Source organism: Pyxicephalus adspersus, chromosome 8 (assembly GCF_032062135.1).
Source record: "Pyxicephalus adspersus chromosome 8, UCB_Pads_2.0, whole genome shotgun sequence".
NCBI classification, from domain to species: Eukaryota; Metazoa; Chordata; class Amphibia; order Anura; family Pyxicephalidae; genus Pyxicephalus; species Pyxicephalus adspersus.
The window spans coordinates 69,690,294-69,762,382 of record NC_092865.1 but is presented as its reverse complement, the minus strand read 5'-3'; the positions used below and the strand labels follow the sequence as shown (position 1 = coordinate 69,762,382).

Genomic DNA, 72,089 nt, shown 5'->3' with positions numbered 1-72,089 from the left:
CTAATGATGGAGAAAAGATGTTTGGTTGATAATTATAAAGGGAAAAGTCGGTTACCTATGGAAAACAAGCGTGGCTTTAGCTATCTTGTTCCTGACAGATCTAAATATTAGAGTGATGTACCACACATGTCTTCTGAATCCTGAAGCCAAGCTTAGAAACACTGCCACAAAATATTACAATTGTGTTAGAAGTAACATTTAAGCCCCATCAATGGTTTCTGTCATTGCCAATGGACGACTGAACAGACTGAAATCCACCCAAAACTTCTATATTAAAGTTTTATAGTCTTCCAGGTAATAAACAGCAATAGTAATTTAAATTGTATGCCAGATTTACCATTTGTAGACTTGATAATGAAACCAGCGAGGAAATGTCTGAGAGGTACATTCTTAATAATGATGATGTGCATGCATTTTACAGTTGTGAATATGGAAGAAAATTATGGAGGTTGCTAAGGAGAATGATTCAAGGTTTCACCGAGTACAATTGCTAACATTTCAAATTATGTTATATGATCTGTGTGGGATTGACAGAAGAGATCAGAATTTTGTGTCAGACTGTAAATCATGAAAGAAACCTTGCATCATTTGAGGACTGTAACGATGCTTAGAAAGAAAAGAACAAAGAGCTAGTAGCTTGAATGAGACGTTCTTCTATGTGGGCATGTGTTCTTTCCTGGCAGGTTTTGTCTTTGTTTTGAGCGTGTTTACATACGTGGGCATGTCCTATATATTTGCTAGCGGACATGTGATGGAGAAACGTGATGTTACACTAAGACATTTTGGGGATAATATACCCTTTCAGTTCAGTGGGGAAGATGACCGCAGAGCAGTTGGTCAAAAAATGGTCGTTCAGTCTATCCCTTGACCTAGTGCTTTTAATAATTACTTTTCTTTTCTCTAAATATTCCTAATATCTATAGAAGAAATTAGGGAATGTATTGTACTGATGGGCACTGAAACATAGCTAGTATGCTTTAAAGACTGATCCCATCATTAACTAAGTAAAGATTTATACTTTTCCAGAAACCTGCCCATCGTCTATCAATATACACAGATCAGCTGAAACATTAAAACCACATATGTAATACTGCGTGGACCCCATTGTGCCACCAAAACTGCCATTGCATTGACTCCACAAGACCACTAAAGGTACCCTGTGGCATCTGGCAGCAGGGCATTGTGTTAGCAATTGATTCTTAAGGAACACTATCTCCCCCAACTTGCCCAGGTAAATGACTTACCAAACAATCCGTACTATCTAAAAAAAACTCATGATTTAATAGACCAAGCCAACTTCTTCTATAACCCTATGGTCACATTCCGACACTCAAATGCCACTATTGGCAGTGGGCAAGGGTGTGCCCTTGGTCTGCAGCTATGTAACCCTATACACAGCAAGCTGCAATGGATTGTGTCTTTTGACAAAATTCACACTACAGTAGTTCTTCTCTGGGATGGGATCAGGTCCAATCCAGCGAGATATATACCAAACAAGAAGATGTGTAAATATGTTCATTTACACAGCAAGTACAAGGGTTTTTTAAAAGTACAATTGAAAAATGTCAGTATAACTGTTTTATTCTATCATACATAAGCTAATGAACAACTGGTACAACAAAATGCTTTGTGTACAAAGGTTTTAAAGATTCCAAACAAAAATACATAGAAATTAGTTTGTAATAGTGTTTACTGGTACAATGATTAAAATTGCATCCTAGAGTTCCCGACCCATTTCGCAATATTTGCTTCCTCAGGGGACATAGGAGGATCATGTATCCAAGAACTTAATACTTAAACTAAAGGAAAAGACAAAAAATGGGGGGGGGAGAACAGAAGCAACCTTGCTATATTTACATTTACCCTTTTACTTTGAAGAAGCTATTGTGGGGGTACTGGATCCAAGCCATGCAGGGTATTTAAATTGTTTTGATTGTAAGAGAGGACAAAGTCACTAATTGCTGATGGAAATCAGTAAGATAGCTCCAGTCCTTGTTTCTGACTAGTGTCAGAGGCTGGTGAATGAAGAAAGCAGCTTGTGGCAATAGACTTCCACCAGCTACTGTGTCAGGTCCAAGTCTACAATGGCCCTCGTTACTTTCTGTGTGAATAAACATATTTACATATCTTCTTGTTTGTTTCTTAACATTTATCATAGTAACTCAGGCCTGTAGTCTGAGATGTAGCTCTTGGGCTCTTTGCAATTGGTGTTAGCATTGCATTGTCTGACGGGTGAATATGCTAGGATGTTCACTCCCAGGAACATTGGCAAATGTCTTGAATGTTTTACACTACCTTTGTTCTTTTTTATACGCAGTCTTGATGCTAGGAGTTCTGAAGCCTTCTTCGAGTCCCAAATCACGTGCCAAATCAATCAACTCATGCTGATCAAATCCCTTACGAACAGAGTCCTCTTCAATTTCAAACTCTTCATCATTGTTGTCACCTAGTTCATCACCATATTCATGTTCTTCAAGAGAGGGTAGTGTAATGAAAACCGGCACTGGGATTTCATCTGAATGAGCCACTGGGCGTTTAACCAATCGTAGACTAGGATTCTCTATGGTCGATTTATTTTTCTTGTTATATCCTGAAGTTTTCACCAAATGGCATCTTATCACGTGTTCCCTTTGTCCACATCCGTAAACCCAGGACTTATCTTGATCACCAAGTTTAACTTTGAAATATGCCAAACAGGCTTGCTCTACAAATGTGCTGATGTTTGCCCTTTGACTGGGAATGGTGAAACTTCCACAGATATAACAAAATGAATCAGGGTTGTTTAGGTATTTACAACGAGAAACAGCAGAGCCAGACATGATCTGAAAGAAAGGAAATACGTGTGTAAGTAGAAGATTACATTTTGCTTATTCACTACGTAGAGCAGCGCACAAATTGTGACCACACTGTCTTGCCTGTAAATGAATAGCCGATACAAATCCACGCTACAGTAATCACATTAATATAAGTAGTAGAGAAAAAAACTGACGTGATAGAAGAAAACTAACTGCACTTTCAGAATCAGCATACCTATTTTAGCGTCAACAAAAAATTTGTTCAAAATTGTTACCCAGTGTTATTATATTGCTTTAGTCGCTGTTAAATTGAGAACTTAGTGGTTCTTTTTTTCAGGTTTTTTTCTGTTTATATGAGATGCTTGCTTGATGGAGAAAGTAGAGACTTGCAGTTGTATCTTAACCACCATATGCATTTACTTAAATTTCAAAGGTATGTGTTCACAATTTTCCTACATAAAAGTAATGGAGCATCTTCTCCTCTCTCTCCTCTGATCTTTGTTTACTGGAGTTTTACTTTACTTTTATTTAATGTATCTATTTTACTTTGAGTTACTGGACAGGATATCCATCTGCAAGAATCAATTTTCCTAATTATGTAAGGAATGGATCACAAATGAAGGTTAGGTTTCAAAAAGGCTTGGTAAGGATGTATAGAATGGAGACAGAGTCTTGTCAGGGTGCAGGCTGTAAAAATTCTTAGGGAATCTAACAATGACAAAGGAACTGATTGACTGGTCCCCAATGTTTCCCAGACCTGGATCCAACAGAAAACCTCTGGGACATTGGTCCTGATTTATTAAACTTCTCCAGGTCTGGAGAAGATATGCTTTCATTAGTGAACCTGGGTGATCCGGCAAACATAGAATGAATCTGTTCCAGGATTAGAAACATTTGTTAACATATATTACTTTCAAGAAAACCATTCTGGGTTTGCTGTATCACTCAGGTTCACTGATGAAAGTACGGTATATCTTCTCAAGTCATGGGGAGCTTTAGTAAATCAGGCCAATTGTATCAGTGCTTTGACTTTGCCAAATAGTGCCACAGACTGACTAAGAGCTTATGAATACCCTGATACAGTTATGGATAAATATTTTCGACATTGTGATCTGATATGTGATTTTGGTATTCCCTTAAATTTTTTGAGCACTGCATAAAACATTTCTAAAACATTTAGGCTCTTTACAATATATGTAATTTTACATGTGTATACAAATTCTAGGAGGATTTCTAACCTGCTTTTCCAAGCCATAAGTGCTTAGATACCACTGTAATGTACAGACATTTGTTTGGTCAGAACTTTTTACAAACTGTAGATGTAGATATAACTCTCTGTTTTCTCTTATGACTGTTACCATGTACTGTTACTGTTATATTGTACTATATTGTAACTTCAGAGGATTTCCAGTACTTTACCTACCAGTACCCTTGAGGAAGACCATAGTAGGCGAAACGCGTCATGTAAACCTGCTACACGTATGTGAATTACGTTGTACAACTAGGATCTTATTGGGCTGTATGAGCATCTAATAGGCCCTAAGAACTACAACTAGTAAATAGGGTAATGCAAAAGGGTAATGCAGCTCCCACACACATGTACTGCAGAACACCACAACTCCACAGTGTGCTGTATTGGAAAAGTGGTGCATGTCTTCTTTTTTTAAGGTCCCCGTGCAGTTACAGCTTCTTTAAAATGAAGGTCTGCTTTACCACAACAAGCTTTTAGTGTTACAAATACTGATGTGCCCACTGGAAGAATTATCTTCACCGCCTGTTCTTCGGACTACTCCAAAATGTAAGATTTTCCTTCTTATGTTGTGACAATGATATTCAGGACAGATAGATAGGGTGAGTCTACCGAGCCAGGTTAAAAACAGCAATAAAAAATGTCAGGGGTTCTAACCTTTCTTTAGATAAAGCTCATTGGATTGTTTTTTCCCCTGAAGATTTGCTCAACTTGGTTGTTTAGGTTAGTACACATTTACTTCAATTATTTCATAGTCTTCCTGATTTTCAGTTCAACAAAGAGCCTGTCATAAAACAAAAATGAAATGTACAATCTAAAGAAATGGTGCAAAAACTATAAAAGAGCATCCAGTGGACATCTTTGGTTCAATTAGCAAAAGAGGAAGCTGTATCAAACCACACAACTGTTCCCTAGGAGGGCCAACTCTTAAAACGTAGTCTCCTACCTAAACATAGATCACATTCAGAGAAATACATTCAGCTCAGTTCCAGAGTTCTTCAGTATTTGGATCTGCTCGGTGCTGCACAACTGCAAATGGTCATCCTTTGGCTGGCTTGGACATACCAAATGTACAGAGCAGCCATAGCAATTATTAGGGTGATCAGCCCAATCCCCTGGCTTACTTTCCCCATTTTGTAGTTTGAGTTTTTATTGGGGTTATCCAGGGATTGTGAACCTAGTGAATGTGTCATAAGAAAGAGAGCAATACAGAGCTTACAAAAACATTTGTACTGTTGGACAGAATTGTAAGAGTAATGGCATAGTAATTTAAAATAAAATCCTGACAGTTGAAAATAATTGTATTACAGGTAAGATATTGCATTGTATTACTAGAGCCAACCATGGTGTCTTCAGCATTTGACACTACTTGCAGTTTCAGATGCTCGTGTCTTCTTCGTTATGCTGTGGTCCCCTTCTCCTAACTTCTATTGCTAAGTTTTAATTGGGTGTCAGAAGGAACCGATAAGCAGAGTGAAAGTCAAACCAACACCTTTCTAAACAAAAGGGATTATTTATATGCAAGGCGACATTCTTCAGATGTTAATAAAATCCTTAAAGCGTACTTAAACTCTGGAATTTCACTTTACATAAAAGGGTAGATAACCTTTTTATAAAAGTTAAAAATTGTTGTTTTTCTTCTTTTAAGGTGCAACACCCTTTTTTTTTTAAAAAAAGGGTGCAGCACTGCCTCCTAATTCTCGAATGACTAGGCGGTCAAGAATGAATGGGAGCGCAAAGCCTCCTGGAATACCTATGCCAGGCATCCCGGGAGGCTTTCGGACGCTCCTTCTGCGCATGCCTGAGCATCTTGGGCATGCGCAGAGGGAGCCTTCTAATGCAAATAGAAAAATTGGCTGATCTCGCATGCGCAGTGAGATCCGCCATTTTTCATCCTTTATCACCCGATCTCGTGCCTGGGTCGGGTGACGTAGGATGAAGAACCTGGAAGAAGAGGAGAAAATGGCGATGCCTGGAGTGCCGACTCCGGGACTACGCAGGACCAGATGCAAGACACCCGTTGTTGGATCAGACTGCCCCGCAGGATTGAAGGTAAGTGTATTTTTGTTTTTTGTCTGTTTTGAGTTTAGTTTCTCTTTAGGTAATCATTTTATCTACAACAAAATTTTTCAAACCATGTTGCTTAGTTATACATCGCCTACATTGTTTGGAAAAATCCCAGAACCTCAGGTAAGGTGGAGTATAACCCACACTAATGGCCATTTCTACACCAGGAAGGACCAGGTGCAGCTTCCAGAACATAGGGTCAGCTTAGTGAGCAGGTTAGTAGGAACTATCCTAACGTGCCATATAAGACCAATACACAGGAGGAAATGGGTGTAAAAAAGAGAAAAAAAAACACCACATTACAGATACGGTTCTTATGTTAGCTAAAAGATGGCCTTTAATGTGTGTTCGCCTTTGTTTTCTTTGCCATCCATTTAAAGATTTTCAATCAGGGTTTGGACTCGTAGGCAGCATTTCCTGTAAGTGGACCAGACACTTGCACCAGCTCTATGTGCAGCATGGTGACCTGACCTAATGCCCCCGTGTACTTCTCTCCTTCCAGAATCCAGATAATAATCTAGACACTTCCGATGTCACAGACAAATTATATGATTTTTACTAACTACGGTTTGGAAATAATAATTAAAAATGGGGGAGGGGGCAAAATTAGGCCAGATGCCTGGATTTCGGGGATGAGCTTTAAATTGCTGGTGCAGCGTGGTCATCAGATCATGTCAAAACTTACTTTATAAAATTTAAACACTTCCTCGTTCTATTACCTAGTACAGTGTAACTATCTTTTTTAATACTGTTAAGCCAAATAAGCATATTAGCATTCAAAAGTTAAGTAAAAATGCACAGAGATTACTTAAGTAAAATAAGACATAAATAACTTAAAACATAAACATTTAAAACGTATGTTGTAGATATGAGTATGCCTGTTTGATATCTTCTTGTTCATTTTTTTTCATCCCCTCCCCCAGAAGACCCTCACTCCCCACTTGCTAGGATGAATGGGCCTTGTCAGGAAACAATTCCGGGAGGTTCTGGCTGAGGAAGCTGCAGCCTAATAACACAAGCCCGGCATGTATCCTAATTAACGTATGTCACACTCGCTGTGTCAGGGTAAGAGCACAATGCTCTGAAGATGGGGCAGAGTTTGTAGAACGCTGAAGTTGTAGGCTAAGCTAATGAGAGCAATGTGCCAACCACTTGCACTGTATTAGCGACACGATCACATAAAATATGTATTGTGTAGTGAGGTCAGAGCTTCGAGCTGTGGGCGATTAATACCACACTTATACAAATTATGATTGTTACCTTCCAATGGCATTGCCTATATTCAGAGTAAACAGAACTCAAATCTCCAAAATATAATTTAAAAATGGAATGTAATGATATTGTTGCTTAGTATCTACTAATCATATAACAAGCAGGTACTGGGGAGTTGGACTTATTACCAAAAAGCGCTTCCAAACTAAACAAAGATTGTTGACTATCTTCATTGCAGTGTATGGAAACTATGGCTTCTATAGATTAGGGTTTAAGGACAAACTAGTCACGGCATAAAGTATAGTTGGACCCTAGGGACTAAAGACAAAAAGTTCTGCATTTCCTTATTCTCTGCACGGACTATCCTAAAATGAGGAATACATCCCTTTGCATGACGTCATAGCATTAAAGGTTTCTCCTGCTCAGTATAACTTCTAACTAAACAGTTCTGTTGTCACCCCTGTACGAAATAACAATTAGAATGTACGGATGTCATTCCACAGTTACATAGTTAGGTTGAAAAAAGACATAAATCCATTAAGTACAACCACTAGGGAAATAAACATTTTCCAGATATAAAACCCTATAAGACATAGTTGATCTAGAGGAAGGCAAAAAAAAACCCCTGGTACAATTTGCTTCAACAGGGAAAAAAAATTCCTTGCTGGTTCCATGAGCAATTGGATGTTCCCTGGATCAACAGTCTCGGTTATCTTTATTTTAAAGCCCTAATACCCAGTTAAATTCTGTGCTTCTAGAAAAGCATCTAGCTTTGAAGTGCTTCTAGAGCTGAATCTAAAAAATGACATCTATTATTTCTCATCACATAAGGTTTGTGCACAAATCACCATATTCAACTTGGCTGTTTGTTATCATTCTCCGTTGGTCCATACTGCACTGAGAGTATTAAAACTTTTTGAACCAAAAGTACTGAATATTTTTCTTTGTCAACCAGCAAGAGTTCTAGAGAGCAATAAATAAGACAAAGGATGTATAAATAATGTTAAGACAAGGGAACAAAAGCTAAATTGTTGTGCTCTCGAGGCTACTCGAGGCCGTCACACCTCACCTGACAATTTATGAAGTCGTTCATGGATCCGTCCTAGGGGATCCATGAACGATAAATGCCTGCAATACAAGTGAAGGGGAGAGAGCACAGTGGGGTGCCACTTACTCGTTCAACCCCCTCCCCATGGAACAGAACAGGGCTGTATCTACAGTGCTCATTCATGCATCTTTCAGTCTGTGTCGTTGGAAAGGTTTGTGAAAGATCCTTTCCAACTTCAAAAGTCTTACGTGTGTACGCAGCCTAAGGCAATTGGCATTACAAACTGGAAGTAAAAATGTTGTAAGGCACATCTCATAGACCCAAAGAAAGTATTTCTGTCTTCACTGTACAGCAAGCTTGATATCTTGAAGCAGTATGTGAAGGCTCTATCAAAAAAGTTGAGTATTTTAAATATCTGGGAAACAAATTCTCAGCATTGTCAAGTTGAAAAAAGAAAATTTGTCAGTCCTTACATCTGCAAACTTTTTAAAAAAACTACAGCTTGAGACAAAAATGGACAGAAAGAAAAAAGCAGCTTGGGTTTCATTTAAAGCAGACATAAACTCAACATTTTTACTTTACATAGACGGGTGGACAGCCCTTCTAAAAAAGGAAAAATGTTGTTTGATTGCCCCGGAATGCATGTCGGGTGGCTCTGGCTGCGTATGCCTTGATCTTGATCTCTCACGCACGTGCAGTTCAGCGGCTACGTCACTCAATCTCACACCTGCGCAGTGCGAGATCGGGTGACAAAGCAAGAAGGCTGGAAGAGAAGGTCAAAGATGGAGGCGCCTGGCACTTGCTCTGCTCCTGGACAAAGAGAGACCAGATCGCAAGAAGGACCAGTGCCAATGAGGGATCTACGAGAATAAAGTTAACTCTTAATTTTTTTGTTTTTAGTTCTGCTTTAAGGAAGTGGTATCCAAATTACTTGTAACCTTAGATCCCCTTTGTAGAAAAGCATCAATAAAGGTATCCTATAATACCTTGGGGCTAATAATAATATTAATCCCTATTTAATAGGATGAGTCCCAATGATATGGGTGGTGCATTGCTATTAGGAGCCCAAGCATAGACAGTTGGTCACATAAGAACACATGTAAACCAAAACTAAAGGAGCAAATATTTTTAAAATGCATTTAATAATAATATGTTTTGATAGACAAAGTAATAACAATGTTACATCTGTAAAGAAGGGCATTTATTTAAAAAAAAAAAAAAGTTTAAAACACCTGCATGGTTTGCTTCAAAGTTCAATTCCACCTTATTAAAAAAAAAAAATAATTATATACACACACACACACACACACACATTGCCTACTACAATACCTACCACTTATCTAGACAGACTTACCGTTTACCGAGTCCATCGCTGGTCCACTTCCTTAACCTATCGGGCCCGATTGAGTAAGCTCTCCGAGACTGGAAAGCTAGACTTTCATGGGAGAACCTGGGTGATCCTGCAAACCTGTAATCGATTTCATAAACATAATATGCATATTTGCTATTGACAAATGTCAAGTTTGCTGGATCGACCAGGATCTCCCATGATAGTCTATCTTCTCCAGTCTTGGGAGCACAACAATAAATCAGGCCCATAATGACATATAGGGGTCGGGAGAAGTTGCAACGGTGGATGAATATATCTCCAGCATCTACTAAAAACTAAAATATCAGCGAGTCATTACTCTTACAAGTCACACTTTGGTTTTAAAAGTTTTTTAATGAATAATATGGAACATTTAAGGGAAAATATGGTGGATACCAACATTTAATTACTTGCAAAAAGTATGCAGCACATCGCTGAACTATTAACGTCTAATGTCCTCACAAGTGAGGATTCAAGTTCATATTTGAGGTTTAGTGTTCTCGATGTTTGAATACAATTTGTAGTATAAGACATCCTGCTACGATCTTATAATTTTGTGAAGATCAATACCATTATTTTTGTATAATAACGTTACATGAAGCCTATTAGAATGAAATATGACCTTGTAAATATTTCTAACCCGACAGCATAACTCCATTTGTTAAATTGATATAATGTATAATAATTGTCATGCAAGACAATTTAGAATTAAATTGCAATTTGTAATTTAATGTTATAAAAATCTGCTTCTCTTTCAATATAAAGATTTCTTTGATTTTCTGTAACTCACAAACCAAAAATTTCCCTTATTGTTTATTGCTTGCTGACAACATTCTACAGGCTTCTGAGTTATGTAATCAGGATTTTGCAGAATGTTCATCCTCTTGCTGAGCACAACACTGAGTATGGAGTCCTAAGGTGGACATATAAAAAGCGAATGGGGGGCACTTCATGTGAAAAATAAGGGCACTTGATAAATCAGAATTACCAAATTGAATATCTTCAAGTTAAAAACAAAAATACAATTGTTGCCATGGATAAATCTGCTGCTCGAAGCTTATGCAATTTATAGCCTGCAAACATGTCAGAATTGTCTGCAAACGCATACCAAATTTTTTTTCCTAAACTCCATTTCATTATACACTGCAGCCATACTATAGTGCATTGGATCTCATTCAAAATAACAATGCAATATAATGCATGCATGGTACTTCATCAAGCGCTGCAGTTACTGCAACTCAAAGGGTTAGAGCTGACCAAACACATTTTGATATTTACTAATTTGTGCAATCCATTTCCTATATGGATCTTCACTTAGTAATTTTAGTTACCAATTAGAAATCACCATAAGAAATGCACGCAATTCAAAATAAATAATATTCAAATCTAGACTTTTTGTTTCAAATTCTACAAGTGTTCCTATTTAGATGCTCAAATACACATAATTTATGGGCATATTTGTTTTGATTTCTTTGTTTGTGTGAATTGCTTGGGTTGTTACCAACATCTGATGTTAATTTCATGTCAATTAGAAATATATTTACTGAGAAAGACATTGACGAGTTCAATATTTATTTGCACCACTCTATCTAAGGAAATGTCAAGCCAGTTAAGCAATTACATGGTTAGTTTGAAAACAGACACAAGTCCATCAAGTTCAACCACTATGCAAATAAACATATTGGAAACTTGTATATTCCAGATACCCATATATACATAAATAGTTACTTCAAAGAAAAAAAAATCTTTATAAACCTCTGGTTCAATTTACTCCAACAGGGAAAAATTCCTCCCTGATTCCATGAGGCAATCGGATGTTCCCTGGATCAGCAGTCTCTGTTATCTTTACTATAAATCCTTAATCCCCAGTTATATTCTGTGCTTCTAGAAACCATCCAGCTTTTTCTTAAAGCAATCTATATTAGTTGCTGAAACTACTTCCTGAGGGAGCCGATTCCACATTTTCACAAACCTTACAGTGAAGAATCCCTTCCTTATCTGGAGATTAAACTTCTTTTCCTTCAGACACAAAGACTCCCCTCTTGTTCTTTGTAATGATCTTAAAGTGATCATTTTGGGCATTTGCCTTATTTTCTTTTCAATGTGTCTTTTGTTTTGAATTTGTGCACATTTGATTTCACTTTTACATTCTTTATAATTTTCAAATGATGTTGATCTTTCATTTTTTTCTTATTCTTTATGGCTTTTTTCCCCACTTACAGTAAAAACTGAACCTTCAGCTAGGTCCTAAAGCTGCGTACACACTGCCAATTTTTGTCGTTGGAAAGGATCTTTCACGATCCTTTCCAACGACAAGGGAGTGCACGATGCATGAACGGTGCTGTACATACAGCACCGTTCATGCTCTATGGAGAGGGGAGGGGGAGAGCGACGGAGCGGCACCCTGCTGCGCGCTCTCCCCTTCACTTTCATTACGATCGGCTGTCGTCCATCGTCCGTGGATCCGGCAGGTCGGTCGTCCGGACGATGGCAGATTTTCGCCCGATAATTGGCCGATGCCGATTATCGGGCGATAAAAATCTGACGTGTGTACGTAGCTTAACACTGTCAAGATTTTAACTGACTGGGGCCACATATTTATATTCTATTTGCTAATTCTGGAAAGAGTTGTCTGCATACTGAGCAGAGACACCCTGTTACAACAAAAGGGTGCAGCTGGGGTGGGCGATTCTCCTGCCTCTGCGCTGCCATTGCTTTCAAACTAAAATCGCCTTTCCTTGTGTAACCTGCGGCACTTTATTCCACTGTCAGGGTGACAGCCACCTACTCTGTAAACAGAGCTCTGATAAATACAGAGGGACAGCTACATAGTAACGGTTAGGGTTGAAGTCGTTTTGTAATTTGCAGGACTGAGCTATCAATGCATGTTCTTCTCAGGAGAGACTATATCTGACTAGCTGCAGCTTCTAATGCATACCGTGAGACATAGACTGTGTGCAGTGAAATAAGATGTAATAATTACAGTACAGGAAAGAACTTGTACATCTTTGCAAGACTGGAGTTCAGCTCCAAGCCTTAGTAAAAAAAAAAATTAGTTATAATCAACCTTTGATCTCTTTCGTTATATTTATAGGCACCTAATTTTTCATGGATTTCGTTTGCAGTGTCAAATTTAGACTACTTTGTTCAAGAAACAGGATTTTAAAAAGTGACAAACTGCACAATCAACTTTTTAGAAATTCGAATTTTGTAATAAACCCTCGATTTATTTATAAATAAAGGGGGGAAATGCACATTGGCTTGGCTTTTGGCTTGGGTGCCAGGGGATCTTATCCAGCAAAAAACAAAAACCCCTGTGCACAAAATCTCGCGCTGGCAATACCTTCGCAAAAGAATCAAAGAGGAAAGCAATCCACAATTGTTTTAAAAAATCCTTTCAATATACTGCATATATTTGATCAGGGTGGGGGTATGCAGAGACATTACTGACATTTGATATTAAAATACATTAAAAATATGAGTCCTAGGGTTCTATTTATAAAACAGGGAATCAGACATTCCCTCAAACATTCCCTGTTGATCCCCTAATGTAAAAGAAATGGCAACAGCACCGTATAAAATATAAAAATAGAATTTTTACTATAATTTTAACAAGTAATTTTTTGATACACAACCATAGTCCAATACAACTCAAACATTAATAAAGGTTGTATGACTGACAATGCATAAAGTCCCTCGATCTTCCAGCCTGAAGGATCTTGGCTCTATGGGAGATTTCTGAACCCTTCCACTCTCTCTTGGTACAAGCGATGAAATGCTTTTGCCAGCGATCGAAATGGCTGATCATAGTTTTCCAGCTCCTTCTGCAATGACAGCACACAACTTAAGTATTCAGGACAACTTCAATTAGAAAGTTAAACAGACATTTATTTTCATTTATCTATTTATTAGCCAATAAAAGAGAAGAACCCCTCTTTAACCATCATAGTCATTGGGAAAAGAACCCCTACAGACATCACTGGGCCTGATTTTATTAAGACTGGAGAGGATACACTTTCATCAGTGAACCTGTGTGATCCAGGATTCAATCTGGTCCAGAATTCAGAACATTTACTGGCAAACAGCAATTGACTTTGAAGAAATCCATTCCAGGTTTCTTGGATCACCCAGCTTCACTGATAAAAGTGTATCCTCTCCAGCTTTGGAGAGCTTTAATAAATCAGGCCCACTGTGTCAGCTGTTATTGAAAGATGAGAAAAGAAGCTGTACCATTGTTATGCCGACTCTGCAGAGTTGAGACACGGATGTAAGGACTGCAAGGTGGAAAAATATTCTACCACTACTCATTGCTCAAGAAACCCTTAGTAATCTTAGGAATCCACTAAAACCCGGATTAAAAAATATAACACCATTAAGTTCCTTGGATCACCTGTTATACTTGGTATTCTTATTGTTAGCAATGCCATGCAATTTATGTATGAGAAGAAGTGCAACACAGTGAGCCTGATTTAATAAAGCTCTCCAGGACTGGAGAAGATAGATTATCATGGGAAAACCTGGGTGATCCAGCAAACCTGGAATAGATTTTTTAAAATCATTTGCTATTAGTTGGTAAATGTTTTCAATTCTCGACCAGATCTATCCCAGGTTTGCTGAATCATCCAGGTTCTCCCATGACAGTTTATGTTTTCCAGTCTTGGAGAGATAAATGAGACACACTGTGTCCTTGGAACCCCAACAAAATCTAAGGCTAGGTACACATGTGCAATGGTTCTCGTCCGATAATTGGCTCAGGGCTGATATTGGACGAGAATCTTACGTGTGTACATCGCTCGTCATCCATTGTCCGAACGGCCGTCTTGGCGGATCCACGGACGATGAACGATTATAATGCTAGTGAAGAAGACAGAGCCACACAGAGTGCTGCTCCCTCTTCCCCCCCCTCCCCTCCCCATGGAGCGGAAGGGTTCTGTGTGTACAACACTTGTTCATGCATCGTGCAGTCGTTAGTCATTGGAAAGGATCGTGAAAGTTTATTTCCAACGACAATTATTGCACGTGTGTACGTAGCCTAAGGGACATTGGAACATACACTTTGTTCATTTGTTTTAGCCCAAAAAAGGCCCTTCTGTATGCATCTGCTCTACTTTATCACCTCCTCTCATCAGTGAAGGATGGGGGTTAGAAAGGCCTAATGATTTTCAGCCTCTTTCAAGAGTGTGGAAAATCTCATAGAATTGGTACATTAGGAGGAGAATGGAAGATTAGCAGGTTGAAATCATCTATTTTTTATCATACCTAACATCCTCCATAAACAAATTGATTAAAACACAAAATAATAGATTTTCATGTGGTAAAATGTGGTCTGTGATCAGCATATCTCTATGTAAAGACCTAGTTTAGAAAAAAAAAGTAGGTTTTATTCTAAACAGCGATAGCACAATTAGCTACTGAAACTCGATGCTGCCAACACCAGATTAACTGACAGAAAAAGGGGTAGATTAACAAAACTCTCTTATGTAGAGAAGCAAAAAGGTAGAAGAATAGTTCTTGAGATCGACAGCTGTTTGGTATTGCATGCAGCCAAGAATAGTTTGTCTCGCTTAGCTGCTTTATACACAAGATGTAATTACCGCGGATGTCTCAAAATACTCCAATCCGTGGCTGACTGCCCACTCTTCAGCTTGAATCTTCTCCACAACTCTGCGGCCAGTTAGGTCTGTTTTGTTGGCCACCAGAACTCCTAATGAGAAAGAAGAACAGATAAAAGATCTGGACCAATAATATGGGGACAGAAGGCAAAAAAATGAATGGGAAATCGGAATAAAAAAAAAAAAAAGAAAAAGAAAAAAGAAGCAAATTTAGTAAGCATCTTGCGAAACATACAACACATTCATATCTCCCTTATTATTGTGATCGCTATGAGCGACAAAATGTGGGACAGCACTCTGGCCTCTGCAGTGCTGGGTACCGGGTTTGAATCTGAGCCAAAACACCATCTGCATGGAGTTCGCAGGTTTTCTCTGTGTTATTACTATTTATAATAAACAGAATTTTTATAGCGCCAACATATTAAGTAGCGCTGTACATTAAATAGGGGATGCAAATGACAGACGAATACAGACAGTGACACGGGAGGAGAGGACCCTGCCCCAAAGAGCTTACAATCTTGAGGTGGGGGAAATATCACACAATAGGAAGGGGATATGTAGTGCTGGGAAGTAGTGATGGTTTTAAAAGACAGAAAAAGATCGGTAGGCAAGTTTGAAAAAAATGGGTTTTGACGGCACTTTTAAATGATCAGAAAGTAAGAGCAAGCCGAATAGGAGGAGGAGGACCATTCCAGAGAGATGGGGCAGCTCTAGAGAAGTCTTGGAGCCGTACGTGTGATGAGGTTATGAGTGAGGAAGTCATTAGTAGGTCATCGGAGGAGCGAGGAGAGCGGCTAGGGGAGTATTCTTCTATCAGGTCAGAAAGGTAAGTGGGACAATCACTGTGTAGGGATTTGAAGGCAAAGCACAGGAGCTTGAATTTGATTCTCAGGAGAAATGGAAGCCAATGAAGAGAACTACAAAGAGATGCAGCGGAAGAGGAGCGGAGGGAAGGATGGATGAGTCTGGCTGCAGCATTCATAATAGATTGTAGAGGAGAGAGTCGGGTTAGTGGAATACCAGAGAGGAGGAGGTTACAGTAGTCCAGATGAGAGATGATAGGAGCATGTACAAGGAGTTTGGTGGTCTCAGGGGACAGGTAGGGGCGGATTTTGGAGATGTTGCGTAGGTGAAAGTGACCGGACCTGGAAATGTTCTGAATATGGGGGATAAATGAGAGGGCCGAGTCAAAGGTGACACCAAGACAATGTGCCTGAGGGGAGGGCCGAATAACAGTGTTATAACAGTTAGATATATGTCAGGGGGAGATTTAGAATTTGAGGGGGGGATGATGAGGAGTTCTGTTTTATCCAGGTTGAGTTTCAGGAATCGGTCAGACATCCATGATGAGATGGCTGACAGGCAGCATGAGACCTTATCCAGGACTGAGGGAGACAGGTCAGGGGTGGACAGAAAGATTTGTGTGTCATCAGCATACAGATGGTACTGTAAGCCAAAGGAGGATATGAGTTTGTGTGGGTTTCCTCGGGGTACTCCCGTTTCCTCCCACATTCCAAAAACATGCAGTTAGGTTAATTGACTTCCCCCCAAAACTGACTTTAGACATTAGATTGTGAGCTCCTTTGAGGGACAGCTAGTAACATGACTATGGACTTTGTACAGCACTATATAAATACTCTGTAATAATAATATTAGCGGATAACATTCTGAAGTGGGGTAGCTGTGTTCAGAAGTGCTTACAGTTGTTTGCAACAGCTATCCAGTAACCCTCAATTATGTCCTTGCTTTCTAGTACCTAACCTTCAGTGTCTTCTACTTTCCAGTGCCCTGCATGTTTTCCCAAGTAGTTTGAATATGCAAAACATATCTTTTTAGACATGTGGTATGAAAAATATTTTTTCCGAAAAAGAGGTTATGAGGGTTAAGAAAGTCATATGCCATCATGTATTCATATAGCTCTGGCATATTTCACATTGATTATAGGGACCACAGTCCATTCTCACATTCATATACCCCATCCCTTGGAATGTTTTGCATCAATAAAATATAATGCTGGTGTATAACACACTTCTAAACTACTATGTGCACCACACTGATGTAAAACTTTGCCTTTGTGCATCCAAGTTGAAATGGAGATTAAGAAAAAGAAAAGGAAAATGTGGAGACATTCTTCATAATGAAAGCCTTACATTAAACAAGCAAAAGACAGCATGAAATAATAATCAATACTGAGGAACTCAGTAAAGCTACAATCTGAGGAAAGCACATAACTGTATATAGAAACATTTACTTTTGTAAAAATTGTCCTAAAAAAAGTCCTAAAGGCAGCAGTGTGGTATGCAAAGAAAAAAAAATCAGTAAAAAAAACCCACCTAAAGGAAACTTTACATATAAGTTTTAAAAGTAAAAGTGAGAGAGAGAGATAACAGAAAAAAAACCTTTATGACCTAGGTATGCAAAATTAAGTTGGTGGTTGTCACTAACCTGGCAAGTGAGGGCTCATGGTCTTGGATTTCACTCGTTGTAGCCACCTTGAACAGTTATCAAAAGACGCCTCATTGGTTACATCAAACACCAAGCATAAAGCACCAGGCTGGTCCCACTGACAAGATAAAAGCATAGAAGATCATATCTATATCATAATGTAGCATTCCTGTGGGCATCTTGTCATGTACACTAATTTATTGTCCCAGACAGGTGCCATTAAATTAAGATAGTGCTTTATAATGGCCAGCAAAACCTAGAGACTAAAGTACAAGAAATTGACACAAAAGGGCCTGTAGTGCCATTTCTATGGACTTCTATCTTGCTTGCATGTGCTACCCACGGTAACATTAAACACTAATGTATTGTCTGACAGTGTTATTCACCTTCCCAAAACATAAAATGTCAAAATATACAGTACGTGACCCTAGTCTTCTTTTCATCCGAGGGGTAACTTTAAACAGATTACCAAAATCTCTGATGTTGTAAAGATCTTTGATTTAATGCTGCACATGTTTGAATATACTGAAGAGAACTAAATGTGGTTTTCAAATACATATGAGCACACAAAGTAATTGATGTATATAATTAATGTTTAATGATTACTTTGGTCTAGGTTGATAGTAGTAAGTCTGAAACTTCAACTGGCACAAACACAATGAAAATGAATCTTTGTAATGCAATATCACAGTTCCCACATTCTTTCAGTGTCTCTGCAGGAAAGGAGTTTTTCCCTGTGCACTAATATAGGAAAAAGCTACAGATCAGTCATAATAAGCTGATAAACCTCACCCATATTCCATCGTTTTGTTCTGTTAGCCGCTAAGGATATGGCAACCTATTTTCATGGGATTTCTGGGTTCCAAACAACTAACCAGAAAATGTGTGGCATTAGTCTGTCTGGTCTGTTGTATTTTTTAAGATTCCCAATGGGATGATCAATACATGAATAAAATGTGTCATATTGACCACTCAATTCTTTACTTATGCAACAATGTATTTATTTTTAAAATGTCATAGAAGCAGAACAGAAAATACACTTCCAAGGAATAATAAAATAAACTATGTACATGACATACTGGTGGGCTCACACACTTTACAATGATCCAATAAACATACTGGTTTGTATAGGAAAATATATTTAAGCATATTGAGTATACTTTCATTTCCAAAAAATCAGGAAAATCTATAGGTACTGAATGCACAAAAATGGCTCTATTTAAGAAACAGGGAATCTGGCATTCCCTCAAAAATTCACTGGTGGAGAATCAATTACTGCCATTGAATACATGGAAGAATCCCATGAGGGGATGTATGAGGGATAGTCATTAGACATTTTCTAAGTCACTTTCTCAATGTTTAAATTTCCCCAACTATTAAAGTGGTTGCATCAAACTTCCTATAGTTAAAGTAACAAGCTAGCGACAAGTGGAAAAACCAAAGGCAAGAGAGGGAAAGTAAAGAACTGTAAGAAAGCACACACAGTTAGGCTGGGGCATCAAGCAATCATTTCTACAAAACCTTTATTAGGGGTTGTGGGGGTGCCCGAGATTTGGAGATAATGCACATGTGTTTGATTTACTGCATAGTAGGGTAATAGTAAAAGAAGTAACAAGGCAAAGTGAAGGCGATATATAAAAAGGAATCAAGGGACAGATGACCAATTACTTTAGCTTCAGAAGTTCACTTTCATGTTTTCTTTTTCACACCTAAAACACTTAAAAAAAAAAAAAAAAAAGGACTCACCAATACTTCTGTCATCTCATAAAACATTGGCTTCCCAGGAGAGTCACAGAGAAAGAGCTCCTAGAAATAAGATAAAAATTAAGTATATCAACTTGAAATCTTTAGAAAGTATTTTGTAAATTCAAATCAATAATTGGAGATGTGGCTCAGTGGTTAGCAGTTTGGAACCTGGGACCCAGCGCTGCAAAGACCAATCTCAGCCTGGACACTATCTGCATGGAGTTTGTAGCCCCCCCGTGTTTGTGTGGGTTTCCTCTCACATTCCAAATACATGCAGTTAGGTTAATTGGCTTCCCCTTAGACTGTAAAAAAAAGACGTATGACTATGGTAGGGATTGTGAGCCCTTTTGAGGGACAGCTAGTGACAAGACTATGGACTTTGTACAGCGCTGTGTATTATGATGGCGCTGTATAAATACAATTTGAGAACAGCATCAAAACTGGCTTAATTTATCAAAGCTTTCCAAGACTGGAGAAGATATACTATCATGGGTGAACCTGGCCAATCCAGCAAACTTGGATTTCCTATAATTTTGGTTTGCTGGATCAGCCAAGTTCCCCCATGAAACAATGAGCTTTGATAAATCAGGTCCAGTATTTGGATCACATAGTACAAATGGTCAAGCAAAATAATACTGAATGCCTTAAAGAGCAATAATTTGGCTTTAGAACTTGTGCAGCGGAGCTATTGTTTATTATGACACTATGTTTAAAAACAGTCAGAAAATGTCAATCAACCCAAAAATTATATTTTAAACTAGCAGTCACCACCTATGTCACCCCATAGCCTTTATATACATATTGAATACACAAACAGTAAGTACCATGCCATAAGTCCTGACTGCCCTGGACTTTTAGGCGTTTCCTTTAGGTTTAGGTGAACCCCTATGATATGATATTGACAGATTACAAGACCAGAAACTCAAACAAAAAAAAGATCTAACCAATTCATTTTATAATATAAATGAATATCTGCTGTGTTAAGTTTCTAGTATCTGCCAAAAAATAAAGTTTTGAGTGGCCCTGACCCTTTAACAATTGGCAACAGGTTTAATTAGGTTAAAGAAATCTTTGGACTTTTTCTTTATTGGCTACCATAGGAAGGTACATATCATAAAATGTATTTTCATTACTTGAGGGTTCGTGTTGTTTGCTCCCTGTGATTCTGTGTCATTTATGTGTCATTCTTGGATACAAGGGAATAGCAGCTCCATCATGAATCCCATCTTTGGAAAGTTTTACAAATGTTCTGCAGAAAATTAATCACACAGGTGCCACTTTCATTCCGAAAATTGTTAGCTGTCTATCGATCATTGTCTGGCCTGTCTTTCTTTTTGCCCATGTAGTTTGTTAATATTGGCATACACAGTGTTTAGGAAAATGTGAAATTTTACGGGTTACCCTTTACACACTAAATTCTTTTTGCATATTTGTTAACAAAAATTTTTGATTGTATAAACAGATAAGCAGCTGTAAACAAATGCCTTTTTAAGGTAATAGGACTATTTACAAATGTGTTGTATTCATTTATTGGATGTTTTTAGTATTTTCAGAAAAGAAATATGCTTTATGGGGATACAAATGGACGTACTTCAGAAATCTCTGTTGTTTATCATTTTGGTGACATATTGTCAGAGAAATTGTCTGGCTATTTTCTAGTCTTGGTTAGGGCCTTTTTGGGCAGTTGGGAAAGTGGTGGCCAAGTAAAAGTCTGATGGCTCAGAATTCAAAATATGTTGGTGGCTACAAATGAAACAGAGAACATTAAATCCCGTCCCATAAAAGCGCTTGGACAAGAGGATCCTTGTTTTTGTGAAGTCACTGGCCTTAAAGGATTTACCAAGTTGAGAGTTAAGGGAGGTTTTAGATTGAATTATTATGGAAAGAATCCTATTTAAAGTTCAGGGATCTGGCTGGACTCCCCTTCCATGGCAGCCACTATGTAAGGATCTCTCTTTAGATGAGCATGTTTGTCTCAGAATAGAATGTACTGGGCCAGTAGACACCATGTACCACTTTCCTCTCCAGTGTTTACCTTACGGTCTATATGGGGTCAGTCCTGGGTATCCTTTACTTTTACCACATTAGTTAAGCAGAATGGGTATACAGGGCTTCCATGACTTATTTGGACTAGACATTCTTGCTCAGCATAGTAATCTTGTACTTTTTTTTTAGAATGCACGTATCTGATCTCCATATGGTGGAAAGTCCTCCTTATTAAGATGGTGGTGAGGGACACTCTAAATGAGGTAGGGAAAGTTTTGGGGACATGAGAGAGGCAGAATGTCCAAGGGTGTCTGGATGAGTGTGTGGAGAAATATCCGGTCTTTCTATGGTAGGCTGTTAGTCTTTGGGGGACTATTTTTTTATTTTTTTTTTTTATGTCGCCCTTGTCAGTCAGGAGCTGATCAGCCTCTAAAATCCCATTCAGATGTGCGCAGCCCAGCAATGGATGCTGGGGGTGCCAAAAATACATCAGGTTGTACAACTAAAGGGAAGCAGGGGCTGCTGCTATCTTAGTTCTCTTGGCTGCTGTAAAAGACAGAGTTGGCGGACAGATGAGCATTTCCTAACAGTTGTGTTGTAAAATAGATTGTGTGGATTTGTGTTTTGTTATCATGCATTTTTAATTTTTGTGACATTAAGCCTTACTTAGGTCAGGTATGTTATGGTAATAATGAGTAAATATTTTCATAAATGAAAATTAGATGTCTGTATATATTCATATTTTATTTGTGAACTTTTTTATTATGTGTATCTGATGCTATGGAAAAAGCTTCTATATGGTTTATAAAATGTAAAATAAACAAAATATCAACATTTATACGTGTTCTGTATCTTTCCAACAGGGTAGATAAAAGGTGCAGTTTCCCCTTTTGCCCTTCAAAAGCCCTTTAGTCAGTCAAAGTTGTCCTTACAAAAGTCCCTGATGGTCTTTTTTTTTTTTTTGCACAAGCAGCTAAAACAACCATCCGTGCTTTTCTTGACCTCGAGTCCTGCAATCACAGATTTTCCCTCTCTCAATTTACATAATGCTAATTGGCAATCAAGTTTTGCAGCTGTATTTGAAATTGAGATTTATCCATTTCAAGGTTAAACTCCTATTTCATGTACTGATTTTGTTTTTTTTATCCCCCACTATAATATTTAAATTAATTGTGGTTTGATAGAGGTATTCTTATGCTTTAAGTATACACACCTATATTTTACCCTACTCTTTAGAATCCTTGGATTTCTGATATATGCTAATGACCTAATTTCAGTCTGACTCATGTTATTAGTCATTCATTTGTCCTTAAATCTTTTACACAATTAGAAATAAGCAGAACAATATTCTGTAGCATCTTGGCAGAGATTTTTTAGGGTGGTGGGTTTTTCATGTAAGAGGCACCTGTCATTTGCAAGGAAATATGATGAAAATGTTTGTACATTACTTTTCATTGGTAGACGTTTGAAGTACGGGCCTTTTGACAGTAAAAACAAATAAAAATAGATTGCATCTCCGTAACATTAAACAAATATGTTTTACTTTCCCAATCATCACTATTCATATTTAACCTCAGCCTAGAACTTACCTTTAAATCCTAACTCGAGAGATGAACCCAACATCCCGTATCCATGACATTTCATTGGGACAAAAAGATAATCCAAAATTAATGGTTGTCAACAAAACGGGGGGTAAATGTTACACTAGGGAAACCTGTTCAAGGGGAAGCGTGCAAAGACTGGATATTTTCTTTCATTTCCTGTAGCCTAACTGAAAAAGAAAAAAGAAATCTCTCACATGGAGATTGCCCACCAGAGATCAAGGAACAGAGGTTTTATTCCTTTTTGTTGGGTTTAATCTATTACTAAATAATCCCTTTTCATACCTAATGCAATTCTAACTTTACATTAAAGTGTACCTGCCACAAAAACATTTTTTCTTTTTTTAGCTTTGGTTAAAACTGCCACGTTATTTCTGATGTCTGTGTACTTTATAGGAAGTTCCCTTTTCTTTTTGGTTTCTTAGACACAAAAGATAGTTTGTTTACATCTTCCAAAGTAAGCAAAATTAGATAGAGGGACCCCCACAAGTGTCATGGTTTTAATATTTACTGAGGTCCATCCTTTGTGTCTCTTGCAGGCACTGCTTCTGGGAGTCACGATGGGGCATCCAATACTACCATAAACCAGTCACGTGACTGCTTTGTCAGTTGAAGTTTTACATTACTTTAACCTTCCCAGTACCCAAACAAAGTGACTCCTCAAGGGTGTGAAAATCAGTTTCCTAGGAAAAGGGAGTGCGGAAAATGAGTCAATTTGGGAGAACTCCGATAATCCAGAGAGAAGGGGTTACAGAAAAAGAGCAATCTCAGTGTAGGAAATGTTGGGCATTATATATTGTCGGGAAGATTAGCTAGGTAAAACCTGTGTATTCCAGGAGGAAAAGATGGATTGGCTCCAATAAAAATTTTATTAAAAAATAAATACATTGACACAGATTTGCCAAGTGAGTCCTATTGTAAGATGCAATTTCAGGTGAGATATGGCCTTTCAGACAAACCCACATATAAAGAAGGGTCTCACTAAACAAATGCTCAACCCTCACCCACTCTTTATGGTTACACCACAATATGACTTTGATCAATGGAGCAGACATTTAGTAAATATATCAGGAACTTGCAGAGAGCCTGTGGATTTAGAACAAAACAGTTGTCTCTGTTTTTTTGCACCATATGAAAAGAAAATATAAGCAATGCTCTCCCCGACCCTTTTTAGCCAGATGCACCACCCGGCACTTTTCAGTAACCATCTGGCTGTTTTTAGGTGGTTGCTGAAGAGTTGGGTCACAATACAGTGTCCTCCCCCCACCTAAAATTTCTTCCCACCCAGCTTAAAAAAAAAAATCTGGGTTAAACACTGATAGAAGTGGAAAGTTTTAAAAACTAAGTGACAAACTTGTACTAGGAAAGTCTAAAGTTTGACTTTATCAGAAACAGGAGAGATTTCATTTGGAACGCCTGGGGCAATTAGATCCTACAGCACTAAGGTATTTAAGTTTTTTTTTTTTTTAACTCCCCTTGCCTATTTGCCCAAACTGCTCCTATAGGGACTGCTTCATACTTGAGTAATTAGGCAAAGGGGTAATGGGATTTTAAACGTTCATCTAAATATGCTGTAACTTTCTGGGGGACCCCTCCAATCCCCTTCCGTAATATCTGAATTTGCTCATTTAGAGAACAGCAGGAGCTTCTGAGTTAGCATGAAAATGATAGGGGGTGACAAACCATACCCCTTGCAAGTTCCAATGGAAATAATCCATCAGCAAGCCATTCCTCCTGACTGAGATAGTCTGACTGTTTAATGGGAAATTGACCTGAAAGTTGCACGCAGTGATGGTTCCTTTTTAGTAAGCGCTGTAATATGGCCTCCAAGTGAATCTTCAGGAAACTGACCTCCACATATTAGGGAGTTGGAAGCTGACAAAAAACACAGAGACAGGTATCCAAGATTTTGTAATAGTGCAATTAGGGATTGCTTTGACGCAGTGGGCCTTGCCAGAGTGGTTTTTATGGTGATGTTTTTTACGAGGGCTAACTTTTTTGAAGGTTTATGTTTTGATGGGTTATTGATCCTTCACTACCTGTTTTGTCACTGACCTAGAACAAGCATGTGCTTTCCCATCCCTCACAGGTTCCTTTTTAAAACAATTCCCAAATGTTTTGTTGCTTATAAAGTGTCCCCTTGTTTATTTACTTGAAAACATAATTTAGTTGAGTTTGCCTGGATCCACTGATCACAAGCATCTGTTCCAAATCTGCTGATGAACAGAACTTGTCCAGAATCTGCTGATTAATTGACCTGCTTCCTGAGTGTTAAGGATTAGCTGTCCTGTACAAGAACTGAGCACTCACCACATTTAGGAATGATTTATTTTATACTCCTGTTAGAAAGCTAGCATTACATATATCTGTGAATTAACATTGAGGTTACGGAGTGTAAACAGTTTAACACTTTTTCAACTCATTAGTTTTTATTAACTGTATATACAATTGTGTATACATAATATTTAGATTTTCATTTTGATTTAGTGTTGTGTCTCTATATTAGGTACACAGGAACTTCCTTTTTTCTAAGTCAACCTAAAGGTATAGAATAATCAATAATAAAAAGTGAGATATCTGCAAAATTTTACTTATTAAGTATGTTTAAGGAAGATTAGGTACAAAGTCTTTGACTAACTATGCAATCTGTATGCCTGGACAAATACCACATGAATCAGTACAGTACATTTCTGCAATACATGTAATGCATGTACCTGTGCTGCCCAACACTACAGAATTATTTCACCTCTCATAGCAAAAGATGGATGAGTTCTGTAGTTCAGGAGAGGAGAACCCTAAACTGACAAAACTGGGATATCAGTATTGCAGAAACCGCTATGAGAGCCAACAACAGAAAGTTAGGTGCTTACTGGATTTCGGGCAAATCAACAGGTATGTTCTGTACTTGCAACAATGGAACATTTAATAGTACATGTGTTTGGGCATTTTTTCTGATCGGGGGCATACAACAAAGGTGCATTTTTATACAGACCCTTGAAATACCTTTCAAGTCTTCAGGGAACTCCTTTTATAATTACATTATATCACAGTGGTCAATGAGAAGAATGTATCATATTGCTGGCCAATTGGAAGAATGCCACCCTTACAGATAGTCAAAAAGATCACTGGTGTGGTAACCTAGAATGGATCTAATCCAAATAATGGCAAATGACTTAAAGAAATCTATACTGGATTTGCTGTATCACCCAGGTTCACCCATGATATTCTATCTTCTCCAGCCTTAGAGCTTTGTTAAATCAGGCGCCTGTTGTGTCTGGGATCTACTTGTTACCCAAAAAAAAGCAGCTGGTCTCTTTCCTCCTACATCTCCTAGATACATGATTCAAAGAATGACAAGAAAACCTATTATAAAAAAGAAAAAGAAAACGTTTTTAGGGATGATAGCATTTCAACCAGGTATGAGGAACAGCACATATACTGCAAATGTCCCTTTATTTTCTTCAAGAGAAATCCATTGATATTGCAAACTGTCATATGTTTTCCATGTTCAGTCGAATGTCATGTAGCCCACTCCCAAATTGCCATACATTTGTGAAGCATCATTTTATATTATAAGGCAAAGTAGTAGTAGTTTTTCTAGGAATGATGGCAAATGAAGTGATTTAACATCAACTTTAAAAAACACAAGTGTACCTATGCTTTAATATAATTTCTGGAGTGTTTCTGACCTACCAATTAGATCTGCAGTTGCCAACTAGTGGTCCACGATCCTGGCGGGTGCACCACTGAGTGGGGTCGGGAGAAGGACCCTGCTGGGAGGGCGCACCAGCCAGAGCCACGGATCATGTGCCCCATACGGATCACAGGCTCCAGGAAGTGGGTGGGTTCTGGCATCATGACGTCACTATGGGGGAAGTTTCTTCCCCTTTGAGTGACACCCGGCTCCCCGCACATGTGCGGTTCAGAGCTGGTAGATGTAGTGGTCTGTGGGTCCGAAAAGGTTGGTGACCACTGAATTGGATCACAAGCTATGGATTTCCTAATGTAAAACTCCTATCTTACATACCATGAGCATTACAAGCAGGTTTCGAAAAAGCTCTTACCCAACGTTTACCTATCAATTTATCAATCTCAGTCACACATGCACAAATTTAGGTACAGCAACACACGCTTACAAACAAATAGGAACAAAGGAAATGTACATAGTGAAGCACCTTATGATTCACCTGTGAATGTTCTTACTTCACAAAACCCAAATCTGTTTTCTGTAGGTTACTGCACATATACTGCACAGAATATTACTGATAATATTATTATTACCACACAGTATCTATATGGCGCCGACATATTATGCAGCGCTGTACAAAGTCCATAGTCATGCCACTCGCCACTAGCTGTCCCTCAAGGAAGCTCACAATCTAATGTCCCTACCATAGTCATATGTCATTATTACAGTTTGGGGAAAGCCAATTAACCTAACTGCATGCTTTTTGGGATGTGGGAAGAAACTGGAGTACCTGGATGAAACCCTGCAAACACAGAACCTGGCTGAGATTCAAACCTGGGACCTAGCGCTGCAAAGGCCAGAATGCTAACCACTGAGCCACCGTGCTGCACTATCACATAAGTCAATCATTCAAATGCAATCTTCTACAATAAATTTTTACATACCACACTATCACCAGTTTCTGGAATTGGTATGGTTTTCATAATTACGTCCATGGTAGTTGTCTGAAAGAAAGATAAATAAAAAAGTTAAGTTAAAATAACACATTTAGTTCTTTACATGTATGATGGCGCCAGTAAGGTCAATTTTAAAAGAGTGATGTGACCTTAATGAAGCAGCAGTTCAGCTTAAAAAAAAAAAAAGAAAAAGGATTTAACATGGAATGCACGGTTTTGAAGTACGTCACTATGTAAGGGCTACTTGAAGTCAATGAATTAAAAGGAAAAATGGAAGAGTTTGAGATACCTATTACATGACTTGTCAAAATAAAGTGTATGGCTGCCTCTAATCATGAAAATGTGTAATAAACACTGCAGACTCATACTGATATTCCCCACTTTGCTATAATGAATAGCACCCTGTGACTTCAATAAAACATGTACTGATATTTTAAAAAATAATAACATACTGAGTTCTGTATTAATATGACTATTGCTTCAACTAAATATGTATCAATTACGTTTTTCAGCTTGACTTTAATCAGGTCAAATCACTGTTCAGCCATGACCAGTAATGGGGTCCTGTGCAATTGCCTTGTCTATTTCAGGCATTAGTTATATCACTTATCAGTCTGGGTTAAGTAAGAATAATGAGAATTATGGGGTAGACCACATACACAAACACTATAAAAGTATAAATCAGCACAATTTTAGTTTTAACCATAAAACAAGGCCAATTTGTGCTTTTAGAACAGTTTTAAAACAAGAATGAATATCCTTCATATTCCTAATTCCAAATAATCCTCTACTTAACATTCAATGACGACTGTCAAGTACTTACATACAGTATTTACTAACTCCTTATGACTACACACGAAAGTTAGTGACACACATGAAAGAGATGGCAAGAGCAGAGTTGCTGGATTCATGAAACCACCGAGGCCAACATTGGCCATTACATGACCAACCTGTTTGTGGCTGTAAGAGGTATTAATGAGTTCCTTGGGGCTGGTGTTTGGTATTGAACTTGGTGCATGACCCTTTTTGAACTGCAATAGATTTACTAAAGGAAAAGAACATTCTGTGTGGAATGTCTTTGCTTTCTTCCAGTGCCAACAATAGAAATAAACATGACAATACCAAAGCATTTGTAATTGCAGCAATTGTCTGGGAGAAGTGGTGTATTTTCTGACATAAATGGGTGTCAATATTTTTGGCCATGACTGTATAAGACATTTTCGCTTTGCTCTCCTCTTTTAGTTAATCAACCCCTGTGTTTTTTATCTGGAAAAGGAGCCAACAACTGTTCTTAGATTTTATTATTCTGTTTGCTATCCACCTGAATGTAAGATTTGCTTTTTGTGTGAGACATGGATTCCTAGTCAGCTGCAAATTATAAACAAAGCTATTTAGGAATACCTCATTTAAGTTCCAGTTTGTTGCACCCCATTTTTGACACCCTGTCACCTTTTTTTTAACATACCATTCTTTCCTTTATTCTGTCTTCTGTGAAAAGATTTGGAAGTACATTGCAACATATAGGGTATTGCAGCTCCAGCTGCTTTTCTATGTTATCAAGGGCTGGGTAATTCAGTTTTTTTGTAAAGCAGAAGTTGGGCTTTAGGACAAAAATAAGCAAAAAACTAATTAGGAATAATAATTTTGCCCATTGTGTACCAACTTATAAAAACTGCTGTACAAGTACAAAATAGGGTTACCAAATATTTACTCAGAAATACAATATAATGAAATAGAAAAGAATTGCATAAAACAAGCTTTGGCTTAGCCCAAACTGGATGCAGTTATTAAAGTGGGCATGGCTTCACAGAAAATAAATGTAGCTTGTAGCATCATATCTTTCCTTCTTTGTGTTGCAAGAAACTGTGAAAGAGGTGTCAGCATTAGTATCAGTGTTCTCCCAGTCCCTTTTAGCCGGACCCACCACCTGGCACATTTCAGTAACTACCCAGCTGTTTTTGGGTGGTTACTGAACAGTGGGGTCACAATACAGCCACCCACCTAAAATTTCTCCCCACACAGCTTAAAAAAAATTCTAGGATGAGCACTGAGTAATATGAAATAATATCCACTTTTTTTGGTGTCAGTGGAGCCATATTACCTGGAAATTATAAGGCTGACTCACTTGCAAGGGAAGCCGATGGAATAGGAACATGGTTGTGCTGTATGTTCTTATATCTGTTTGAGGACTGAAGGACATGAAACTTAGGATCATTGTGACTTATATTGAAAATTGAATTGAAAGAGATTACTCACTAATTAGCTAAATGGGATTTGAATATACCATTGCCGTCATGACCACCTCCTTCCTTGCAACAATTTTAAATAAGAGGGCTGCTCCTCTCCTTCCTCCTGAATTTTTTCCGCGAAATGCGTCGAGAAAAAAAATCAGAATTTAAACTCTTCGGGGTGTTCTGTAAGGAGAGGTCATTATATACACCCACAATTTATTGTGTTTTATGTATTTGAAATGTTTGTTTTTAATGTTTATTAATAATAAAATGTTATTTTTGTAATATACTGATGGTACTGGCTTTAAAAGTCCTGCTTAACATTGATGTCTTTCATCGCATATCTTTTCTTATGAAACTTATTGGTGTCTGTAAAAAATTTAGTTAGTCAAAAAATGTTGGGGGTCAATAGAAGAATAGAAAAGAAAAATAACAGTGTTTGGTGATTACTTACCTGAACACACATTACCATGCTGCTACGCTGTTAGGACTATACTGTGACTGGTTGAATCACTTTGCTGTCATTCTACAAAATTCCAGGTATCCAGGATCCTTCAGGACTGTCAACTAAGCGCAGCTCACTTTTTTTAGGCATGAGAACACAATGATCCCCAAACTGGGACTTAAGGTACTTAAGTATTCACTTAATAATAATACAATTTATAAAATCATTACTCATCCAAATAGTATTTATATAACATTTGATACTGACCCAAGTGATTATTCAAATACCTAAAAAGTCCCAGCTTTACAAATTTTCGGGTTCTTTTTACATAAAATTGTGGGGAGTGGTAATTAAGATTTAATTGGGTTTTGGCAATTCTAGTATTAGGCATGAAAACATTAATGCATTGGAGAAGGAGACCAGATCAGACACCATAAGTGGGTCCTGATCTGCATATTTTTTCCTGGGTCTATTAAAGCCACTGGACCAGCTTAAAAGCCATGCAACTAGCATCATTAGAAGAAGAGTTCCGTAAAGGCAGTCCCCATACAAAACATTTCCTATAAAAATAATATGTAGACAATAATTCAGAAGCACAGCAATCCTTTTCTAAACATACTTTCTTAAGTGCTACTAAAATTTGCTACTTTCAGTTTTTAACACCACTTACCATTGATTTAGTAAAATGACTTTCATAGATACTGACTGTAAAGTGAGTTTCATGAACCCCAATTCAAACATGTACACACAGGCAATAATGCAAAAATGCATTCACATATGACAACGCTGACGTTGGTTTCTGTAGCTACGCTTTATCAAGTGGAAGCAACACAAATCACAGGCTGCAGGGTTTCTGCAGCTACCAATCCCATTTTAGGTGACATTAAAAAGAGAAAAGTTATTAACAAGCACAAAGCATTAGACTTAATTTTCATATCAGGTATGAGGAACACACACTGACCACACTTTATAGCCTTACCATAGTGTAATTCTTCTGGAAGTGGCTTCCATCACTCCGGAACAGCTGGATCAATGAGCTTTTCCCAACTGTTGAATCCCCTGTTTAGAAAATAAAAAGGTAAAGAAAAAATTGTCAACTTCAAATTGTACCCCACATAGTGTAGCTGCTAAGCTCTCTTTAAGCTGTTATTCTATGTAATAGTTCCTTAGCTTGCATATGGTCTCTGCCCCACCATTAGGCAGTGTAATATATGCTCCAGTTTTCCCAGCATCTTTACCACAAGCCATGTCAAAATTCATACGCACTTCTCTAAATTCTTGTTTGCATGATCATGGACAATTTAATTAGGGCAGAAAAGTGCCTATAATTTAGCAATAAAGACGGTCTCTTGTCTGAAAACTTTTTTTTTTTACTCTTTGCAAACTACACCTTACTAAATGTACCGCTGTCAGAGAAAAACTTAAAGCAGAACTATTACATTAAAAAAAAAAACAACTTACCTTTACAGGTGATCCTAGTCAAGTTGGTCCCACGCCATCCTGGCTTTATTGTTTGTCCCGGTGTGGACTGGACATAGGGTGCCTCCATCTTCTTCTCGAACATTAGGTAAAATTATATAAAATAAAATATCCGGTGCTAAAACTCCACTATAAATGTGTTTTTCCTGGCTCTCAGAGATTCCAGTTAGACAGTCCTGTATGAGTGTAAATCTCTATTTGGGATACTGACAGCAATATAAAGCTAATTAAAGCATACCTAAACTCACACATTTTCACTTTACATAAAAGGGTAGATCACCCTTACATATAAAGTTAAAAAGTTATTCATTTTTTATTTTTTTTTAATGCAGCACCTCTTTTTTAGCAAAAAAGGGTGCAGCACTTCCCCTTTCATTTTTGATTGCATCGGTGATCAAGACGGATTGGGAGCACAGAGCCTCCCGGTAAACCTAAGTCATGCCCGAGATCTCAGACATGCATAGAAGGGGCATTTTTTCTATTAGGGGAAAGCGCAGTGATATCTGCTCCCTTTTTTTCCCCCCTTTACAGTGGCTACGTCACCCGATCTCTCACTTACGTAGTGCCAGATCTGGTGACATGCCAAGAAGACTGAAGAGAGGAATTAAAGATGGCGGTGCCCAGCGCTTCCGCAGCACTGGGATGAAGAAGAATCCCAGGACGACGCAGGACCAGATGCTATCAGTGCTATCGAGGACCAGAGCTATCTGTGGGCTTAAAGGTAAGTGTAATTTTTTGGTTTCAGGTTAGTTCTGCTTTTAGTTTTAGGAATATCCTTACTTTACTGGTTTTTATTATTGTTATATTTTTGTTAAAGAGACTTCCCCTCACCTAATAACTGCAGGGTAGCAAACCATTGGTACGTTTCAAAATTATTGACTATGCCCTACAAGCTAATAGGAATAAGGTTCAAGTTCACGGATAACATGAGTCTGAATTATTAAAGCTCTCCCAGACTGGAGAAGATACTTTTTCATCAATGAACCTGGGTGATCCAGCAAATCTGGAATGGATCTGGTCCACGATTGAAAACATTTGCTAACAAAATAGCAAATGACTTTAAAGAAATCCATTCCAGGTTTGCTGATCACTCAGCTTCACTGATGAAAAAATATCTTCTCCAGCTTCTGAGAGCTTTAATAAATCAGGCCTAATTATTCTGAGGTGAACCCCGCATGGTAAAGATTTGTGGTCTTGGTATTTTCTATGTACAATGCCTGCAGACATTGTATGCTGTATACAACATGTAAGCCTATGCTCCTTTAAACCAAGCCCAATATTTATTGCAAGTTAGCCTCACTAACTTTTAAATGATGTTCACAAAGTGTGCAACTTGCCCTATCCATCCCAAGCCGTTCGTCTTGCACCAGGGTCATATTTGAGCCTTATGGTAGATACAATAACCACGTGTGTATGGTCACACAGTAATGTGTGGGGATTATAATCACAAATTGGGGTAAAAAAAAGTTTGGAAACCCATGTGAGACAGTTAATATATAAAATGAATTCTGAGCAATTTTCAGTGGTGTAGGTGCAGAAACAGTCAGTGAGAGACGTGTGTGTGGGAGTCCGCTTCGTAAGCTTGTCATTTCTGGTAATTGTGCATATTTTGCAACCCCCGTTTCACAAGTATTTTCTTCTAAAATTCTCAGCCTTGTTGAAGTGGGCTATTTTTTAAAGGGACACACCACTTCCATGTGACTTTTGAATTTTCAAAACCTAAGTGTCAAATTTCTCAAAGGGTACCCAAATATCAATTGATTTCCATTTATATTGCAAAACCATTACAATTATGTAAGTGCAATTAGTTTTCTTGAGTGTATCTGGACATCACCTTCCTTTATTCTCTTGTCCAACCGCATTCTGGGATACACAGGATGAGTACTAGAAGCCCATGTGCTAAAAGCAAATATGGTGACAAGCAGGAAAAAACAAAGTAAGCAAAACCCATCCCATCATTGTAATCAAGTGTCTGTGAACCCAACGTGGGTTTATAGCATAGAATATACAAAGCAGAATTGACAGGTACACTGCGGTTAAATACTCAAGGAACCAGAGACTATTCACTTAGCAAGTACAATTGAATAAATATGTAAAACCCAGATTTAAATAGATGCGAAGATAAGGTCTAAGTTTCCATAACTCCTTTTTTCCCTACTCCCCTTTCTAGGCATGTTTAATAAAGTACTTTACAGTATTTACCATTGTAAAAACAAAGATTTTTTTTAACCTGAAAATGCTCAGTTTATACTCATGTCACACCACTAGATGGTGCTGTGTCATTGTGTAAAATGTATAACAAACTTACCTCTGATACATTGGGCCTAGTGTAATTTTGATTTATTTATTCACCTTGATTTTTTTGGAAAATCTATTGATTTCTTTTTTAAATGCTAGCAGTGATGGTCACATTTTGTGCCTTTTACCAGGGTGAATGTTTTCTTGTTTTTTTCATGTGAAAGTAGGAACCTTGGTTGACAAACCATTAGGACTTTTTCAGCTGCATGCATGGTGAATAGATTCTTTGATCTACGAGACTGAATTAAAGTCAGGTTTAAGATTGAATTGGCAGTGTTAGAATGTGTTGTTCATGTTTACTTGTATTCTTGGGCTCTCTCACAAAAATGGTCTGGAAATGTAGGGTTTTGCATATTCTAAACCTGGCTACCATAGAAGTCAATGGGGAAAGGTTTGGTGGTTTGCTCTGGTCTCAACAAGAAACTTTCCTACTGAGCAGAGGCCCTCTGAATATTTTGGTTGAATATGTTCCCTGTGTGAGCTGTCTTCATCCTGAAACTAACCCCATTCGACCCAATAGTATTTATTATTTATTACCTGCACATTAGGTGTAGTAAAGTAGTGCTATCAGTACCTTTTCATTTCACTTTCCCTAGTGAAGAGGTCATAGTTGCTTCTTGTTTCAAACATGGAGTGAAAAGGGATAAAGTAGGCAGCGGTACTCAACCCAGAAATTATTTTAAGCTGGGTAGGAAGAAATTGTAGGAGGGTGGCAGCCCCTGTATTGTGACCCAACTCTGCAGTAACCTCCCAAAAATAGCCGGGTGGTTGCTGAAAAGTGCCAGATGGTGCTGCCAACTAAAAGCGTCTGGGGAGAATACTGGGCCGTATCAATAGTGCAGTGTAAGCAGCGATTAGGGCTTTTATTAGTACTAAAAAACAGAAGTCGTCAGGGAAACTCACATAATACACAGAGAAGAATATTAAACTTATCTACAGGATAATTATTCTAATGTTTACTGAAATATTCTACAATATTAGTTTCCAAAAAACATGCAGTTAGGTTAATTGGCTCCCCCCTTAAAAATTGATCTTAGACTGTATTAAAGACATATGACTATGGTAGGGACATTAGATTGTGAGCTCCTTTGAGGGACAGCTCGTCAGCTCGTCATAGTCAGTGACATGACTATGGACTTTGTACAGAGCTGTGTAATATGTCAACCCTATATAAATACTGTATTATAATAATAAATAGATATTGAGGATGCCATATTTCATAAACAAGTTGCATGAATACTTCTGGAATTGTGAAAATTCACTTATTAGGATAGTTATTGGATGTATGCTTTTGGATTTACTGAATATGGTAGTCTGGTATGGTACTAGATAAAAAGTATCAGAATTACAACACCTAACTCCTGCCAGCCTCTCCAATGGCGACACTTGTATCATTAACTAACCAAGGACTTAATCCTCCCAAATGTCGGCTAGAGTTGGGGATTCACACATTCTTAAATAATTTTTGTTTATTAATGTATTAGCTTATGTTGTGTCATACTTTAGCAATGCCAGCACAAGATGGGCAAATGAATGTGAAACTGGGACTTGTCTAGTCTACAAAAGAAGAGGCCTCTGGTTGTAAGGTACATCTTGAATTCCTGGAAATAGCCTCATGTAAGCAGCACAGCAGTTTTCCAGAAATGGAATGCAACAAAACCCTCACGTTCAATGATCTGCATGGATCTTAAGCTAATAAAGCAAAGATCTAATGCAAATAAAGCTGTGTTTATATCTCCATTCATTTAGCCACTGAAAATTCAGTGTGAGATCTAGCTAGCATTATCAGTAACAGGCCATGCTGGTTCTCAATCCCCATGAAAAAAAAAAAAAAAGAAGAAAATCTCAGGTTTGCTATTCGGTGCTCTTTCTTTCCCAATAAAGGTCTCTCTCATTCCTTAATACGAGAGCAATAAACTCTTCAGGGGTCTGTAATTACGGAGTGTAATTCTGCTGCTCTCTTGTCTGTTTAAAGGCACTCAGAACTGGCTTACTTGAGACGTGCAATTTCTTTACCCATGTAATCATGTACCCTGCCGTGTGGTATTGTGTGCTTTATACACAATATGATAATGTGTATAATCAAAGAGTTGCTATATAACGTTTCTACTTTCTTGCCCACTTTAGACCAATAAGTAGTTGTGATTTTGAGTCACAAAAAAAAAAAAAAAAATGCTTAGATTATGACAGTTTCACCGTGCTCTTCAGGTACAGGTATCATGGAAACCCCCCCAATGACAGTAATAAATGGTACAAAGGATGAAGCGGGTTATATTTGTATCAAGCTATCAGAACAGATAAGTGTGTACAATTACAAGCAGTTTCAGAAACTGGTTATACTATGAAGTAAAAATTAAATAAATAAAAAAATAGTCTCTCTTTATAAAAGTAGTGAATATGACATTCATCAGCATTCACTGTTGGAGAATCTATCATTGCCATCTAAAACACATGGACCAGGAAAATTCTCCACCAGAGAATGATGATGAATGTCAGATTCACAGCTTCTGTTAAATTAACCTCTGAATGTAGGAACAAAATTTCCCTGGACCCTCACACCTTTCGTTCAAAGAAAACTTCTCCCATTGGAATGTGGGCAACAGCAGTCCAGTATCAACTTGGTAAATATACAGTTCACATAATTGTGTTGTCGTACCCGACACGTTTCGCCTGGTATAGGCTTCCTCAAGGGTGCCTGCACATTTTCAAGAACGTATGAGTGAATATTCCAAATATAAGTGAATTCATAAAAGCACTGAGAGATCTGATCAAAACTATGGTGTTAAGGTTGTTCCAGGTGGTTGTGACCTGGTAATGACCAAAGGAAAGCCGGAGTAGCAGTGAGAGAAAGGACTGCAGCCGCAGCCTCTTTCAGCAACATAATTGACTAATGTTTGCCGTATACAAACCTATTATGGGTGTGCTATAAATATTATTGCTATTGAGAATTTTTATCATAAATACTATAGTTTTTGCCACAAAAAAAAACCCTCTGTACTTTTTTATTCATATGTTTACTATTATCTGGGGTTGGCAAACAAACATCTACTTAATAATAATAATTTGGACACCACTACCACACTAAGAAGTTTATTTTGTGATTGTACTAATATTGCTAACATACTTTGAAAATGCCTGTTTACTGGCTGCTATGAAGATCTCCTAACTTTATACCTTCTAATAAACAAACCAAAGCCAAGCCGAGCTTCTATTTTGTGATAGTGATGTAAAAAGCGGCAAAGCAAAAAGATCAGAATGACAGCAAAGGAACTTCTATGACAGTGTCAGAAATGGTAACGGGTTTCTCTTTAACAGTACAAACAAAAGTCTCAGTGGCTATTAGATGATCTTACACTGAGCTATTAAATGGGAAAAATGTACTTCATTGAAGAGGTAAAGTTTCATCTGGGTAAAAGTCAAGGACCTCTGTATAGCAGGATGAATCCCCAGAGACATGCACAGAAATAGTTTAAAGAATTAGAATACTTGCAGAAAGGTGTAATTTAACAGAAAAGGTATTGTGAGCACATTGATGAACACAACAGGTTCACATACATCTGTCCTGTGCACTTATTATGTTACATACACCCCTGCAGATCCCATTTACCCTCCCTTCCCGTGATCTCCACTCTGTAGTAGATAAGGAAAGTCTAGAAGCACAAGTAATAAATTCAGGGTGCCCGGCGGATAGGAGAAGATGCGATCACTCACATAGGTACCCCCTCTTTTGGACTCCTATTGTCTCCCCTGCACTTTTTCTTTACAGATGTGTACAAGGCTGTACTTTATCTGTTATTCACATTTTTTTCTTTTGTGCAGTCATGTTAAAAATATGCTAATGCTTGCTTCAGCCCCTTTTCAGCTTTCACCTCCACTTAATACCACCACCAGCCACGCTCCTCTTTTTTTATCCAGTGTCATCCACCCCTTCCTTGTCACTACAGTTACTACATAACCCTCATGTCCCATTTGCACATAGTTACATAGTAGGTTAGGTTGAAAAAAAAGACATAAGTCCATCAAGTTAAACCACTAGGGAAATAAACATATGCCAGATATAAGACATAGTTGGTCCAGAGGAAGGCAAAACAAAAAACTCTGGTACAATTTGCTTTAACAGGGAAAAAAATCCTTCCTGATTCCATGAGACAATCAGATGTTCCCTGAATCAACAGTCACTGGTATTTCACATTTTCACAGACCTTACAGTGAAGAATCCCTTCCTTATCCGGAGCTTAAACTTTTTCCTCCAGACGCAGAGTGCCCTCTTGTTCTTTGTAATGATCTCAAAGTGAATAATGAGGAAGAGAGGACTGTTTATATATTTATACAGGGTGATCATTTCCACCCTTAATTGTCTCTTCTCAAAACCTTTTAATTTCAATAGATTTTTATTCAATAAAATAGAAAAAGTGAATTGTAAATAACTGAATTTGAACAGCAAAATACAGGTAATATTTGAAAAAAAATCACATCAGGTTTACAGAGTATTTCTGGAATTACCAGCAAATAAACATATCTCCAAAAATCTTGGCAGTCTCTGTAATATTGCTTGACCTGCCAAACAAGTAATGAGAAAAGAAGGTAGTTTGGGTAGGCGGGAAGAGGGTTCACATCACATAAGGAGGGAGACTGAGCAGAGGAACAATCCACAGATCCCAGGTGAGTTTAAAGGCATATGGGGTATCTAATAGTATAGGAAAGCTTCTCATTCACCATTATCCAATTTATTTTCACTGGTAATGGGGCCATTGTTATTGATGGTGTCCTCCAGGCCAGTGGGATATTACCCGCTAGGAGCAGATAAGTACAAAATTTCCTTGTGTATTTCAGGCAATTGTATATCAATTTTGCTCAAGAGGACGCATTCCAGACTGAGGGGAAGAGTAGTTTGTACCACCAGAGTGAGAAGGTCAAATACCTTTCCGCAGAATTCTTGTGCCACCGGGCACAACCACCAGATATGTTCCATGAGGGCATAAGGAACCAGGGAAGCATTTGGCTATCTTGGTAGGGATTAGGTACCAGCGTAGCTCAATTCAAGCAGGTTCACATTAAGTCAGACTTAGAAATATTTTGGGCTATCTCGGTCCACTCCTCAAGTCATAATTGGTTCATACCCCTTTTCCCAGGCTTTCATATAGGGTAGTTTGGAGGAGGGGCCAACAGCGCAGAGTAAAGAATTGAGATCTGTCCCACCAAGTCAGCCAAAGTCTTACAGGTACTCGCCAATGCAGTTGAGCAATATGGGGGAGGACTCTCAAGGAGTTTGGAGTTTATAAAAGTGCGGAGCTGGGAAAAGCAAAAACATTCGGTTTGGGGTTTGATAGTCCCGCCAATGGATGTCCCCATCCCCCCTCCTGGCCTACAACTACACCTGTCTTAATGATATTATCGCCTAAGGTAGGTTTAAACAAATTAAACAGTGAGAGCTTATGTACCTCCTATAAAAGATGCCACATCCCTCCTTTTTTGTACGACATGAAAAAATTGGAAAATTTGTCAGACGTTTTAGGCATTAAACGTAGACACACTTGATCAAAAATATAAAACAAACACATTTATACAAAAAGACCATACATAAAACACAAACACATTTATACAAAAAGACCATACATAAATACACAAACACATTTTAAAATACTTTTCCAGATTTTACATCATGAAATCAGAAACACACTTAATTATTTTGTGTGTCTAAATTTGAGGCCTAAAAAGTCCCACAAAATTGTCTTTATTCTGGGGGAAATTTATCAATTCTGTAGCACAGAAGGCAATGTGAATCAGGAAACAGTGAGGAAGATTTGAGACAAACTTATACTTTGGCAGCTTCATTCATAAATTCATCCCTCTGCTGCTCTAAAGTAGCAGTGCAACAAAAAAGAATCTGACCCTGACCACTTACTTGTGCAATTGTTTTAAAAGGGAAAATCTCTCTCATCTTGTTGAAAATCAGATTCATTTCCGGTGATAAATGCGTTGCAGACGTGTACAAATCTGTTGCAGTGTTATGACCAAGATTACAGAACATCGCAGATACACATATAAACGGTCACCAAGCCTTTGTTAACTGACAGGCAGCTAATTTGCATGATATATTTCCTCTGTATACGGAAAAGCATATGTAGTGCCAGACTTTAATTTTTTTGAAAAATGATTTTTTTTGTCCAGTGGTTTATTTATGTCTCAGCTTCTTGCTTGCTGCACAATAATTAACAAGCACTTTGTGGGTGTAGGACTGCGGTATGTGTGGGCAGTGCATACAGGGAGTAGGCTCACGCTACTTAAGGTGATACTGAAAGCTGCACAGCTGAACCAGAAAAAAAAAAATAAACATACCTATCCCTATAGTGAGGTGAGGATTTAGAAATCAGAAGAATGGCCAGGAAAGAAAAGGAAAAAAGAGGTATGGCCCAGGCGGGAAATTAAAAAGTTTCATGATATCAAATGACAACAGGTAGGTTGGAATCTGTAATAAATTAGAGAAGAGATTTCACATATAATACAGTGTTCTCCCTAGAAATTTTTATTCAGCCGAATGGTGGGAAGCTGTAGCCGGGTGGTAAAAAAGTGGCAGGGCAAGACACGGCTTATTTAGTGCTCCTAGTTTATGCCATAGGTATCTAGTAACCCCTATTATGGTGTCAGTGTTCTACCTTCCCTCTATACCTTGTTCCAACCTAATGCCTGGCTTGTTAGTATGTCCAATTTTTCCCATATTATGCCCAAACTGTTTAGTGTTGTGTATTTTGATTTAATTTCCTAGTGTTCTATGTTTTAATAGTGTAATTCTTTGTAGTAGTGTGGTTTAGTTTACATTACCAGTAAAAACAACCTGCCATTTACCACGCATAATGCGGATGCTCCTCATGATACATTCCCGATGTCAGGCATGAGCTACCTGGTTTATATGACACAAATATCCCAGGAGGCCGCAGATTTACCCCGCAGGCTTTACCACCATGCCAGTAAAGACGGAAAGGGAGGGATCCTCCCCCAAAAATGGAAAAGAAAAACAACACATTTTACTAATAAAAAAAAAAAATAAAGGAAGAAAGTCATCCTTTATATAATGTTAAAAGGTGGTGATGCTTTAAAGACAGGCATGCCTAAAGCCCAGGGGGCAATTGCAGCCCGTGTTAAGATTTCCATCGGCCCGCAGCCCGTCATAAAATCAATAATATGCGGCCCGCCAGCACTGTTGACCACAGTATAAAAAAAAAACATTTACAAAAAAGCTATTTTATATTTAATTAGAGTTGATCAACCGCCTTTCCAAATATTGGCCCGGTACTCAGCGTGCATAATCGGCAGGACCAGAGTCCCCATGTGTGCACATACGTCCTACGTCATTAAAGTGGGCGTGTGCTGTGTGTGACCCGCACGGACCACGCCCACTCTGATTCCAAGAACGTGCTCTGCACAGAGCCCACACCGACACCAGACCCTGTGCACAAAGAATCCCTCCTGTCACCCTGGTGGGCGTGTGCTGTGCAGGACCCACAAACGTGCTGAAGGGTTGGCCCCCACACATTTTCACCTCACCAAATCTGGCCCTCTTTGCAAAAAGTTTGGACACCTTTGCTTTAGGAGCATGTGATGGGGGCAGGACAGCCTGTCCCCCTCTCATCACTGCCCATATTATATTAAAAAAAATAAAAATTAAAAACTGTAAAATGTATTCATCCGAGTGTGTGTGTGTACAATGACAGCAGCGCAGTGTGATAGCTGTGTGTGTGTGTGAAGGCTGCTTGTCATATTCTGCAGCTTAACAACTCATTGTCTAATCCTTCAGTTCTTCTAAATTGTTGGTTGTAACGACTTGAATTTTCAGGGTACACAGGGGACTCTCATAGCTACTAGTAACCAAAATTTATTTAAAGACCTAAAGATATGAGGGTAACAAGTTTAAAAACTTGTGAAATTTGAACATTGAGGTTGCTGTTTCAAAGGCAAGTGCACCTTTAGCAAATTTAGAGACACCCCCGGGGCCACTTACATAGCAGAGGAGAATTGGAGTTTATACATTAAAAAGAAGCCCCCCTTTCCCCCCTCCTTCCCTCATCTAGCTCTTACCAGCATCTCGAATCTCTGAACAGATGACAGCTAAGAACAGAGCAGCCTCTCCGTTGTCCGTTCAGAGGATTAGAACTGTGGATGAGAGCCGGGCTGAGGGGGCACGGCAGTCGGGCGCTCCGCCCACTAAAAGCAAAATCATGCTGTTAGCTGAAAGCTGTTTAGGGGTTCGCCATGGTCAGCAAATGGTAAGAGTTAAGGTGCGTACACACTTCCAATTTTTATCGTTCCAATCGAACGACGAACGATCGATTGGGCAAAAAATCGTTCGTAAAAAAGTAACCAACGACACCGACGAACGAGGAAAGTCGCTGGAAACGAACGACCGGACCGACGGATCGGATTGGACGACGATCGTTGAACATCGTTCGTGTGTACGGTCGTTCGTTGATCGTCCATGTTCAGAGCATGCGTGATGAACGAACGTCCGTTCACTTTCCTGTCGTGCACATAGTTCCTCTATCGCTCAAACGATCGTATCTATTGTGTGTACAATATCTACGAACGATCGTGTCGTTAACTCTATGTGCAGGATCGGTGCTATACGATCGTTCATATATATCGTGCATGAACGTTCGTCGTTCGTTTTCCAACGATAATAATTGGAAGTGTGTACGTAGCTTTAGAAAGGAATCAAAACAGGGAGAAAGGGACAGAACCAACATAGGGAACACAAATCATCTTCAAAATCTGTAACAATAAATAGTCTGTAAGAGCAACAAAAGTACTCTGAGCAAGAAATAGCTGCTCGTTAAAGGGTCTCATCTCTAGTCAGGGAAACAGGAAGGATATAGAGGCAAACTCTTCTCTAATAGTTTTGATTTCAAGCTAGCCCTAATAACCTGTCCATTTATAATTACAAGAAAGGATAGATAAAGAGAGGGCTATTTAAGGAATGCAATTTAAATTGTGTTTACTCCTCTATTTTGGAAGAAATAATTCCAAAAAAAAACCACACTGACATTCTCATTATTTGTATATTAGGACAGTTAATGTATATACAGGTAAAACATTGCTGACAGACAACTACATCCCATGCTGTTATTTGGAATAAGTTTGTGCCTGTGTCCAATCCACTGTGAACACAAGTGGCATTCCTCTCCCCAATTTACCTACGTCCTATTCACTGCTAGCATATGCAGCCCCCTCACCTTTAGTATAGCTTGGATACATAACCAAGCCTTGCCAGCCTTGTACCAGCACGGCTGTGGGGGAAACAGAGGGCTACAACAAACTGGTATGATGGTTGATCAGTGGCGTTAGACAACATTGACTATCTCAGCTGGTAGTAACAAAGCTTTTTTTGGGGGTCCTATTAGAAGAATGCATGCTCCATTACAAATCAGCTTCTTCTGGCACTATACACTTTACACATTCCCATTGTTTAAGGTTCAAGGAATATTTAGGCTACATTGAAAATTTTGCACATTGTGGAGCAATTTAAAATGGATAGCACTGCGGATTGTACATTAACACAACACGTAGGTGTGAAGCTCCTAGTTATTAGCTTCAGTTACTTACAGAATTGCATTCCTTCAGTTTTTACTATTTCACAAAACAATTAAAATTTAGAAATATATCTATAAACATTTTTACAGTTCTATACTATTTATTAGGTTTAAATTTGAGTTTGATAAACAATTGCGGAACTTTATAAAAAAAGTCTAATATTAGTAGCATCGTCTTTTAAAAACAAACTAAACCCAACATTGTACAAGGCAATCAGATTAATAAATATTTACAAATGACTGATTGTAGACATATCATCTGTTTTATTGGCCTCATGTGCTTGTACATTACATTACAGCTATTTCGTCTCTAAATGTATCCAGTGGAAGGGTCAACTAGATGTGTAATGTGTAATGAGCTATTCCAGGACTTTGCATGGTAACAAGAAACTAAAAAGGCAGGAGAGGTCCGGGTTGTGTGTATAAACAGGTATGGCAATGCACTGCTATACAGTGGATTTTTTAATAAGTTCAAAAAGTAATACTTTACATTAATTAACAATTCCTGTATGTATTTGTCTTGTTTGAACTTTAGGGTTAGTTGGCTTAATGTACAGGCCCTGTGCATTTGGAAAATATTTATTCGGAAACATATATGTTTCCGAATAAATATGTTTGATGGGAAAGGGTCTTTTTAGTGTTTTCAGAGATTCCACCCACTCCTAAATTCTATGGTCTGGACTGATTCTAAATGTATTGAGGACCAATATTTGGTTTTCTTCCTAAAGGGATTTAATCTATCCTCGGTTCTATGTTTGCTGGCTGCTTATCTGAGAAGGGTATCCTCTATATCAGTGGTCCCCAATCCCCAGGCTGCAGACCAGCATACACACGTACAATTGTTCTCGTCCGATAATCGGCTCAGGGCTGATATCAGACGAGAATTTGGCGTGTGTACAGGGCTCGTTGTCCAACAACTTAACGACCGTCCTGGCGGATTCCACGGACGATGGACAACGAACGATCCTAATGGAAGTGAAGGGGAGAGAGCGCAGCGGGGTGCCATTCCATCGCTCTTCTCCCTCCCCTTCCCATAGAACAGATCGGTGCTGTACGTACAGCACTTGTTCATGCATCGTGCAGTCGTTGGAAGGGGGTGTGTGTGTGTGTGTGTGTGTGGCCCCCCCATGTATGAGTACACTATTTACACACTCTATATAAATAATGTAATATTTATATATATATATATATATATAGCCCCCCATGTATGAGTACACACTGTATAATATATACACATACACACTATATAAATAATGTATAATAACACCCTCTGATGGGACAATCAGTATACCAGAAGTGTGGGGTGAAGTGTTAGTTACCCCTGCCATGTGTTTGCCCCCACAGATCTCCATGGTATTGATATAGAAGCCCCCACACACATTATATATAAGATATAACAGCAGTTTCTGCACACTTACCTGCCACAATGCACTTTGCTGTCAGTTTTACCATTATGCTGGAAGACAAAGCTAACAGACCTCTCCTTGGTTGCAGGCTCTCTGTATGTTGTGCATGTATATGGTGTTACCCAGCAATGGCTTCTGACAACCATCAGATCCTAGCAGGCTGAGCTTTGTTTACACTCCAGTATCCCTGAGCAGCGTGCTCGTGCACATTCTCTTATCCGTGCACTGCGCACGTCGGAAAGTGTGCACGGGTCTTTACACAGACACTACGCATGCGTGGGTGCATTACGCGCTCTCCCTTATTTGTTGTGGGTATAATGCGCGCTCACGTATTTACACATTGCACATGCTGAAAAGCTTACATGCGCTCACTAATACACATGCTTCATTAAACGTTTGCGTACCTGAGTCTGCCATGTTATTTACCTTTTCATGAGTTTTCCTGGTTTTAACCCTTTCGTCACTGTTAGTGTCTCCCTGGTTCCTGGATAGGAGTAACCTCTCTATTCTCTGGAGTACCAACAAGAAAAGTACTCGTGTATTGGCTATTCTTTTCAGACACCCTCTCTCCCTAAACTTGTGTTTACTGATCCTTCCCCTCACTTCTATGCTTTGCATTTCAGGCACTCCACAATATTCCAGAGAATTGACTGAAAACAGGCCAACTATTCTGCAGCATTGCATTTTATTTCCATTGGGGATTGCTGCAATTTACACTGCACCTGCACTACTAAGGTATGTGAGGGACATGGCATCCCATAATATTGTCTAAACTTTGGACATTATTTGCAATTGTTATGTTTTATTAATAATAAAATAAAAATAATATTCTAATAAATTCTTATATTCTGAATGACAATTTTCGCCTTTGTATTGCACTAAATTCACGCACTGTACTAGAGACAGAAATACAAGAGAGGCGCAGCGTGACGTCAGTGTAGTATTAAGTTCTATAAGGGAACCGTTACCGAGCCGTACGCTTCAGTATTGTTTCCACCATTACAACAGTCACCCCGCTCCACCAATACCGATTCTCATCCCATTGATTTATTTTATTTGTTTATTTCTCAGATGTTCTTTTAGGTAAGTATGACCTTACCTGTGTATTTTCCTTAACTGTTATATTTAACGGCATCAAATAGTTTGACTTTGATAACTTCCATATCTTGTTTGGTCTTAGAATGAAATAAACCCATAATGAGTGAGAAAAGGCAAACAAATATTTTGCATTTCTTTAGTAATACCAAAGATAATACAACTAATGATAATAGTAAAAATAGTAATACTTCACTTACCGTGAGCCGATCAATGAATTAGAGCCGCCACAGTCCTTGTCAGCACCATTAGGAAGATCATTATGTTACAAATGTATTTATCTTTTTATATAAATTCATAATAATGGTCCGCGGGATTTAAAGTGATGAATTTAGTGGTCCCTGAGGCCTGAAAAGTTGGCGACCGCTGGCATAGAAGGGATCAAATTTCAAAAATATTTTTAGACTTTTAAACTATACACCACTGCCCAGACATATGAGAATACCACACATTTCTGAAAACTATTATCATTCTATTTTATCTGGATACATGCCCCCCCCCAAAGATCTCTTTCCCTCTGAGTTTAACCAATTTCACAAACTGATATAAGAATAAAGGGATGGCCACAGCAGACACAACAATACCACACAGTGATGCCTAAAACTTTCCATTACCATTCCAGTTCATGGAGTACCTGCACCCCCAGACATCCATGTCCACATAGCCATAGCTAATTTCTCAAACAGATACAAGAATAAAGGAAAGCCAACTGCCTCATGAACCAGCTCCAGACATCCTACCATTCCAGTTCATTTAGGTACCTGCACCCCCAAAAATCCTGATCCACCAGGTCAAACTATAATTTCTTGAATAGATGTCTGATTAAAAGAATGCCCACTGCCCTGTCAAATCATTCAATGCCAGATATCACCACTGAACAATGCTGCTGGAAAACTCGAATTTATCTGGGTATCTGCACCCCCAGGGATCAATGTCATACTAAAATTCCTAAATATATTTAATATTAAAAGGATGCTTCCCAAACCACTGGGGCTCACAATCTAATATCCCCATCATAGTCATACAGTATGTTAATCTTTAATACAGGGGTCTATTTGGGGGAAGCTAATTAACCTAACTGCATGTTTTTGGAATATGGGAGGAAACCGGAGTTGGTTATAAAAAGTCTGGGCATATTCACTGATCTGTGAAGGATACTTGAGCCTTTAATTCTGCCCCCTTGGCGTAGTCAATCAATAATGGTATTAATCATGGCATATGAAGTTTCACACTTGCTTTTGCTGTGCAAGTTATTGTTTTTTAATGTAAATGGTTGTAATACAATAGCTTAGTCCTAATGAAACCACTTGATTCTACCTTCCTGTGTTGGAATGCGCATTGTTTAATTCCAGCAGAGGTTACAAATATCATAGTAGAGCCTCTTTAACCTTTTACCTCAAAGGAACCCTTGACTCTTTAGGTTCTCAGGGATCCCATGATAAAACTAATTAGGTGCCAATGTTAGCCCAAAATTTGGCAGTGACTTTTAAATGGGAGGTCAGTCAGGCACAGCTTAAGGAACCCCAAGGTTCTTTGGATTGAAAGTAGCTTTCATAGTAAACATTTAAAACAATACACCTATAGTTCACTGTCCGTAAAAATAAAAAATGACGTACCTTTACTTCAATCCCTCCACTCATGATCCCACGCCATCCTGGATTCTTCCTTCTTCTTAGCGCAGGTGAATCACTGGGCGCCACCATCTTCATTCTTTGTTTGTTTATGTCACCCTAACCTGAGTTAGTGTTATGTAAGCTTCTGTAATATTAAAAAACTGCACATGTGTGAGATCAGCTCTTTTTTATTTTTCAATGCGAGATCGGGCATGCACAGAAGGAGCAGCCTGAAGCATCCCGGGATACGTGTCGTGGTGGTAGGTACAGAAAGAGACGGGTCTCCCTTTTTTTTTAAAAGGAAAAAAAACCCACATTTTTGTTTCATATAAATATCTCATATCTTATCTCCCCTTTTGTATTTGCAAACTTTTAATTACAAACTTTAATTTAGACTTTACTGGGTATGTATGCTTCTCTTTGCAATGCGGGCAGATAATGGCTAGTGGGAGAGGGTGGGAAGATGTTGTACATCCAAACACATTGCCTTAAATCTTCTCCCAAGAGCCCTCAGTTCTAATGCAAGCAGCAAGCTGGTGCCTAGGAAAGCCATGCAAAACTGGTTTGATTTGTGGAAGCCAGTTTGGAGCAGGGGATGTTTCCAATTGGAATGTGTTTGTGTACAGTCCATACTGGGTAATGCCCATTTATAATGTTAAACCTCCTTGATTAAAATGACTAAAAAACAATAATTGAAAGAGGGTAAAGCTGGGTGAAATGGTTAGATGTTGCTTTATGTGTTCCGTCCAGTAAATAATGTATAGGTTGAAAGTCTATAAACTATTAATAAAAGCTGTTGTTAAATTGTTTGTCTAAACCCTCTAACTGCAATCTCTGATGGACATCAAGGTCTGTTAAATAAAGTTAAAATATAACAAACTATGTTCAGCTTTTACAGTAAATTTTTCCCTAAATATAAAAGTGTATACAGGTAGTCCCTGGGTTACATACGAGATAGGGACTGTAGCTTAAGTTGAATTTGGATGTAAGTCAGAACAGGTACTTTATTTTAATAAATGCAATTAGGACAGATGTTTGTCTCATATTAGGCAGCTTGGAGTCAGTTACTGTATAAAATCCTCACTGTGAGCTAATCACAAACAAAGCAAAAAAAAAAAGGAGCCTAGACATTTATTAACTTTTGGAGCAAGCTGTGCTTTAATATGCAAACGAAATAAACAACTGCAGTTTGTCTTGGTCATCAAAGAGTTACAAGAGGTTGCAGAACTGCAAAAGATTTCTTCTGCAAGTCATGCAAACCGCCCCCTTCAAGCCTCTGTCCTGCACAGAATGAGCAGGGAAGCCCTGTTCGTATCTAGGAGTCGTCCATATGTAGGATGTCCTTAACTACTTGTTTACATATAAGTTATGTACACATATAAATTTACAGTACATATATGTGTGTGCATGTTTGGTGCAGTCTATTATTAACATTTTCCTACATAACATATAGTGGTGCTTGTGAACCCTTTACATTTTTCTATATTTTTCAATGAATATGATCTAAAACATCATCTGATTTTCAAGCAGGTCCTAAAAGTAGACGAAGAAAACCAAGTCAAACAAAAGAAACAAAATGCATTATATTTGGTCATATGTTTATTGAAAAATAATAATCCAATATCACTTCTGCATGTGGGAAAAGTAAGTGAATTGTGCTCTCGGTATTTGGTGTGACCACTTTGTTTATCAATTACAGAAACTAATTGGAACATTGAATTTTAGCCTTATTCCTACATACAGAACAGCTTCAGTTCTTGGATGTTGGGTTTTCTCACATGAACTTTCCGCTTTAGGTCTTTACACAACATTTCAATTTGATTAGGGTCAGGATTTGACTTAGCCATTCCAGAACATTCACTTTGTTATTCTTCAACCATTCTTTGGTAGAACGACTTGTGTGTTAAGATTCCTTGTCTTGCTGCATGACCCACTGTCACTTGAGATTCCCAAAATGATAAAGAAATTTTTGTAAACAAAAACAGAACTTTTGCCTTCATTCAATTGGTAAGAGAGAGAGCCCTTGTATGTCCTGCAGGGGAAGTCTGCCCAAATGCAGTGCTTTACAATAGCTGTATTTTTTTCTGTTATTGCTGTATATTAACCTTTATGAACCTGCAACATTTCCAGGGTACCTTTACTAAGGTTCAATCACGGATATTTCCTGTAGATCATGAGTTCATATATATGAGTGTGCTCATACTTAGACTTAGTACTCTGACAGCCAGGGTTTTCTGAAGACCAGTTATCCTAATTTCAGCTTCTTGTAACATTGACAACATGGGCAAGCTTTTGGAGCTCTAGAAGAGTTTTTAAGTTGCCACTTGATCTTGTTCCCAATTCTCAGCTGTTATGTCAGTTCCTGCTCAAGCTGTCAGATTTAGGCAAATAGATATGATAAAAAGGAGGACAATCTTGGGTGCTGACATTAAGGGGGGAGATGTCTTCTTGGTATTTGAAGATGGGATATCCTTAACTAATGTTACTGGAAGATCTTCAATTTTAAAGCAAATTCCTGGGCAAATTCTAGATAATTTAGGATATTGCTGTCCGAGTCACCATTGGGGATCTACATCCCTATGTCTGTTACAGTCACCATTGTTAAATTCTAACTTGTCTCTAGAACCAGAGGCAAAGGGAAATCTTTTAATGGGGTTGCATGTTCAAGGAACAACTGTCTAAGAGGTAAAATTTACCTCACTTTAGGATCTTACTACCAAACTTCAAAACACATTTGGGCTTTAAACGCACTTTAAATAACTTTTCATCCTTAGCACATGGCTAGTGGCTCATTAATGAGAATCACACTAAACCAGGGGTGTCAAACTCAAATACACAGAGGGCCAAAATTAAAAACTTAGACAAAGTCGTGGGACAAACTTGAAACTAAAATAGTATCGCTTCTACAATTAACTGATTCAGGAAAACAGTCCATTTTGGTGCTTAATGTTATGAATGGCCGGAACTCTGCTATTACAATTCCCTGCGTCTATAAAACAGTCCAATGTGGGGCCACGTATAGGCAGAGAGGCCGCTGGTCTATAGACGCGAGTGATGCCGGGAATTGTAGTATCGGCGCTATTTCAATGCAGCGGTGGGCCAGCTGCAATTCATATTTAGGATTCCTTTGGGGGCCCAAAAAAGGGACATTAAGGGCCAGATTTGGCACCCCTGCTCTAAATCTTGGGATTGTTGTGCACATAGTGCTGTGTTCCTATTATACCAGCTTTCTTTGCGTCATCACCTTTCTCTTGGAAAACTTTCTCTTGGAAAAGGGTAAAATACAGAAGAGTCATAGAAGAATGAAGGAGAATGGAAGTAGAAAGTAGAAGAATGTGTGGATGGGATAGTAAGAGTGATGTGAAGTTACAAAAAGATATGGCCAGAGTAAAGAGGATGAGAAGAGTAAACTACAGACAGATCAGGAGTTGTGAGATGGTCGGAGGAGGACACACTATGGAAAAGTAACTAGTAGAGATCTCATGAGGAATAAAGTATGAATGGCTCAGTAGTCATGGAGTTAGGTAAAGAATAGATTGGTTAGGTGTTTTGAAGTTCAGCAGAATAAAGGTTGTATGTGTTCAGAAAAAGTGAGATGGACCAGATGGATCCAAATGTGAAAAGGGCTAAAGTGGTGAGGTGGAACATAATAAATATGAATGGGTCAGGATTAGTGAGGTGGACCGGAATAAGTGAACTCTTCTAGTGTTTACCATGAGTTCCATCCATGCTAGTAAATAATGGCATTATACAATGTTTACATTTTTTGCAGACTTCCTGGATTCCACATTTTAAAGCAGGTTCTAGAAGAAGCTAATATAAAAAAACATAGTGTTTTATAAATGTTTTTTAAAGGTACATAGACATTCCTGCTTTTCCTGTATCTACCACAATGTCCATCAAGTTTTTGTATACTTCTTAGTTCCCAAAAGGTCTCCAGATAGTCAGCCAGGGAAATTTAAAATAGGTAAATTCCTTAAAATGTTCTACAGGAAAGGGGAAAAGCATGGGAGGGTAGAGAGAATGGACCTCAAATATTACATTTGTTAGAAATGAGCAGATCTGTATGATTTGACCATCCTCAAATGCATTTGACTAGCACCAGATAACAAAAAATGCTCCAAACTTGTGTGATATTTTAGCCAATACATACACACTGAAATGATTATTTATTTTAATTATTTATATAAATTATACAAAGGTATTCTGTCTACAGTGGGATGACATATCCCAAGCAATCGTCAATGACTTTGTACATAGTGATATTGGCACACTTTTCCTTAGATGTATGCCGAGTCTTTTTTTTGGCATGTAGTCCACTTTTTGTCATTGAGAGTGGTATAAATTCGGAGACAGCTTCTTTGACCTCGAGGTGGCCAATCAGGAGACAGCTCTTCTGACTGATTCTCCCTATTATTGCAGAGAGACTTGTATCTTGGAGTTTGAGCAATAGGTCACTACAACTGTCCCAAGCTTTTCTTTCTAATCTCTAGCCATTTTGATAACCTAGACAGGACGTTCCACTGTAACCCCCCTCCACACATAATGCCTGATTTCTCCACTTCCAAGCTACAACCACAGGACTGTGGCATGGCAGAAAAATAGCATTCATTACCCCCCCCCCCAACCACAACTACCAATACTACACCAAAAAAAATCCACATACAAAATTGGTTAAATGGCCCATATGCCTTTTATTACAAACATAAATAACCTTTAAATAAAAGTAACCGTTTAAACAACATTTAAGCAAATATATATATACCCATACATATAAATTACATTATCAATAACATCAACGATATCATAACAACCTACCCCCTTTTAACTTTATCATCCCTTAACAACTATTAGGTGACTGGTCCTTGAGGGCCTTCTCCCATGCACTAACATTTTGGATCTGCACCATCAGGATATATATGTTCCCACCAGCTTGGGAACAATATCCCCAGTAATACACAGTCCTCACTCCAAACACTCCAACCATAACTATTTTTACCACAATCCGGAGAACTCCATACCAAAGATGGATCTCCAACCCCCACTGATACCTCTCCCAAAGCCAACTACCCCCAAGGACGTCACCGCTAGAAATCCTTCCTAACCAAGTGGCCAGGAAACTTTCTTCACACTGCCTTTCTAACAATTAAACCCCCTTCCTTCTTTACCCACTGAAATTATAACCTTTTACCCTAACCCTATGTCAAGTTGACCCTCCCCTCCTTTACCGTTACTCCACCTAAATCCATAACCCTTTCCCTGCCTGCTACCTACCCCCCACAGATATGCAGGCCCTCCTCTATGTTCCCATACGCTCCAGGCCTGTCTGGACTTTCCTACAGATCACAAGTGGTCTATGTAATTACTCAAATTTCTGGACTTCCCTTTCCTGGGAAAGACACAACAACTGTGACCAATGACTTAGCGGCCTTTATGGCTCTCCTCTAATAAGTTCAGTGGTCTCGAGGCTCCTATTTGGAAATACCCTCCATCAACATTTGTTTTGTCAGTATTGAGTTCAGTTTAGAACTTTCCCTACAGAACTTGCTTAGAAGTACAGGGCCCTTAATGTTACCTTCTGACACAATATATCTAAATGTGAACCAAAGATGATCTGACTGCATACTACTCTTGTAATCTTTTCTTCCTGGGTGTAGGTATCTGTTTTCAAGAGAAGTTCCAAGAGAAGTATCACCTTCAAAAGGCTTTTTCACTATGGTTGGCTACATCTAGAGCACTTTTTAGGAGCAAATCTTGGCCTGATCTTTTGAGCCTACCTGCAAATCCATGCATTTGATGTTATTATCCTTTCCTTTGGATCATTCTTCTCTTGCACCAAGCCTTTCAGGATATCTGTAGACATGCTGCTTCACAAGGACACATTTCCTTTCTTGTTCTACTGCAAGCCACTTTTATTTTGGCCTTGCCTGACTCCAACATCACTGCTGGACTAGTCCTTCTCTCGGTTGCTCTTCTAGTGTTCTTTATGGCATTCCCAGTGCCTCACCAAGGTTATACTACTCAAACCTCCTTCTGAGGGGTTTCCCCTTTCAAAGCGATAAACAGCAAGCACCACATAAACCATAAAAAAGTGCACCATCAACATAATTCCCCTCCTGCTTCCAGTGGCCCCTGTGTTCCCGCATTAGCAGTCACCTTTAATGCTCTAGTACACAGGTGTCAAACATGAGGCACGCGTGCCAAATCCGACTCTTCTGGCCATTTTATGTGTCCCGCAGTGACTGTGCCGCATCCAAGCGCCTGACATTTGCAGGCAGAAGGACCCCGTCCCAGAAAGCTAGGTAGAAGCAGGGCGGTCCACACAAGTGCCTGACCATGCTGCAGGCAGGAGGACCCCATCCCAAAAAGCTAGGTAGAAGCAGGGCGGTAAAGCTAGGTAGAAGCAGGGCGGTCCACACAAGTGCCTGACCGCGCTGCAGACAGGAGTACCCCATCCTAGAAACCTAGGTAGAAGCAGGGCGGTCCACACAAGTGCCTGACCGCGCTGCAGGCAGAAGAACTCCAGTTGCTTCTTCACACTCCCACCGAGACCCAGCACTAAGCACGGCTGTGCCAGAGTCCCGATCCTGCTGCCAGTAGTATGCTGCTCCAGGTATGGAATCTCAGTGGGATGATAGCAATGTCTCCAGAGACACCGGCCTCCACCTTAGCACAGTCACTGGCTCCCCTCACATAGACAGGATAGGTCAGGTACACCGACCTCAGAAAAAGCTGCTAACAACAAAAACCAATCACTCCCAAAATGTCCAACAAGAGAAAAGTTGCTGCAGAAGGGAGACAATTTAATGACAGATGGGAAAGTGAATGTTCATGCTTCACGAAGACAAGCGTGTTCTTATTTTCAGGTTAATACACGAGGATGGGGTGTGATATGGTGTCTCAGGGTGAGGAAGGATCTTTACTTCTACTAACACTATGGATCTGAATAAATAGTTCCCCCCGACCTGTGTTTTATATTTCGGGCCCTTATGTGATTTGAGTGTGACACGCCTGGTCCTGTGTTACTAGTGACCCCGGTGCTACCTATGACTTCAGCACTCACACAGACCACAACTAGCATTGACCTCAGTGCCAATGTACCTTGTATCTCCTATTTAATCCTACATGTTCAGGTTAGTCCCTCACTTAGTGGAGATGTGGCAATGGTGGTGGTATATCACAGTGACTGTAAATAGAGCAATAACGTGCCTACCCTCATCATTCAATAGATCAAAAAACAACAAAGACCGAGATTTAAGCAGGGTTTTTCGGCACAAACGATGTATTCAACATACATTAACAAAATTTGTAATAGGGTTTGTACATTAAAAAATACCACTGTACACAACTAGTGGTCAGGTATAATCATTGAAGTCATATGATTACTTAATACAATAAACAGTAATCAAAGGTTGGTTTGAACCACCTAATTATCCTTGGGGTTCAACCACAGACAAAGTGATTTTTTCACTAGACATATAACAGCTATCAACTTATATATTGTTGACCATATACAATGTTTGATCATCAAAGCATGTTGTTGGATATACTCGACGCGTTTCGCCAGATACGGCTTCTTCAGGAGTATTGACAGCATGCGTAGATTGTCTGTGTCAATTGCATCTAGACCAGTAGATAATGTTTGAATTAGAATTTATACTGCAACATCATTGGATGCACTTTTTCCCTTATTTTTAATAAAAAATCTTTTTTTTACAGCTAAGCACATTTATTCTCCTCCAGGGCCTTTTAGCAACTTCTACCTTCCATTTATCTACTTGCAACTTGTTTGAAGTTAACTGCACTGTGAAGCTCTCCAAGGCTGGAGAGGATACACTTTTATCAGTGAAGTTGGGTGATACAGCAAACCTGGAATAGGTCTGGCCCAGGACTGAACCAAAGCAAACATAACAAATAGCAAATGATTTTAAAAAATCCATTCCAGGTTTGCTGGATCACCCAGCTTCACTGATGAAAGTGTACCCTCTCCAGCCTTGGAGAGCTTTAATAAATCAGGGCCAATATGTGTCAGCATGGCCACTCTTAGCCACCACCAAGGGCACATTAGACAAGGTGAGGTGCAGAAGTATATCTAGGAGGCAGTCATCAATTACCAGACATTATTTTATTCAATACTGGAGTTGAAAAAAGATTGAACTTTTAAAAGCAGAGTAAAATGATAAAGTGTACATACAAATGTAGTCATTCTGTTTAAATCTGCCTTAAATAGTACATGTTTTTTACAAATATCTTTATTACACCAAATTATGTTACTATTAAATAAATAGTAATATTTATTATTATTTATTTATTTATTATTTATTATTATTATTTATTATTAAAATAAATTATATTACTGTGCAAGATAGAAGGATTTGGTTGCAAATTGGGACACTGGGAGCTGTGTATTAGTAGAGGCAAAGTGAGGGACACCAGGTATTAGTCTCATAGGTGGCGGGAAGGCCTTTGGGTCTGTTTCACCCGAAAGCATTGGCTTGGTCAGGACTCTAATTCTTACATTACAGCAGGCAGGCCATTTTTTAACAGATCTAACTCACCAAATCCTATGCTATTGGCCAGTTTGCTCACTAGGGGGCAACATTTTACCAAATATACACAAATCTGCTTGCCTAATTATTAGCTCAGATTTCAAGGTGTCATTGTGCCCAGCTCAAGATATCCCTCGCTTGCATTGCAGATTTATTTTTGTATTGCGTATTCCTTTTTTGTACAAGCATATATAATAGTTTACACTTTCATTTCATTATTCTTGAGCTGTTTTTTTCAATAGCAATGCTGGCTTAAGAAAAAAAAATTCTATTTAAAATGTTGGTTTGTGAATGAAGTATTCTTTTCACCTGAACACATTTAATATATGTAATTTTTTATATGCTTTGGTATAAAAAGCCACATAATTTAACCCATTTTTTTATTTCTTTGTATTAAAGTGTAACTGTACTTTAGGAAAAACAATATGTCTCTCGTCACCACACTGTAAATCTAAATTACAAACCATATTCAGCTGCATATAAGTCGGAGTTGGCACTTAAAACCAGACATGTCCTCCTTTCCAGCATCACATATATGTGCTCAGCCTCGTCATACAGAATATGATATGTTGGATGTCTGCTTGCTATGATGAAGAAAATTATTTTCATATCTATTCTATTGATTTTATTATTGATTCGTTTGATTCTATGCTTTAGCTCAGTGGTCGCCAATTGGTGGTTAGCGAGAAAATTTTGGTGGTCTGCGGCTCTGGTTGGGCATTAGAAGGACCCTGCTGGGAGAATGCCAGAGCCGCGGACCATGTACCCCGTACGGGTCGCAGGCTCAGGGAAGTGGAAGGGTTGTGTCTCTGGATGAACCCGCCATATTGCCAGAGCTCCCCGAGACTGGGCGGGTTCTGGCATCATGACGTCGTTCTGGGGGAAGTCTCGTGACTGACACACGGATCCCCGCGCATGTGCAGTCCGAAGCCGGTAAATTTAGTGGTCTGTGAATTTGAAAAGGTTGGCGACCACTGCTTTAGCTAATGGATGACTGGTTCTCTTATTAGAGTGGTATGAGGGGACGCTGGTACTGCCAATGTCTATTCTGGATATTCTTGGAATTTGTGATGGTGGCTGTTATCATCCAACCTTGGTGAAGACGGTTGGGATAATAGTAAGAATTATGTCTCCATTAGTTGTAATAAGTTTAGATGTAATGTCATGTTGATTCTACAATGCTGATTTCTTGTAACGAGAACAAAATATCTTTTTGGGGCCCCAGTTGGCACCTGTGCAGAATTTCAGCTTAAATGTTCCTCACTCGGGGCTGTAGTCAGACCTTCTGATTGTGCAACTGGGCCTCCACACACGTGCTTTGCTTTCCTCTATCTCTATCTCTAATCTTTTACTTTGTAATTTTTATTTTAAATAAACCTTCTAGACCAGTGGTCGCCAACCTTTCGGAACCTCACCGATCACTAAACTCATCATTTTAAATCCTGCGGACCATTAATATGAATTTTGGTAAAAAGATAAATACATTTGTAAAATAATGATCTTCCTAATGGTGCTGACAAGGACTGTGGCGGCTCTGATTCATTGATCAGCTCACAGATAAGTGAAGTATTACTATTGTTACTATTATCATTAGTTGCATTATCTTTGGTATTACTAAAGAAATGCAAAATATTAGTTTGCCTTTTCTCACTCATTATGGGTTTATTTCATTCTAAGACCAAACAAGAAATGATAGTTATCAAAGTCAAACTATTTGATGTCATTAAATATAACAGGTAAAGAAAATACACAGGTAAGGTCATACTTGCCTAAAAGAACATCTGAGAAATAAACAAATAAAATAAAACAATGGGATGAGAATTGGTATTGGCGGAGCGGGGTGACTGTTGTAATGGTGGAAACAATACTGAAGCGTACGGCTCGGTAACGGTTCCCTCATACAACTTAATACTACACTGACGTCACGCTGCGCCTGCCTTGTTTTTCCGTCTCTAGTACAGTTTGTGAATTTAGTGCAATATAATTGTGAAAATTGTCATTCAAAATATAAGAATTTATTAGAAATTTTTATTTTATTTTAATATTAATAAAACATAAAAAATTGCAAATAATGTTCAAACTTTTCTGTGGACCATCAAGATTTTCTAACGGACCACCAGTGGTGGCGACCACTCTTGTAAATCATCTCACCATTGACAGAGGTATTGTTTTTCCAAATCACTTCTATGTGACAATATCAACAAATGTGAGGCATATTTTCAATATGTAACCTCCTAAAGCTTGTAGGGACATAAATAACAAAAAAGGCGGCGTGCAAACAGTCAGAATGTTCCAATTTTGGGGTCCAAATTTTCATAATTGGCCAGGGCCCCATTTTGTCTAAAAACCACCCATGATCCTTTCACTGACCCCTTTATTAATAAGTGACATATAATTGGACATCGGACACATAGACCATCCTTTGGCAGTGGTAGAGAGATCGGTGATGCATGCAGCAGGAAAAGTATGTATTAACTAGTATACTTTTATAGTCTCTACATTGTTCATTTTTTTGTACGTTCCTTTTATCCCCATGCAGTTCTTCTTCTGTTTATAATAATTCTGATGTATTTTTTTAGAGTATAAAGTGAGTTGTTGGCATTCTAGACATGCCTATGCTACTGCTGTGCAATATTTTACCAGCGAATCTATGCACAGAGCACTTTTTCAGGGCAGGCTTCAGGCTGGGTAGAAAAAAAGAGTTCACTTAATCAATAGATTTGATGGTGTTAATCTTGATGAGAAGTGACTGTCACTTGAAGAGGTAGGCTGGAGTAAAACAATCTGTTTCTCCTACTGATTCTTAATAGGTCATCTTGAAATGTCTTTAGTAAAATAAACTGAGAATGACACCATGACCTACTAATAATATGTGAATCCAATTTAAATCCCTGTCTAGCCACTAAATATTAACATAAAATACAGAAACGTATTTTGTGCATTTTTATGAGCTAATATAACCCTAGCCTTTTTTTTCTAAATGACACTTTTGTTTTTATTCTCTGCAGGCAAATGGGTACACTCCTTGGAGAATGTTCTCCTAAACCACTGCGGCATTATGGCATAGGAAGATCTAACTGATATGAAGATACAGAAAAATGTAATTTATTGGTGATATGAAAAGATTCTTTATCCAAGCTTTTTACAATAAATGCTTAAAGTGGCCCTTGACAGATCCAAATAACGCCCCCCGGGCCTGAGATCCAGAGAGATGAACAGGGGCACAGAAAAAAAGACAACGGCCTGGCATGGGTGCTCAACCAGGTACATACAGTAGTCAATTTCTCCCTGATATCAATCATTTACCTGGATTACTGCTTTTGCACTCATCAACCGCAACATCTGACGTTCCATGCCGTGCTTTCCAACAACCCCCAGGCAACGGGAATTGTATTGTTTTAGTAGATAGTGGGTACCATTCCTAGTGGCTGTTGGTTGTTAGAGAGCACACCTGGCCGAATAAATATAGAACATAGGAGGGGGGATATGCTAGGTGATCCATTGACTACAGAAGAGACATTACTGATCAGTGTTCGATATATTGATCAAATATTGAGAAAGTGTACCCTAATTTTTAATAGTTTTATATTAGGTTCAATGTTTACTTTTATCAAATCTAATGTCTAATTTTTTTTAAAAGTCGACTAAGCCTATACTAAAAGGGCGCCTTATCTCAGGAACTTTCGGGTACCAGAAGGTGCCCTAGTTATATTCAATGGGTTGGGGATGTATCTGGTATATCCCAGAGATCCACCACCAAGGAAAAGAAGAGAGAAGAGAATCAATGATGTCACCTTACCAGACCAAAGATACTTTGAAATAAAGGTATAATTACAAATTTTTGAAAACGTAAAGGATGCAGGGATGGTCCTGTAAGGGGTCTGGCTTTAACTCTACATTTTCTTTTGCTACCTTACTCCAAAACCAGTATTTAACTTAAACTTTAACATTTTGTAATGAAATTTCACCCCGAGCCACACTCAGGATTACCGCCAGGGGGGTTAACTGACCACTGAAGGTTGACTTATTACAGCAAAGCTACAGTTTTACATTCAGCTATGAAAAATGTTGAATGATCCAATTTTGGCCACATTTTAGCTGTTGTGCACATGGCCTCATATTTAAATCTAAAATGCTTTGGAACACAGAGGGGTGCCCAGGTCCTATAGCTGGAGTAGTAGCCCAAATCATCACCACTCCACCACCGTACTTGATAGTATGAGTAGTTTAGTTTAAGTGCTGATAGATAATACTTTTTGCCAAACATGGAGCTGAGCATTAGCTGTGCATCTCTACTGTAGTATTAGCCCAGAAGACTTTGTTTCAGAAGAGTCTTTCCTATGGCAACCCCATGCCATATTTGTTCATTCTGTTTATAATTGTACTGTCATTAACTTTAACATTTAACATCCCAGTTAAAGCCTGTAGAGTCTGAGAATATAGCTCTTAGGTTTTCTGCAATTTCTTTGAGCATTGCATAGTCTGACAAAGGGATAATTTTATGGGACATCCACTCCTGGGAAGATTAGCAAGTATCTTGCATGTTTTCCACTTGTGAATAATCTTTCTCATTGAGAATTGATGGACTTCAAATTGTTTGTTATTAGCTTTATAACCCTTCCCAGGTTGATGAGCAGTAACAATTGCTTCTCTGAGATCATTGCTAACATCGTTCGTCATCGGCATTGTGCTAACACACACCTGAATGCTTGAGACCAGTTTTATAGAGGCTGGTTTTAGAGAGGTGGTCACACTTGCTGATGAATAATTTATCAAGTAAATTTAATTAACAGCACCATGTGTTATTGTACATGATGTTGAGGTTGTATTTATCTAATTTAAAGACTTGTTATGGACCAAACGGTTTTCTTTTTATGTTCTAATAAAGAAAACCTTAAAATTGAACAAGTGTGTACCCGCTTTTCCTCATGACTGTAGGTAGTAGTAATTTTTGCTATTTGCAGTAATCGTGGAATATGGTTAGTCACTAAAGGGGTTGAGCCTGTACAAAACAGTTTAATCATTCAGGTGATGCTAGAGCAGTGTCACACTTACCTCTTACTTGCTAAAGCGCAGGCGCCTCTCTCCTGACTCTGGGCGCGTCTGCTCTTCCAAATTTTATCAGTTTCGTCCATCCTGTCGGCCAATCAGAAAATAGCCTCTTAACCTCTCTAGCGGTCTAATTCTGTTCAAATTTCTATGCAAAAAGCGGTACAATTTTTTGCATGGAAATTTATTTTTCCTTTAGGCTGTAATTCTGAGGCATAACTCACTGGTATTTATTAAATTTAATAATAAACTTTGAATAAACAAACACAAAAATCTGTTAAAAAAAATAAAATAAAAAATAAAAATTTAATTGTGTAATGTAACTGTATAGTAGCATATATAATATAATGATATATTATATGAATATTTCTTTGTATTGGACTCAATACAGCTATTTTGTATTGCATCCATTACAAAAATATTTGAATTTTCCGACGATCCTCCCACCCGCACCGACGCAATCACCGACGTCACTGGGAAACCCTGTTGATCTCGTCTCTGCACTTTGCGCCTGGAGATTGGAGGAGCAGGATGAGTCCCCAGGACCTGCGGGGACCAGCAGGATGCCGGGGGACAGTGATGGCGCAAGGTAAGTGGGTTTTTTTTATCATTAAAAGCGACCCTGAGTGTGACTCGGGATTACTGCTCTTTGCATGTAAAATCCACCCCGAGTCACACTCGGGATTATCGCTAGGGGGGTTAATCATCCCTGGCTATTTTGCCAGCTCAGACACAGCACTCAGCTTTCATGCAACGTGTCTCCACTAGTGTCTCTTTTAGTACCCCTAGCTCTGCTGAGCATTTCCTCTATTTAATTTAATTTACCTGGTATTTAATTCAATGCCTCCCCTGTCCAGCTCTTGTGTTAACTCCTTGTTGCTCAGTCTGTTGTTTTTCAGCCTATCCCCTTGTGCTGTTCCAGTGTTCCTGTTTGTGGATATTCCTGTTTCACCTGTGCTTCCTGTTGCTTCCAGTGTCTCCTGCGTTCCCTGTGTCTGTAGTGGCCCCCCAGGTCACCGGTCTCTTTTCCCTGGATCCCTGGTATTTGACCGTTGGCTTGTGACCTGACCTCTCGTGCTTGCTGCCTGCCTTGACTCCGGCCTTCCTTGACAATTCTTCCGCCTAGTGATTTGTACCGTGTATCTTCCTGCTCACCCTGGTGGGCCCAAGGACCGTAACCTGGAGGTAACCAGCAGCGCAACATCCTCACCACTAGAGGCTCTGGAGAAGAACTGGTTGCCCCTTAGACTCTGCGCCCTGGCCCTTCTCAGGGCTCTCACTACTTTTGTGAAACCCCCAAAAGGCTCCGTCAAGCGTGACAAGCAGTATTATTTTGTTAGAAATTATACTGTAAGAACTGTGTGATTTATTTTTTTGGGCACAATTGAACACCTAATAGTTAAGGAAATTAGTTTTGTTATTTTTATATACTCTCCACATCCATTCTAGTGTTCCTAATTTTAGAATCTCTGTAAGCTGGCATGTTTTAGTCACAAAAGATTCCTAATTAAAAAGCTGAGCAATAGCAGAAATGCTGGCATAAATAACTTTTATGACACAAAAAGCCTTTTGATTGGTGTGGATATAAAATGAAATGTGTAGAACACAATATAGCCTGGAGCAGACCTGCAGGCCGCCTCTGTTTAGATGAGTGATAAAAGCCCAGGGACATTAGGTAATTTCCCAAGTTGCTATCAAGGGTCAAGCCAGAAGAGACACAAAGCAATTGTACAGCTGACTACGTCCTTGACACACAATGATGAAGTGATATTTACCATGCTCAGGCTGTCTTGTCAATGTTCTTTGTAAATTCCCACTTGCTTGAGTGACATACTTGGCCTTTACAACTGGGAATGGTGGTTGCAGTTATCTTCTCGCTGTTAACCCCATCACATCTTGTATCATTTATTTTATATTGTGTGCTTTGTTTCCATTATTCTTTTTTTTGGACCCAAATCCCTGTACCCATTTCTCACCATAGTTCACTTTTAATAAAGTAAGGCAAAGTAACAGTTTGGCTTTATAGTACACTCAACATTTCCTACATTTACATTCCCTGCAGTCATCAGTTGCCCTGATCTGTTGTTAGAGTCTCGAGAAATACCCAGTACTTCCAGGTATGGGAATTATAAAACCCTTCTTCACAATAAGGAGCATGAGCAGCCAACCAGGAGGTCTAAGGCTGAATTCACTTAAAGCGTACCTAAACTCAACATTTTTACTTTACATAGAAGGGTAAAAAAAGGGTGGAACACCCCTTTAAGTCTTGTTCTCTGCAGAGATCAATGGGAGTGCAGAGCCCCCCGGGATACCTACGTCATACATCTGGAGAGGCTCTGGCTGCTTACAGAAGGGGCATCTTTTCCATCGAGGACAAAAAGATGCCAATCTCACGCATGCGCAGTAACGGTTCTCTTTTTTTTCCCCTTCACAGTGGCTACATCACCCGATCTCACACCTGCGCAGTGCAAGATTGGGTGATGTAGAAAGGAGACCAGAAGAGAAGATAGAAGATGGAGGAAGCTGGGACAAGGAGGAATTTCAGGATGACGTGGGACCAGATCGTGGGAAGGACTAGTGCCATCAAGGGTTCTGTGGGATTTAAGGCAAGTGTATTTTTTTAATTTTTAGTTTAGTTCTGCTTTAAAAAGTTAAAACATTGTAGACAGACAGGCTTACATGAGCAACATTCTATGTCTATTTTGCAGCAAAACTAACCTACTTGCAATCTGTTCTAGAATGTACATCATGCTGTGCTGCAGAGTGACAATGGAAATGCCTATATTGGCCTTGATAAAAAACATGAAAGGTAAAGCAGGGAATGAATAACACACAAAATCTAGATTCATAGATGTATATAGGTGCCACCCCTCTACTGGTTATACTTATTTCTCCTGTTGTCCTGTTTCCCTGAACCAAAAAAGTTAAAGAATCGATGTGGGACATTATGGGCCAAGGACATTGTGGGACAATATGGGACAAGCACTAGTCCTAGGCTGGTTTCTAGATGGTTACAGTTTATCATTAAATATACTTCATGCTTACTAAATCTGCTTTTTAAGTATTACCTGTTTACCAGTGGGTGTATCTATCAGGGCTGGGGAAGTTATTGGAATTTGCATTATGTAATACTTACTTTATTAGTAATTAAATAGGTAACTGGGGATACCAATATATTCTCCATTTCTTTCTTTTTTATTATACCTCACTTACATTTTCTATTTAGCCGATTAGCACTACTTAAAAAATAAAAGAAGATAAATGGACAAAAACAGAAGCTTTTCTTTTTACTATTGAAAATACAATATATCAAATGATAATATCAATGGGTAATATGTTATTTCCAAATCATGAGAATGTTTAAAAAGTCAGGTGGGTGGAAGATGTGTCTACCAGCAAGATCTCCTTAGTAGTATTCCTGGATCTCAATCTGTTTCATATAGTATTGCTCCTTGCTTTGCTCTCACGTTTTCTGCTATATTTTCTGTATTGTAAAAAGATATCCAACAGGATATTTGAGATCTCTCATTTCTTATAGGGCTGTCTTGGGTTTCAGATGCCCAGCAGAACTGGCTTTATTGGAAATATGATAAGTTGATAGAGATTAAATCAGTCATGTATTCGTCTAGTGTAACCAAAAGACAAAATAACTAATAGAGAATTAGACAACAACCTTGCATCCTCAGAACTCTTAACCTACACCTAAAACAGTTATCTGTCTTTCTGTGAAGTATGTACAAAGACTGCTATACACATACTAGATTTTCAACAGTCATCTGGTATATGTAGTTTAAGCAGATTCTCCCTGAATAAACAAACTGCAATGAAATATATTTTAAATAAAAATAGCCAGCTGTATATTTAAAATAACCAAAAAAGTAAAATATTCTTGAAAACACCGGTAAAGAATATTCCACATAGACATCTCTTTTCACGTCCTGCCTATAACCTTTTGTCTTTTATATTTAAAAGGGTGTAGATGATGTCAATCAACATGTCTACTGGATCAATGTGTTTTTTTATCCTGGTGTGTTGCTGGTTATGTTAAAATGTATGCTGGTTAACAATGTCACCTTCTAGTCACAATATCCTCAGGTCTGGCAAATGATGGTCTGACCAAATGACCCCAATAATCCCTAAAAAATGACCCCAATAATCCCTAATTGAATACCCACCTATTGACCAGCAGACATTTACTGACTTGTGGGTATTTTTTTATTCCCTTGGATAATCTCATCAACCCTTTAATATTGGGTCAATATTGGCATTATTGGTGAACCTTGTTTCAGGCTCTATATAGTAAAACTGTGATATTTCCTCACCTCTTAGATTGTAAGCTCTTTGGGAAAGGGTCCTCTCCTCCTGTGTCACTGTCTGTATCTGTCTGTCATTTGCAACCCCTATTTAATGTACAGCGCTGTGTATTATGTTGGTGCTATATAAATTCTGTTAATAATAGTAATAATAATAATAAAGTGGGGTGGCTGGTCTTTTCAAGTAATGCTTGGATCAATAGCAAAGGCCTTGCCCACATGGACTATAAACATTGTATATATATACACATGTTGGAATATATCATATATATATATATATATATATATATATATATTATGTTTATTTAAGAAAATGTCTGACTAGACCAACTGAATGTGAACAGTTGTACCTGCCGGTTTATTTATAAATGTATAAATCTCTTTAAAAAGAGATGTTGTAAGTATAGCATATTAGTGCAAATAGCAAAAAAAAAAGACAAGAAGCTTGTGTCCTAGGTGTTTTTGCCCTTTATTGCGTTGTTTTATGCTTAGTTCCAGCACGGAGATCCAGAAGGCAGGGACCAGAGGTGGAGTATAAAACGGGAGCAATAAATAAAGTGGTGTCCAAGGAGGGGAACGCTTTGCACAAATAAGAATGGGGCTTGAACGTGTTAGGATTCAGAAACCAGGGTTACGAACTCTGTAAAGAGATAAAAGTGTAAGAAAAATATATTTTAGACTGAGCTGAATTCAAAATATAAGAAATATTTTATGCATTATGTTTTTTAAAAGTACAATGATATTGGATTTATTGAATAAAATAGTAGAAAAGCATGCAGTGCCACCAGACCAATTAGAATTCATCATGTAATAGTCAAATTCACAAAAAAGAATTTGCTGCTAGGGCAAACTGCACTGGACAACGTTCAATGTTTACATTTTCCCCTTATGGTCTAACCCATGGATGCATATGAAAGTGAAAAAAAAACTCCTTAAATGTAAAGAAATGAATGATCAATTTCCCATAACTCTCTGCAATAGTAAATGGCTATCAAGGAGTAAGACAACAGTTAAAATGTGAGTTTTTCATTAAAAACTAAAATGGGTGTCATATAAAGAATATTTACATGAAAATGAATCCTTTACCAGCAAATGTCTTCTGAAAAGGATTGGTGAACTGCACTGTAATTAGTTGTAGTTACTTGATGACAACTATAGCACTTTACGTCAGTGGTCGCCAACCTTTTGGGACCTATGGAGCACTAAATGCACAGACTCCGGACCGCGCATGCACTGGGAGCCACGTGTCGCTCAAAGGGGAAGAAACTTCCCCCATAGTGACGTCATTGTGCCAGAACCCTGAGCCTGTGATGGGGAGAGTAGGTGGGTTTTGTCCAGAGACACAACCCACCCACCACCCTGAGCTTGCGATCTGTACGGGAGACATGGTCTGTGGCTCTGGCCGGTGCGCCCTCCCTGCCGGGTCCCTCTGACTCCGCACTGGCCAGAGCCGTGGATCACTAAAATTTTCTCCCGGACCACCGGTTGGCGACGGCTGCTTTTCGTAGCCGACCACCTCTGCACCTAAGACATACTGACATGGCCCCAATAGATCTCTTACAGCCTTAACAGCTATAATAAAGTTGTCTCACAGAATATAACATGTAAACATTAAAGCCCCTAGTAGATAATACTCCGGAATGTTGAATCTGGATCAGAGGTAAGGTTTCCATGCTTCAAGGGAGTCTTTACTTCTGTTCCCTTTATTGTTTCTGTACTGCTTTGTGGAATTCATGAATTAGGAGGTAAACTTCTTCTCAAATAATATTGATTTTAGAAACATTTCATAATATAAATGGAAAAACGGGTCCATAAATGTGATAGGCTGTAACATTAAGTAGCATCGTGTAACCTTGGCAAGCCTTTGCTGTCTATTCTATTCAGTGATAAAAGCTTTAGTTGCTATAATTGCTGGTCTTGCAAAAATATTAAGAGATTGAAAGTATATGTGATTGTTATGTTAAATACTGTAGTGCTGCATCGGGAATACTTTCTAGATGTCTTCTGCTGGGGCTTCATGGCTGGGTTAATCACATTTCTAATGATTGTTGATTGATTAAGGCATATGATCAACAAAGATACATTTCAGATAACCGTTGGAATTGAAATCTAAAAAGTGATTTGAAATCCATCAGAGGGAACCTATTACAGACTAATGCTAAAAAATGTTCTCCTGCTGGATTTGTAATTGGTTATTGCTTTACTATTCCATTCCGGTGAGGATTTTGAACAGAAGTTTCTGTTGTGTCTTTGTTACAATAGGATGTTGACTACTCATCACGTGTGGCATTTAGTAATTGTGCCGATCAAATTACTAATTTTAATCTTTGAAGTAAAGCTGCCACAATCTGGGCAATATTAGAGTCATCATGTATTGGAAAAATTCATAACATGAGGTAGCCTTTAGGGAAAATGGCACATTGAATCAACCCAGATAATCAACAAACTGATTAAATTAGCTGAAAATCGTGAACTTTTCTGTGAAAATAAAGCTTGAATATCCTTTTTTATCCTATTATGAGTCCATTACTGAGATGGGCAGCCTCACTAGCCAAGGCAGAGACCAGGAAGTGCTAGTAAGTCCACTTTTCACCAAAATCTTTTCAAAAGGCCAATATTTGCATTTGATTTCAGTTGCCTATATCTTTGGATATTTACCCTTGGCTGTTTATTTTTTTTTTAACCAGAAATGTATTTATTAGATTTACTTTTTGCATCTAATTTGTTTTTTAAAGCTGATTTCATGACTGGGAATAGCTGCCTCTGCCTCTACATTTCCCTGCATGTGACTGGGTATTCTTTGCAATGTAAATTATCACCACATTTACTAAGCTAAGCTAAAAACTCGCCTTTGAAAGTTAGCAACCAAGTCTTTTACTACATCTGCACCAATGCCCCTACTACCCTCATCACTGATCATTTACAGGACACAGGTGGGAGGAAGGTGGGACACAGATTAGATATAAAGATTGAAAAGTCAAAAGTAAGCTAAAGATAGACAACTTTTAAAAGCGCATTTGTCACTTTGCTAAAAAAGAATTCAAATATTGCATGGTAATAAAATACACTGAATACTTACCTCTCTGGAGGGAAGCTAGCTGAAACTCCTAACATTTACCATTACTAGGAGTACTGAGTACCTGCATCCCCTGCTTTGGTTACTCCTACATCCCAAATGAATCCTATAGCAACATAGTGTATAATAGGAGGAACCATTGCATGCAGAAGGGGACAGAGGCTGTAATGCTTTATAATAGCAGATTTTGCACACAATTAATTTGCACAAATTTAAACAAGGCACATTCTAATAACAATTTGGTATATTTAGCACTCTGGCCTTTGCAGCGCTGGGTCTCGGGTTCGGATCTCGGCCAGGACACTATCTGCATGGAGTTTGCAGGTTCTCCCTGTGTCTGTGTGGGTTTCCTCCGGGTACTCCGGTTTCCTCCCACATCCCAAAAACATGCAGTGAGGTTAATTGGCTTCCCCTCAAATTTGACCTTAGACTACATTAATGACATATGATTATGGTAGGGACATTAGATTATGAGCTCCTTTGAGGGACAGTTAGTGACACGATTATCGACTTTGTACAGCGCTGCATAATATGATGGCGCTATAAAAATATTGTGAAATAATAATAATTTGATAAATGTATACAATTTGTATCTAGAAGCAAAATGGTGGACAGAATACTTATTTTAGAGGCCAATGTGCTTGTAGGCTCACTACAGATCATTTCCTCTCATCTCCTCGAACCTCAGAATTAAGTCAGGGGGAAGGTCAGTCAATAGATTCCAGACTACATTTACCAGGATTAATCAGATGTGACTGTGTGACACCCAAAGTATAAAAACCATTGATGTCAGACCACATCTCCCAGCATCCCTGCATTACAGTGATAAATGTTGTCTAGAGTCGGGAGGTGGGAGTTGTAGTTATGAGAATTTGGTGGTGAACAACTGTCTGACCTCAGTATGTTGATAGAGAGCTAAAAAGTGTGGGAGGTCCTGGCTGTGTGGGTACAAGCATACCCAAACAGTACAACATAGGGTTCATGGATTTGTAAAGTTCATCTTCCCTGCCTGACCCTGTGAAGCTTTCTAATGTCTTCACATTTCGGCATTACAATTCAGCACCTAGAATTATGGATTCATTTGCATAAAAATGTTGATGCCCAGAAATAAACAGAACAGAACTTCGTAGAAGTATAGAAAAGTTTCAGGAATGGGATTCTATATCACTAGTCATTATATGTGTATCTTAGTGTGTATAATAATCCATCCAATATTTATAAACAATGAAATATACCATCAATGCCGATTTTGCCATCTCCATCTTTGTCACCGGCAGCGAGCAGGGCTGTGGTTTCTTTGTCAGACAGATTTCTGCCTTCTGGGGTGAAGCCTTTCAAAATGAGACTGTAGAATAGAAGAAGAGATAAAAGATGTTAAAAGGCTCATGGTAAATGACGCAGCACCTAGATCATTTGGTTCAACATGGAATCCAAGCAATCACCATCTTTAGTTAAATAAGTCAACCATAACAGCCTCAAAATGTCACTCTTCACTCTTTTTCAGACCTTATGTTGACCGCAACAGTCTGCCGCAGGCTCAACTGCTCTTCTACCTAAATGGGAGCAGTTGAAAGCCATTTTGTGTATATCGTTGCAGGTGGTTGTAGTCACAGTGTGGTTTGGGGTGGATTACAGCTGTGGTTGCTAAACCTCCATGTTGCTTATAGCTAGCAAGCCGCTTCTATTGACTTGAATGTAACCGCCTTAAGCCGTAGTATATAAAGCAGTTGGAACGAGGTTAAAAGCTGTTGCGGTTGCATCAATTTATATATCACAACTTCCTGAAAAAATTGAACCGTGGTAAATCACAACTGAACTTTATGGCATGACACAAAGTGCAGTTGAGGTTGAACAACAACCACAGGTTAAAACGGCACAGTATTAAAGAGAGACGGCTGGGAACAGCTAACTGTGTGGTTTTCATGTTTTCAACCACAAGTTTTATATATGCCAAAGTCTTAAGATCCTCTACTTCAAAAAGAGAAGATGATTCTATAAAATACTAATGAACTCTATGAACAACTTTTAAAATTTTCTCCAGATGTGAGGGGAGAATCTGCAAGGGGACATAAGTAGAAATAAAAATCTGATGCGTCTTTTACTATTTTCCTACTTTACTAAATTTTATGATTCTATTTATGTGTTTACTAACAGTACAGACCAGACATGAGTTGGCTAATTATATACTTTAAAAATAATTACATTGCCAAGTCAAAATATTGTGACGGAGCCCCATATATTACTCCATTAGTTGGTACTTAAATTATGTAGTTTCGATTGTAAAATCAGATTGCAACGTTTATGGCCAGCTTTGTACAGTGAGATTTTGAATCTAGGGTTCCTGAGAGATATAAAGAGGCCCATGAGTAAAAATCACACATCTAAAGTACCATAGAGTCGCCCATGGGTGCTTTAACTTACTGGAGTCCCGCACTAACTAAAAATGTTATATTAGTTATTACACCATGGTTTGCAAAATATACCGGTAATATTTTTTATGTTGTAAAATATGGATGTTTGTTTTGCAGAAACCTTTTCAGTTCTGATGAGTAGCAGTCTATAGTATACTTGGGATTACATGGCAATTCAAAGCTTTATTATTTTGTAATAGGTTTTTATTTATGTACCGCACAGTAGGACATTTGAGTAATGTTTTCATTTACTATTTGCAGCTTTGACATTTACTTCTATATTGCAAGCAAGCATCTCATAATGAGCATTGTGCAAAACTTGAATATGAAAGCTGATTGTTGCACAAGGGTTTATAAAGGCATCCCAGTACACACAAATTGTCCTATGCAGGTTGTTAAATTGCCTGCAAATATTGGATAATTCTATGTTCTGTTTCATTCTTATTCATAGAGTCCTTGGGGCCACATTATACAACATTTTTGATGGTATCTGCATGCAAGTCAAGCTTTATGGAAGTGGAAACATTTTGCTGGCTGGTGTTTTCTATAAAAAGAATGCATTCTACATAAACTTATGGCTGTGTGCATACCTGATCATATATCACAAGTGTACCCATTAACTTACCAAAGCTCCTCCTGCTCAATGAAACCACTCTGGTCCTTGTCCAAAATGTGGAAAACTTTTTTCATGTCATCTTTGCTTTTGGCTTTGAGACCACACATCACAAAGAATTGCTTGTGGTTAAATGAGTCAGCAGCTAGGAAA

General features: G+C 38.6%; 2 protein-coding genes across 2 annotated transcripts in view; both read right to left on the bottom strand.

Moving 5' to 3' along the window:
- Positions 1-13,316: 13,316 nt before the first annotated feature.
- Positions 13,317-45,431, bottom strand: IFT27 (intraflagellar transport 27). Its single transcript, XM_072421076.1, has 7 exons — positions 45,230-45,431; positions 31,430-31,509; positions 27,763-27,822; positions 19,544-19,603; positions 17,798-17,915; positions 15,335-15,444; positions 13,317-13,564 (listed from the first exon to the last, which is right to left on the bottom strand). Exons 1-7 carry the CDS (start codon positions 45,261-45,263, stop codon positions 13,466-13,468), a joined length of 561 nt encoding a protein of 186 aa, XP_072277177.1. The 5' UTR covers positions 45,264-45,431; the 3' UTR covers positions 13,317-13,465.
- A 20,850-nt stretch (positions 45,432-66,281) lies between these two features.
- The window catches only part of PVALB (parvalbumin), a 22,661-nt gene continuing 16,853 nt past the window's right edge, over positions 66,282-72,089 (bottom strand). Inside the window, exons 3-5 of the mRNA XM_072421075.1 lie at positions 71,949-72,081; positions 70,148-70,257; positions 66,282-66,476 (exon numbers count right to left, since the gene is read on the bottom strand). Of these exons, the coding sequence (XP_072277176.1) occupies positions 66,448-66,476; positions 70,148-70,257; positions 71,949-72,081 (272 nt within the window). The 3' untranslated portion in view covers positions 66,282-66,447. The remainder of the gene's footprint in view (positions 66,477-70,147; positions 70,258-71,948; positions 72,082-72,089) is intronic.

Coding starts and splice junctions, on each gene's coding strand:
- IFT27 (XM_072421076.1), bottom strand. CDS start 45,263: ATGGTAAAACTGACAGCAAAGTGCATTGTGGCAG. Junction 27,823..31,429: donor TCCAGAAGAATTACACTATG/GTAAGGCTATAA, acceptor TCTTTCTTTCAG/ACAACTACCATGGACGTAAT. Junction 19,604..27,762: donor CAGAAACTGGTGATAGTGTG/GTATGTAAAAAT, acceptor TCTTATTTCTAG/GAGCTCTTTCTCTGTGACTC.